At 34.4% G+C, this 71678-nt stretch overlaps 6 protein-coding genes and 1 pseudogene across 6 annotated transcripts; 5 read left to right on the top strand and 2 right to left on the bottom strand.

Moving 5' to 3' along the window:
* The first annotated feature begins 15679 nt into the window (after positions 1-15679).
* LOC130715448 (18S rRNA (guanine-N(7))-methyltransferase RID2-like) lies at positions 15680-16837 on the top strand (annotated as a pseudogene).
* A 181-nt stretch (positions 16838-17018) lies between these two features.
* LOC130715447 (U3 small nucleolar ribonucleoprotein protein IMP3-like) lies at positions 17019-20256 on the top strand. Its single transcript, XM_057565544.1, has 5 exons — positions 17019-17217; positions 17502-17644; positions 17747-17854; positions 18364-18438; positions 19769-20256. Exons 2-5 carry the CDS (start codon positions 17511-17513, stop codon positions 19998-20000), a joined length of 549 nt encoding a protein of 182 aa, XP_057421527.1. The 5' UTR covers positions 17019-17217; positions 17502-17510; the 3' UTR covers positions 20001-20256.
* Positions 20257-34120: 13864 nt separating this feature from the next.
* Positions 34121-39535, top strand: LOC130711583 (rac-like GTP-binding protein RHO1). The gene is made up of 8 exons (XM_057561261.1): positions 34121-34290; positions 34417-34732; positions 37012-37099; positions 37187-37296; positions 37630-37693; positions 38722-38786; positions 38938-39003; positions 39090-39535. The coding sequence occupies exons 2-8, from the start codon at positions 34634-34636 to the stop codon at positions 39189-39191; spliced, it is 594 nt and encodes a 197-aa protein (XP_057417244.1). The 5' UTR covers positions 34121-34290; positions 34417-34633; the 3' UTR covers positions 39192-39535.
* A 3638-nt stretch (positions 39536-43173) lies between these two features.
* On the top strand, positions 43174-48730 carry LOC130713807 (cell cycle checkpoint protein RAD17). Its single transcript, XM_057563614.1, has 12 exons — positions 43174-43465; positions 43676-43733; positions 44362-44447; positions 44527-44574; positions 45252-45308; positions 46051-46153; positions 46418-46728; positions 46816-47170; positions 47323-47448; positions 47581-47779; positions 47865-47925; positions 48226-48730. Exons 1-12 carry the CDS (start codon positions 43280-43282, stop codon positions 48463-48465), a joined length of 1830 nt encoding a protein of 609 aa, XP_057419597.1. The 5' UTR covers positions 43174-43279; the 3' UTR covers positions 48466-48730.
* A 637-nt stretch (positions 48731-49367) lies between these two features.
* LOC130715354 (protein POLLENLESS 3-LIKE 2) lies at positions 49368-51481 on the bottom strand. Its single transcript, XM_057565439.1, has 4 exons — positions 51211-51481; positions 50892-51104; positions 50638-50793; positions 49368-50522 (listed from the first exon to the last, which is right to left on the bottom strand). The coding sequence occupies exons 1-4, from the start codon at positions 51376-51378 to the stop codon at positions 49632-49634; spliced, it is 1428 nt and encodes a 475-aa protein (XP_057421422.1). The 5' UTR covers positions 51379-51481; the 3' UTR covers positions 49368-49631.
* Positions 51482-54823: 3342 nt separating this feature from the next.
* LOC130715905 (uncharacterized) lies at positions 54824-56596 on the bottom strand. Its single transcript, XM_057566057.1, has 3 exons — positions 56453-56596; positions 55292-55405; positions 54824-55162 (listed from the first exon to the last, which is right to left on the bottom strand). Exons 1-3 carry the CDS (start codon positions 56468-56470, stop codon positions 55031-55033), a joined length of 264 nt encoding a protein of 87 aa, XP_057422040.1. The 5' UTR covers positions 56471-56596; the 3' UTR covers positions 54824-55030.
* A 5454-nt stretch (positions 56597-62050) lies between these two features.
* LOC130715994 (endo-1,4-beta-xylanase 5-like) lies at positions 62051-65941 on the top strand. Its single transcript, XM_057566169.1, has 7 exons — positions 62051-62090; positions 62966-63012; positions 63100-63319; positions 63451-63614; positions 63870-63968; positions 64113-64904; positions 65559-65941. The coding sequence occupies exons 1-7, from the start codon at positions 62051-62053 to the stop codon at positions 65916-65918; spliced, it is 1722 nt and encodes a 573-aa protein (XP_057422152.1). The 3' UTR covers positions 65919-65941.
* The last annotated feature ends 5737 nt before the right edge of the window (positions 65942-71678 follow it).

The following is a 71678-nucleotide window of genomic DNA, read 5'->3' as shown; positions in this document are numbered from 1 at the left end:
TCATTTAGTGTACACGTATCTTGGCTGTAGCTTTTCTAGTGTTGATTTTGTTGTTTTTCTTTTCTTTTTATCTGTTTGTATTGGGTTGAAGTACCCCTTATACTTCTTGATCAATACTATTTGGCTTATCAAAAAAAAAACCAAAACTCTTCTTCACTCATGTCTTACAAAAGAAAGGTGACATTAACCTTCAACAAATTTATTTTAAGTGATAATTTGGTGGAAGTATTTTCCAAGGTTTTTTAGCTACATTATTGACAAACTTATTTAATATCGAATTATTCTGCCTCAAAGATCTCAACTAAAATGCATTGTACTTATTTGTTTTCTTAACCATCCCATTGAGTTTTTTTACAAGATTTTTAATGAGGTTGTGTTTAGATACATATTAGAAATTATGGTCATATTTCTCCTTTACTAAGCTTTCCTACACAACTTTTTCAAATAAGGTTTTAACAAAACACATCTTAAGGAATGCTCATCCATAAATGAATGTTATAAATTGGATTCTCGACATCATAATTGATTTGGAATAAATTGTGCATGAGTTAAATGTGTTATCGATTTACCATTATTATTATCCTATCTTTTAACCTATATATATATATACCTAATATTAGTGAAATACTCCCTCGACCCATGGGAGATGTAATTATTATAAGCCAATTGGAAAACAGAAAAATGTACGAAATAATGTGATTACACAAGCTAGAGAAAAAATCAGAAGACATATTACAGAAGTCTTGATCAAACAAACCTTAGTGAGAATGAAAGAAGCAACAAGTAAAGAGCGACGGCAATGGTCGATGGGCGAAGTTACGATGGAGAGATATTTCGAGGATGGATACGATTTTACTAATGACGACCAAGACGGTTGGGTCAGTGATTATCTTTCTAACAGTAACAGTGATAGTGATGAGGTAAATAATTTTTTTTCATACATCAAAATTAAAAAAAATAGAAAACACTTTTATCTAAACTTGATTTCGAAGCTCTCAACTTCACGTTGTATCGCAGCGTTCAACCATATCTTGAGATCTTCTCTAGATTGTGTAGTCACATTATTTCGAACATTTTTCTGTTTTTGCATTGCAAAGTAAAATCTCGCGCTCTCTTTTTCTTCTCTTACTTTTGTTAAACCCTAGATTTCATAAAAATGGAGAGATATTTCGAGGATGAATACGATTTTACTAATAACGACCAGGACGGTTAGATCAGTGATGATGTTACTAACAGTAACAGTGATAGTGATGAGGTAACTACTTTTTTTTTTCCATACATCAGAAATTAAAAAAAAAAAAGAGAAAACACTTTTATCTTTGTTATATTACTCGATTTTTTTTTTCAAAGTTATCCCTGAATACATACAAGGAAATAACATTTCGTTTAAATCAATACAAACTTTCAAGGTTATAATAATAAATTGCGACAGGCGTTCCTCTCAGAGTCCTCTAGGGTTTCAACACTTCTCTTTCACTCATTGAGTTCCTACCTTGCGCGCTTCACTTATCATCTATGTGGTTCGAACCGCCCTTTGTTGTCGTTGTTCGTCTCGTCAACCTCTGCATCTTCTATCTACGAATTTCGCTACTTCGTCCATCGACCATTGTCGTCGCGTTTTACTTGTTGCTTCCTTCATTCTCCCCAAGGTTTGTTTGATATGGATTTCTATAATCTGTCTTCTGATTTTTTCTCTAGCTTGTGTAGTCACATTATTTCGAACATTTTTCTGTTTTCCTATTGCAAAGTAAAATCTTACGCTTTCTCTTTGCTCTCTCACTTTTGTTAAACCCTAGCTTTCATAATCATGGAGAGATATTTCATGTACTGTTGAAAGATTTTTTTACCACTCTACGTTTGAATCTCTCAAGACTCAATTGTAGTATTGTAAATGGTTTTGTCGTATCCACAGGCAGGTGTAATACTTACGCCGTTCAATAGTTAACAAACTTAAATGATGGTTTCACAAAGAGATTCATTTTTTGTTTGAACTTGAAAATATATAAAAAGCAAATAAACTAACGGAGAAATAACAAGTATGAGGAATTATTTGGATTAGATTTCATTGAATGACCTTTGTGCGTTCTAATGATTCCAATACAAACCAAGCCTAAGAATATGATTCATCTACACCAGTTCAACCCTACTTCATCGATGTCTCGCATGAGTGGATAACAATAACTATCTAATCCTAAACATTGATGTCTCACATGATTAAGAAAAATAGTTATCATGAAGTTTAGGTGTTTAAGTGACTAACAAACCTAACTCTATGTCTAGCAATTAGGATTATTAGGTGATTAACTCTAGTTCGGACTCAAACCTTGTAGCTTCCGCTCACAAGTCGAATCAAACAAAATACCATAGGTGATCAATCTAAGATATAGCATGAAGATCAAGAGAAAACCACTAAATCAACAACTAGAAACATGCTTTATATTGAAGAGAATCACATAGAGAGCATAAGTATCATACAACTACATCAAATCCCAACAAAAGAGAGATTAGCTATCCATTTTCATGGATAACTTTACAAATAGAGAAGAAGAATGAGAAGAACCGAAACCGTCGCGATGTCTCGCCGTCGAATCCGATCTCCGGAGCTCCTTCTCTAGCCTCCTAAGCCTATCCTCTTGGATCTCTAGTGTTTCTCTCAGTTCCCAAGTGATGGGTCTAAGTTATGATCAAGTTCCTCCTTTTATAATGATTTTGCATCTGTGCAGAGTGTTGGGCGGCCCTTTATGGGCGCTGGGCACCCAGTTTCTTCAAGGTTGGGTTTCTGGAACCGCCATAGGTGCTGGGCGGCTACTGACAAGCGCTGGGCACCCTGATGATCCAAAAATTCTCTAAGTCTCATGAAAATATGCCTTTTTCCTTGAGAACTTAAACCCTACATCATAATTTGAGAATATAATCAATCATAAAACACATTTGAGCTTAATTCTCAATCAATTAACAAATTCCAATCAAGATGAGGGGAACTAATAAGGATTTCTCATTAATTACTTAAGATAAGTGCTTATATTTCTTATCAAAGTTAGGTAAAATTGACACTTATCATGTACTTGTTTGAATGAAGTGTGACCTTTCTTTACTATCGCAATTATTTTGGTTCAATCATCTTATTTTCCTTATCTACTTTGATGGGCATATCGGTTAAAGTAGATCATTTTTTTTATCTTTGCAGTTATAACAAAATTATCTTTTGTTAGAATGAATATGTAATACTTCTTTACTATCAGAATAGTAATATGCCTTGTGAATATTTGTCAAATGTCCTCTAACTAAAAATAAATAGTAATTACAATTTTTAGAATAAAATTCTTGGTGGTATTGTATTAGAACAAAATTGTGATTGTCAAAGACATCAGTCTTTTTGTGATGTATACAATGTATGAATGATGAAATTTGGTACCCTTGGTTTTCTTTGCAGCATATTCTAGATGATGGTGCACTCCCACGGCTTAAAGACATTCTGAGAAATAAAGGACACAATAGATTAAAGATATATGCTTGTAGCATTATTGCAGAAATAGCTGTGGGAAAGCAAACATAGATACATGTAAGAATAATAATGTAAGTTAGAATTTTCTAAAGTATTTCATTGAATGATAACCATTTGTATAAATTTTTCATTTCTAAAGATCAAGGCATGGTGGACAAGGAAGTTTGCAGCATCATTCCTCTCACGTCAAAACTTTTCGAATTCGAGAGAACCAAAGTGTTTTTATTGTGGTTATAGAATAATCCTTTTATCAAATATAGAACATCCATATTGTTTTGCTGGTGTGATGTAATAGTTACACTACTAAATTTAACATTAATGGTGTATATGACAAATCCATATGGCCAATAGACTAAGGGAAAAAGAGGTGTGTGGGAAATTGAATAAATGAATTTAAAAGTAATAGAAAAAATTAATGAAAAAGTTTAGTGGGTTGTAAGTTATGAACTATGTGTGAATTTTATTAAATACATTTGTAGTTATTGATTTATTAATGCTCTAACATTTTTATTTATGGATATTAGTCATTGTAGGCTTATCAAGGAAGCACAAAAACCACAAGGTGCTCATTAAGAGAAACCTGAAAATGGAAAATATAGAAGATTCAAGAATCGGAAGTTGATTAATATAAAATCAAAAAGCACTACCGCGAGCTTTTTACAAAAGGTTAGTAAACCTTATATTATACATATCTTGAACATCTCTTGCAAACTTTCAACGTACTAAGCATCTTCAAACTGATATTGGTTTTGTATGGTCCTAAGTATATATGGCTTAGCTAGATTTGAGTTTTGTCTTCACTTAAGTTTTGATGGTTTTCTCACTATGATACTTTCTTCCCCACATGGTCACATAATTTATGCATGGGATAACAGTTGTCATTATGAACCATCTAAATTTAACTTCTAATTGTGGATTCCTTACTTGCGAAAACAGTTATTTGTAAGAATCATATAAATTAAACTACTAACCTATGATCACCACTCCTTTCCTCTTGGTACTTTGTTCTTTTGTGGGCCAAATTGCTAGTGCTTTGTTATGTGATCCTCCATGTCCAGATACAAATAGGCAGAGTGTGGTTGCTGCTTCATCTTTATCAGTTTTCATCATAGCTTTAACCATTCTTCGGATGGTTTTTTGTACCCTCATAACCTACCATGATTATAAAAAAATTTCATTTTCAAATCCAAAGTTATTCACTAGAATATCTTCCACGGTTGTAATTTCTTTTGGTACACATTTTAATTTCTCTACAAGCCCAATAAGTAGAGCCTTCTTCCTTGGTAAATGAGAGTATATCGATGGAAAATATTCTTAATTTTTTTTCTAGCAAATATATTTCCTTGTCATTATTGTAGTGCAGTGATTTCTTTATAATTTCTCTGTCATCTCCCTCTACAACCAACGTGCTGTGGTACGACTCATGTTCCTTTCTCAAAGAATTTTTTCCAAGTTCATCAGGCAATATTTTGCACTTATTAACATTGTTGTTTTGCTTCTTGTAAGAAAGTGTAGGAGAACATATGTACATCCCTAACGTGCCAAGTCTCTAGATACAAATTATTTCAGGACATATTGTAAACTAGCATTGAAAAAGGACATTATATATTATAACTTTACATTGTGTTTGGTCATTTACAAATGTTAGGGTACTCAGTATTCCATCAGCCGCACATGATTTCAATTTGACATTAACGTTATCCAAAAGGCGGATTATTTGAGTTATAATCCCTTAGGTTATAAGAGCGTGCAATTATTCAAATGTCAATGTTGTAGTACGTTCTTGAATAATTATCACATGTTGTAGTACACATATTATAAAGCACATACTTGAATAATTATCACATGTTGTAGTACACATTTTCATACATATTTCATTAAAAATTTCTTACCCGTATTTGTGTCTGGTTCCCCACAACAATTTCTGCAATAGTGTTACAAGCTAATATCTTTAATCTATTGTGTCCTTTGTTTCTTAGAATGTATTTAAGTCGTGGCAGTGCACCGACGTTCAGAACATGCTGCAAAGAAAACCATGGGAGTACCAAATTTCATCATTCATACATTGTACCATCAAAAAATATACTGAAGTCAACAAGCACGTTTTTGTTCTAATACAATTGTTGATGCTAGATAGGTTATGTCTAGCAATAGAGTCAACTAAACATCATTAGGTTGAGAGGTCATTCTAGTGGATGATGAATATTTTTCAACTAGTATGGATGTTGGGCCTTTACTTCTCTGTGTTGATTCCTTCTTTTCAATTATCAATACACTAATTCGTCAGGTCAAGAAGAAAATTAAATAGTTCAATTCAACATGAATGAACGCCAAACATGAAGTTCATATTTTCTATAAAACATTATTTGATGGTATCTTTTTTGGATCCCCCAAATGCAACTAGAAAGTCCTTATCTTTGTGTTGCGCAAGTACTAGCTAAGCTGAAACCCCAGTAATTCATTAGATCTTATGAACATGATTTTATATCATCGAAAATAAATCATGGTCATGCATATCAAATATGCAGCATCTAGAAATAATTATAGTTTTGTTTTTACATCGGAAAGATAAATTGCACCCTTCAGGGATTGATCCCTAGACCTCCCCACCTAATCCAAATGTCTCCTAGCTCTTACCACTTGAGCTATCATTCGAGGACAAAAATAATTTTAGTTAGAAGCTCTTAATAATTAATTAATTCTAAAAACCCAAAGCTTGAAATGCCCAACTAAGCATCTTCAATGCTAGTTCGTAGAGCATCTCCAATTCTAGTTCTTAGAGGTGAGTTCTTAAGTTAAGAATTAAGAACCAGGTTCTTAAGTATTGGAGATGTCTAACGTGGAGTCCTTAGTTCTTTTTTTGAGAGTCTAATTAAATTTTCAAGATGTAGCAAATTCAGCAAAGTCAAACTATCATGCTACACATGAAAATCAACCAAAGTTTAATCGCAGAAAAAGAAAGAAAAGTTGTAGGTTTGAAAGTTAAAGACCTAAAGCACATCCAACAGAAATTATTTGCAACATCTTGAGTGTGAGCAAATCACTCATTTTGCCCCGCAATGACCTCATAGGAACGGTTTATCAGCATGTCATCAATATGGTCTCTAGCATCTGGCAGATGTGTCTTAGGGCTCCAACCAAGTAGTCCTTGAATCTTGGTAATGTCAGGAAGCCCTTTGTCACAATCATCATATCCCTTACCGTAAATCGTTCCAGAGCTCACAACGATGGTAGGAACCTCCAAGCTTCTTCCTGTTTAATGTAAGAATAAACCTGAATCATCAGTTCAGCAAGTTGTCGAATTGTAACCTCATTTCTTGGGTTACCAACATTAAAAATATGATCATTGGCCCTGACAGGATTGTCAATCATCAACAAGATAGCTTCAATGGCATCCTCAATAAAAGTGAAAGTTCCATGCGAGTGGCCATCATCCACAAGTTTTAAGGGCTCTCGACGGAGGAGTATCCTGGTAAAACTTGATAAGACCCTCGCACCCACAGCATGAATCAACCTCTCAATCAACAGTTTGGCACTAGAATAAGATCATCTTTGCTTTTCAATAGAACCAACAACACAAGGGGACACGTCCTCTTTTAGAACATAATATGCAGCATCCTGACGAAGAGGGATGTCCTCAGGGAGAAAACTTCCAATAGTCTTTCCATCAACTTCACTGCTAGAAAAATGGATCAAACACGTCTTCCGCGAGCTTAAATGAAATTGACGGTTGCCAACAAATAAAGTGGATGGATTCATTATGCGTGAGTCCTTTATGGTTTCATTCTTATATCGAAAAAAAATAAATTACACCCGTCAAGGATTGATTTCTTGACCTCCCCTTCTCAATTCATTTATCATCCAGCTCTTACCACTTGAACTACTATTGGAGGACAAATCGTTCGAAATACTTACCAAATGTTACAAATCATAAATTTTTGAAATTAAAAATTAGTTTTTTTCATGAAACATTAGTTATTTATGCGTTCATTTTTATCCCATTTTTTATGTTAGTAATATCATTTAAATCTTTGTTTTATGACAATTTATTTGATTTTATGATAAATTAATTTTTTTATTGATTTTTTTATCAAGAATCAACGTTCCATTGAAGAGCAATAGATACATGAGGCAAGTCAATAACAAGTTGTGATTCAATGTGTGCTTGAGACTTGTGGTCTATCTCTGAAAAAATATTGCCAACAATTACATATGAGAATAACATTGAATGTATTGCTAAACACGAAAAGGATGCGTCAAAAGAATAAAACATAACACATATCATCAAAACTCTTATTTTAGTGTACACGTTTCTTGGTTGTAGCTTTTCTAGTGTTGTTTTTTTTCCATCTTTTTGTATTGGGTTCAAGTACCCCTTGTACTTCTTGATCAATACGATTTGGCTTATCCAAAATAGGCTTAATTGCACATTTGCTCCCTCATCTTTCACTATTGTGCGAAGTCACTCCCCCATGTTTAAAATGAGCAGATTCCCTCCCTCATGTTTCAATTTGTGGTGTCGTTAACTTTCCATCCAATTGCTAACGGAGTTGCTATTTTCACCTCTTCCTTTTACTAACCAAACCCATCGATCATAAATAAAAATAAAAGAAAAATAAAAGAAATAAGTTAAAAACAGAAAACAATATTTTTATAAAAGAAAAAAAAAACTAAATTCATCTTCATCTCCTTCCCCATGATCTTCATCTTCTTCTTCATGGTAAAAAATAAAAAAAAACCTAGAAAAATAAAACTTAAAAATAAAACCCCACTCTTCCATCAAATCTCACGGAGCTTTTTTTCACACAAACCCAAGGTCTTATTTTTTTCACACAAACCCCAACCTTTTTTTTCACACAAACACATGGGTTCCAGGAGCTTCTGGATGGAAAGAGAGGGAAACAGATAGAGGAGTGCAGATCGAAGAGGAGGAGTAATGAAGATGGTGAAAGCCCTGCAACCAGGGGCGAGAAACTATTAAAAAACCCCAAATTCAAAAAAAACCTAACCCACAATCCCAAATTTCAGATCTGACAAGCCATCACCTTGCTCAGATTTTTATCTTCATCCATGAAGCAAGAAAAGGGAAGCGAGGAGAGGAACAAGATTTTCGGTTTTGCTGGCTGAAGAAGATGAAATTTGGGGTGGGTAGATGGTGGTGGTGCGTGGGTTTTCTTCTTCCCCATTTCTACTGAAATTTGGTGGTGCGTGGATTTGAATGTCTGTCATACAAATGCAAATCTGGTGGTGGTGCGTGGGTTTGCATTTCTCACCCAACAGCTTTGATGTTGCTGTTTTGTTTCTATTTTGATTATATGTTATATCTTTTTGGTTTTTGTTAAAAAAAAAAAAAACTAGGTTTAAATTGCTTCTATCAAGATTTAATTGGGTTATGATTTGAGGATTTTTTTTTGGATGATGTTGTTTGCTATTTTTTATGAAGATGAGAAGATGATAGAAGAATGATGAAGATTTTAAAGATAGAGCAAGAAGATGAATAAATTTGGAAAAAAAATTGAGGTTTGATTTTTTTGGATTGAAGAACTTTGATTTTCTGGAATTTTTTTTTAAAGAAGATGAAGATGATGATGATGGAAGAAGATGAAGTTGTGTATTCATTTATGGATTTTCAGAAATAGTTAATTTTTGAAGATAGAATTATATTTTTAATTTAGTGTAGGTGGTGCAGATAGTAAAAAGGGGGGTGAAAATAGCAACTGCCGTTAGCAATTGGATGGAAAACTAACGGAGGGACCAAATTTTCACAAATTGAAACACGAGGGAGGGAATCTGCTCATTTTAAACATGGGGGAGGGACTTCGCACAATGATAAAATATGAGGGAGCAAATGTGCAATTAAGCCTCCAAAATAAAACCAAAACTCTTCTCCACTCATGTCTTACAAAAGATAGGTCACATTAACCTTCAACAAATTTGTTTAAGTGATAATTTGGCGGAAGTATTTTACTAGGTCTTTTAGCTACATTATTGAAAAACTTATTGAATATCGGATTATTCTGCCTCAAAGATATCAACTAAAATGCATTGTACTTATTTGTTTTCTTAACCATTCCATTGAGTCTTTTTACAAGGTTTTTAATGAGGTTGTGTTTACATACATATTAGAAAATGTGGTCATATTTCTCCTTTACTAAGCTTTCCTACACAACTTTTTCAAATAAGATTTTAACAAGACACATCTTTAAGGAATGGTCATCCAGAAATGAATGCACTACAAGAAAAACCACTTTTAGCAGCAATAAAATATGCCTTTTACGGCAATAAAAATGGCTGCTACTGTATTTACCAGCAATTGTATTTCGGCTGCTGTATCAGGCGTCGGTAAAAGCTTTGCCAGCTGTTATACCGCCCGCCGGTAAAGACAACCTAAATGGCCGGAAAAAATGATGAGCTTTTAGCGGCTATTCTTCCCGGCATTTGTTATTGCCACTAAGATATACTTTTAGCAGTAATTCTTATTGCCACCAAAACACGTTTTTAGCTTTTTCAATTGCCGCTAAAAGCTCATCAAAACATCCACTATCTGCTAGTTCTATTCTCTGTAGTTGATATTAATGAGAATGTCTATGACATCATAAAATCTTGCACATTCAATAGACACAAAAGTTCAATAAAATAAAATTATATGAAATCTCATCTCAACCTAAGAAATTGACAAATAAAAACATGCATGATGCAAACCCACTACTAGAAAATGAAATTAATAAATAAACTCCAATGAAGTTGGCACTGGTTCTTTTTGGAATATCAATGGCTATAGTAAGCCACAAACTTGATTAAACTACATGACCAAGCACAACATGAGTGTCCCTCATAAAGTAATACAACACCAACCAAAAGACTCACCTAAAGATGTTCCCATTAAAACAACACACAACTCTCAATCGATCAAGATCGAAGTATAGAAATCAAGACAAACTTGAACAAGATCCAACAATACCTTTGACCTAAAATTCCATAATTATGCCTTTAGTATATCATATACCTCAACCTAGCACGAGCCAAATAGAATCACATTTGAAATTAGCTTAATCACCAGATTCATTAACCCTCTAATAACTAAAGTTATGAGATGTTATGTCATGCTAACAAGTAAACATAAGAGTATTTTCATATAGGAGTACCAAACTCATGATATTGAGATGTACCAAACTTGTGAAATTTGACCATCCCATTACAAATTTCTCAGAAACATGACCAGGATACAATATCTTAGTAATTTTAGTGTTTGAGACCATCTCATTCATTGTCTAACAAAGAATGAAGCTTTAATCAACTACATAAATTTGCTAAAAGATAGGACCTAATCATGAAAGAAGTTAGAATGAACTTTCAGAAACAAAACAATTATGAATAATCTATATATTTAAAAAATGATCCCTTAAGAGATCAGTCACATTTTTTATAATGACACCTAAGTCAAATAGAAGTTATATAAATCAATGGGATGCTCACATTGCACCACCTCAGGTTGGGCCAATTACCTTGCATGCTGTTGTAGCAGTCATACATATGCCATTCGCTACTCCCTTCAATGTTGTGAGGGATGTACTGCCAAAACACTTCATTGCTTAAACTTGAGAACAGAAAACAAAGAAAGAAATTACTAAATTTCATCTCATCTATGTGTTGAAAAGTTGCTCTAATGCTAAAATAGAAAATGAATTACCATCAAGAAGGCTTTATAAGCCACATGCAAAAATACTAGTAGGATAATGATTTCTAGGAGGTTTCCAAACAAATATATATCATGCTGCTCCAACCGTGTCCACTGTTGCCTCACAGGTTCTAGAAACCATGTTAAAGTTCTTGCAGCTATTGAATCATGTGCCCAATTAAGCAATAAAAAGTAAGAAAAGTTTAAACAAAAATATTAACAAATAATCAAACAAAAATAAAACTATCAGAATTATTCTTTCTGTCTGATAATTACCCAGCAGAAGCCATAACAAGAAACTCTTCACCTACAAGAAACATGGCCAGTATATGATGCTCCAAGACGAAATAATCCAAAAGAGAAAATTTTAGTCTCAATGTAGCAGAAATGTAATCTCTTTCCTCCAGTTTAAACACAGGAAGATCCAATGTCTTCAATTGTTATGGAAATCCCATCTCTTGCCTCCAGTTCTGGCAAATGGGGTTCTGCCTCTTACTGAGCAATATATTTTCACCAAAATTAATTATAAGACAAATTAACTGATACAAATAAGATCTTTTGTGTTTTAATATACTGATCTAATAACTAGCTAGAAGATAAAAGATTACTCTTGGCAAAACAATTCTCCCCAAACTTTCCACACACTTTGCTTCCAACCTTTTGCAAAAGGAACCTCAAGTTCTTTTCAAGTACTGATGCATATACAATTCTGACAATTACACATCACAAACCATAAATTAACCAAGACAAATTATCTAACAACATTAATTTGGTCAAATTAAGCTCCACCAACATTAATAATTTGGTCAATCAGTTACCTGACCAGCATAAATCATGTGGACCATTCATATTTGATATTCTCTCTCTAGTCTCTGCAACTGACTCATACATACGTGTTTCACATGTGTTAGCACTTTGCAGTATCTATCTAGAAGATTAGATTACAAAACCCTACAAAGCGATCACAAATCATTTTCATTTTCTATATAAATTGGACTGCACTCAGTCTCAGTGTAACAGAGTCACTCTCGTACAACCTAATCAAATCACCATCACCGTCACCATGTTCAAGGTTTTGGTTAACAAAGCAGCGATGGTTTCAGCTCCAACAAACCACAACAATGCACTTGTTTCTTTCTCTCGGTATCGATTCTAACTAGTTAAAATGATATTTGGGTGTACTAGTTAAATTGATTTCATGGCTCAACAATTTCCTACAAAAATTGCCCCAATTTCCTACAAGTTATTATTAAACGTATTCAATTATAAGATTTTATGACTAAATTTCATAACATTAGTTTGCAAAACTCATATTTTTCATAAATGTATTTAAACATAAATGATAAATCACATTACTTTAACTCATATTTATCATCCACAATTTTAGTAAAATCAATTTTATTAAAATGAGCTATCTCTTGGTTGCAAACTTGTATTTCCCTCTCGTTTGCTTAGAAGCAAATCGCTTGTGAGACATTTGTTATTTAGCTTTGGTTATTAAGGATTGTAAGGATCTTGTGTTAGCTTTTGATTCATTTGAATTTTTGTTCGATTGTCCTGGTGATAATTCTGTTTGGCTAAAAACACTAGCTCTTTTCCTAATTGAGGTGGGTGGAAGAGGTTTCAGGGGGTATTCAGTCTCTTTATAAACTTTTTCTTTAAAATAAGTACAATCAATTACGCTAATGTGTTGATCCAAACACATACTCCACGTATAAACTTCACTACTAGTTGTAAAGTCTTTAAAAAAAAATACTTCAATGTAAGGACTAAAGACTAAAGAGTACAAAGGGCTAGGGATTAGTTTGCAAATTAGAAAAATTTATACACAATACAAGACTAAAACGAGTAAACAACCATTTTGGTCCCTGATTGTGTTCCCTTATGATGGACTAGTCCTCATACTTTGAAAATGGTCTTTTTTCGTCCTTGAATTTGTCACCGTCGGTCAAGTTAGTCCTTGGTTGAGTTTTCCGTTGGTCCCTCATACGAAAAAGTTCAAATGTCATCATTTTTGCCACATTGGCTTGACACATCATCAATGAGTCAGATCTTATTATGTCAATTTAGTCCCCAGAAAATAAAAAACTCTTAATTCATAAAAAGTAAATATAAAAAAAGAAACTCACCATCTTCATCACCATCTTCATCAATCTTACCCAGAAAAAAAATATATATATTTATCTCTCAAATCATCTTTTTCATTTAATCTCTTTTCCAAACAAAACCCCAAAATCAGAAATTTCTCACTCAAAATACACAAATTTAGATCTGATTAAAATACCCAAAATCTTCAGCCACCATTACCTTCCCTTGTCAGTTTGTCACCAAAGACCCAAGTTCATGCTTCCACGAAAGAACAACATAGATAAGTAAATTGCACTGTACAATCTGAATTGCAAGAAGTTGGAAAAAACAAGTCAATCATGGACAAGTAAATTGCACTGTACACAACTATTTCCAAATCCCAAATAAATAAGTAAAAATGAGCAAAGATCCAGAACAATAAGACACGCACGTTGAGATGTAAAGCAAAATTGACCATCACACTAGGATCCGTTTAAAAAGCTATGATTCCTCACTGAGGGAATAAGACTCTATCTTATTACAAACAAATCAGCAACAATCAATGGAGGAATGAGGGTTAGATCGAGTAGATCTAAGAGGAGATCTTACCCATCATGAGGGAATAGACGGAGAGGTAATTGTTCTTGAAGGAATTGAAAGCAGAGGAGTTTGTTGATTCGATCCTTGTTGCTCTTGCTGACTCTTCCTCAGATCTCCCCGAAATCATCGTCCAAGTCGTCGATCTCAACAAAGCGGCATGAACCTTCGCCAGTTCATGCCATTTTCACCTATTTACCAGTGACGGTGGGTGGTAAGGACGAGTTTGAGAGTGAGGCCATGCGAATTGGCAGCTTCGAGAACCTTCGCCAGTTCGACTGGCTCCACCACCGCGGCTTCTTTGGTGCTCTCGTATTTGATCCTGCAATGGAAAGTAACAGATTGATTCAGAGATTGGGGGAAATTTTGGAATGTGAGTGAAAATTAGGGTATGTTGGTTACAAATAGGAATAGTTATTTTTAGATGAAGATTTGGGGATTTTGTGTTTTGTTTTTTAGAAATAATGACAGAAGAAGGTGAGATTAACGATGAAGATGAAGATGAGGTTGAAGATGATTAAGTGATTTTTGCAATTTCAATTAATAAATTCAGGGCTTTTTTTTTTAAATTTTCTGGGGACTAAATTGACATAACTAGATATGAGTCATTGATGACGTGTCAAGCTAATGTGGCAAAATTTGTGACATTTGGATTTTTCCGTCTGAGGGACCAACGGAAAACTTAACCAAGGATTAACTTGACCGACGGCGACAAATTCAAGGACGAAAAAAGACCATTTTCAAAATATGAGGACTAGTCCGTCATAAGTGAACACAATCAAGGACCAAAATGGTTGTTTACTCAGACTAAAACCCTATAGCAAAGGTGTTTGTTTAACAAAGACAAGTGACGAGCTAACATACGAGGAAACAAATATTATTACCAGGTGAGTGTAGCTAGCTAGCTCTCTTTCGAGTTCAGAAACACCTGGAATGGAACGATTAGGACTTCTTGACTTTTCGAGTTTGAAATTCAGATGCTCTTATGAATGCTAGTAGACACTGTATAGACAGACATTAAGAATAACAATAGAGGATGATGTTATGGCTTAATTGTCAGGGCATGTTTAGCATTAGCAAAGTATGGAGTTTGTATACATGATTTTTCTGAGTGAATTAAATCTGAAAATCATGTACTGTGATATGAGGTTTACTTGTACCACAGAATCTAGGGATGCTTTCATGATTAATTATCTTGAATCTTGATGATACATGGTACAGTTACTCACAGGATGTTAAGGATTCTAATTTTAATTTTTCTTGTGTGAACTTTGAGACAACAAAGGGAATTTCCTATATGTAATGATATGGTTGTAAACATCACTATCCTCGTAAATGTTACTGGGATGAAATTCTCAGTAAAAGTGATGTTTCTAGGTTCTCAATTTTAGCACAGGACTTTTTCAATTCATGATTTAGACAACTCCAAAAGACATCTAAGACTCTTACCTTTATTTTATTTCGGTAGCATTACTACCCCCTTCTTAATGTATGTTTTGAATGTATTTGCTGATTACTGTTGTGCTTGATATTCTATGGTTGGCTGCATTTTCTTTTATGGTGGCATGATGATAAAACTATAGGCTTAGGCTATTTTGATCTTACTATTTGTACTTTCTGTTGTGTGCTATCCTGATGATATTCGAACCATGCTCCTGGGTTCTATTTATTTATTGTAAGCTGAAATTTTAACTCATACTATATAGTTCACTGCTCACTTCTCAGATAAGTTAAGTTTCATTCCAGCTAAATGTTGTACAAATTATAACTTTAGATATAAATATCTTAGTGTATTGTGTGATTCTGAATGGTTGGTATTATGTTGGGCAGGATCGATTGAGAATTGACAGGCTTTTGTCAATTTGGGGAAATTGAAAAAAAGCTGGGAACTCTGTCAAAATTATCATTAAAATTTGCAACTAAATCTAAAAAAAGTGTGGGAATTTCCTCCGCATAGATTCTTGGTATCTTGCTTATTAAGATAAAGTACTTTTACTTTATATTTTTATTATTAATTGATTTACTACTGGTAGCATAGGACTAAGGTGTTACAAGTATTGTGAGGTGTGATCAATGGCGTCTAGACCAGAGTTCGTGGCACCGCCAGAGATATTCTATGACGATGCTGAAGCACGCAAGTACACTTCTTCTTCCTGTATTAATTATTCAAATTCAGGTTTCCTCCTTTTTCTTCTCATTCTGTTTCTTCGTTATTCAGTTTACTCTTGTTTATTCTTGAAATCCATTGTAATCTGATTTGTTGTGTGTTAAAAAAGGCAAGTCTGTCAGAGAGAGCCTTGGAGCTACTTGCTTTGCCTGATGACGGTGTTCCTGAATTACTTCTTGACATTGGTAATTTAATTTTTAATTTGGTTTGGTTACATTATTTTATCTCTGTCGTGTGTTCTATCTCATTCATGAAACAATGGGCTAGGTTGTGGATCGGGACTTAGCGGCGAGACACTCTCAGAGAATGGACACAATTGGATTGGTCTTGACATTTCTCCTTCCATGCTTAGTATGTTTTCCCTTTTCTATTCTTTAGAATTTTGTTATTTTTATCTATTTTGCATTTCGATTTTTTTTTTTAATTTTTTTCTGAACTCAGATATTGCGCTGGAGCGAGAAGTTGAAGGTGACCTTTCAGTGGGTGACATGGGTCAGGTATACTATCAAGTATCGATATAATTTTTGCTTTATCAGAAGTATTATTATTTATTGAAATCTAAGCTTAATGTTAGCCATGCTCTAAACACTTGCAGACTCGCAGTTTCCTTTTCGATGTTATCAATACTCTTTTGTAGTTTTATGGTTTATCTCAGCATGATGTTTATGTGCTTCGAATAAGTTCTTCCTAGGAAATAAAAACTTTGACGCGCGGGGCCGACGAGGGCGGAGAGTGATCGTCGGTGCAGTGAGGCACGGACAAGGAGCGGCTCCTGGCAGGCTTCCGAGACTGTATAGGGATGGACTATACAGTTGAGGAGGGCATAAAAGATTTGATTGATACTACTCATAACCAGGGGCGGACCCACAGCTAAGTGAGGGGGTTCAGATGAACCCCTGAAAAAAAAAAGTTTCTACTTACCCCCTTATATAGTTTTTTTTTAACCCCCTGAGATTTTTAATTTGCACCCATAGACCCCACTTACACCTCTCTCTCTCACACACTCACCAACTCACTCACTCTCACCTCACGAGTCTCTCACTAGGTCTGGCCGTCATCACTCATCAAGCACACAACACGAGCACGGCGCACCACCGGCCACCAGCCCACCACCGTCCACCAGTCCACCCGCGCGCCTCTCTATCTCCGTATCTCACGAGAGGGTCACTGCTCTGCGTTTGAAATCTGCACTCAACTCTCAAGGTTTCTTTCTTTCTGATTTATTTTTGGTATGAATGTGAATATGTGATGGTGGATGTGGAGTTTCATTGAGTTGGTTTTGATGTTTTTGAGAAATCAGAAATGGGTTTATAGTTGTGTTTTTGTGCAATGTTCGTTTGGATGGTTTTAGATTGATAGAAATCATAGAATGATAGTGTTTGATTGTATGGCCATGTAGGAGTTTCTGTGTTTGATTGATTGAATGTGGAGTTCAATTGATTTGGTTTTGGTAGTAAACTAACTATTTGGATGAATTGTGATGACAGTGAAAAACAATGAGGAAGCTAAAGTTCCATGAGCAGAAGCTTCTAAAGAAGGTCAATTTTTTGGAATGGAAGCGAGAAGGAGGTCACAGAGAGAACCTCGTTATGCAGCGCTACCACGTTACTGGACGAGATGATTACAAAAAGTAAGTATTATCATAACTCATCATATTTATATTCTTCTCTAATTTCCTTTATTTACTTACTTGGTTTTCGCTGATGCATTTTCTTAATTGAAATATGAATAGATATTCAAGTTTATGCGGAATGGTTCAGAAGTTGGTAAACATATTGAAACAGATGGACCCCAAGGATCCTGTTCGGGTCGATATGACTGATAAGCTTTTGGAAAAGCTGTAAGTTCACTTTAACTAACTAAACTTTTAGGCATAAGATTTACCCCATTCAGTTTTATTCTTTAATGTTGTTGTCAAACCCCTCAAATCTATTTGTGCTTAAGCTTTCATTTTAACTTGTATGCATTTGACTATCTAAATTCAATTAACTGAAGTTGCGTATATGTATAAATCGTTGGATGGTTTTTGTTGATCAATTATAATTTATCATATAAATAATTAATGTATGTGATCTAATGAAAAATGATAAAAATATGTAACCTCTTGCAAATTGCAATTTCTCTTTGGTTCTTTTGGCTCCTCCTGATGATCATGGGTTTGTTATGGATATATCATTATACCTCCATGTCAAGAAGTATCGTCCATCCAGTTTCAATTTGAATTATTGTCCTGGTTGAGGGGCCTCTTTCTTTTTGTTTCTTCTTGGTATTAGTTTGAATAAAAAAGATGTAACTATGCATTATAAACTACTTACACATATCTGTTTCTTTCTTGTGTTTGAATGACAGTTACAACATGGGTGTGATTCCAACCAGGCAAAGCATCACACAATGTGAACACTTAACTGTGTCATCCTTCTGTAGGTAAAAAGATAACTTTGCTGCATTTGTTGCTTTAAATCGAAATTGAAATGTTAACTTTATTTGCTTTCTCATTAGAATGTTTATGTGAAAATATAGCAATAGAAAGAAGCAAAATGATATTTGATTTTTAAGACGACTCTATTAAGACTCCAGAACTAGGAGCAAACACATTAATTGCCATCTATAAGTGTTACTATTCAAAGCTCTGGCTCCAGAGCTGTGATTAACCAAAGGAAAAGAGAATAGAGATAAATTTTTAAAATTAGAAAAGGATAACCGGCTCTCAACCTATGATAGCAGGTCATAAAGAGGTTGTGAAACTCTGCACAAAAAATAATTGTGCATATCATGAACCCATGCGTGTGCATCTTGAAACCTCAAACTTAAAGTGCCTACCAAACTCAAATTTTTGGTTCATTCTACTCTGTTTGCTCATGGTTCCATTTCGTCACGTGTGGTAAGTTCCAAGCTGTTAGGCTAGGATTTTTGTTATTAAATTCTGAACCACACCTGAGATGCTTACTGTATGTTGCCCTTTTTCCCTGTGAAGTTATATGGTTTTAGATTAAGTAAGGATGGGAAAGAAAGAATAAGGACTTTAAATTGTGATTATGGTTTGATTTTATAAAAAGGGCAGATGGAAATCTTAAATGATGTCTCAATTTTCTGTCCCACCAATTAAATTTTGACATGTTATATTCTTACTTTTGCCATCATTCACCATCCCAGACAAACATCAACCTAGACTTCAGCTCCTCTTCCACTTTATTGGCCTTCTTAGCTTCCAAAGTCACTATCTCACCATCATAGTAATGGGTCTTATTCTAATCCAGCTCCAGCAACAACAATTCTGTCCTGTGCATTGGCACAATGGATGATATTTGTCACCACAGTGAAAACAGAATCCCTGCGCCCTCCTCTCCATCAGCTCTGGATGAGAAATGTGAAATATGTTGAACTCCTTTCAATTTGTCAGACACAGCCCTCTGGTCGCCCTCCTTTTGCTTTGCCATTGATTACGTTGCGGGGGCGATAGGCTTCTTCTAGGAAGCTCTGTAAAAAACCCCTTCTTGTGTCCCAGTGCTATAAAAGATCTTACACTATACACCTTAAATCCCTAACTCCATTTTATTTTAATTCCCAAATAGCTGAGTAGTGAGTATTGATCAAACTGTTACGCTGGTTAGTTTAACTCCTAAACTAGTCATGCCAGTGAGAGTTCCTTTATAACGGAGTTCACAAAAAATAGTAGATTTTTTTTGTACTGCTACTTTCTATTGTATTGACCTCTTTTGTTCCAGATTATTACTGAACTTTCTTTATGTTGCAGGCGTAGGCTCTCGACTGTTTTGGTGCGACTAAAATTTGCTGAGCACTTGAAAGAAGCTGTGACATATATTGAGCAGGGGCATGTGCGAGTTGGTCCAGAGACAGTTACAGATCCAGCTTTCCTTGTAACTAGAAACATGGAAGACTTTGTGACATGGGTGGATTCATCCAAGATAAAGAGAAAGGTGCTTAAGTACAATGACAAGTTGGATGACTATGATATAATGAATTAAGTGGAAAGCCTAGGGCTTTGGCTTATTGTGGGTAGAGCAATTTCTTGTTATAGACGTGGGTGAATGAAGACTACATAGAATTGTAGGATGAGTTTGTGTTTTTTTTTTTGCGGCTATTCTAGGAAAGCTTGGATTTTAACTGGTTATTTTTAATTCCATATTAAGATTGAGTAATGAACCTAGAATCTAGTGCATCATGATCCATGATGGTGGTGTTAAATCTTTAAAATATGTATTTTGCATTTTCAGTGGATGATGAGCCATTGTGTTTGATCTGGAATAGGATACAGAGTAAAGGATTTGCAAGAACAAAAGTCTAAATCGTCCTTTCAACTAGCTAAGCTAGCAATTTACAACGTAGTCTCAGAATTTCCTTATGAGAGTTTCTTTCAATGCAATTTTTTAGTACAATTCTGAGATATTACATAGTAGTACTATATATGTATCTGATTGACTAAAAGATCTGCATCAGGTTACCATTAAACTTATGAAACCCTACCACACGAGGGGTTTTTGGATGCCCATAGCTAAGATAAACAATGTCTTTCTAGGAAAAGAAATTCATACTTTTTATTTATAATAAAATTAGAATCCCCCAGGGGTCAGTAAAATCTCAGTTGGTGGACAACCCTCCTCGGGGAGATCCCCCGGCGCTCCTTCTAGAAGTGGGTCTCTGCTGGTCTCCCCAGCATGCCACTGGCGCCCTGCCCGGTAGTCTGAAGGTGCTTTCTCTCCATTCTACCGTTTTTGTAACAAAAAAAAATAGTTTCATTATTGTGATATGTTATTAAGTTTTTACTTCATGTAAATTATCTTCTTATTTTCATACTTTTCTCATTAAATATATATTGGGTATAAATTTAATTTGATGCTCAAAATCCTTTTTCGTGTGGTAACTCACTTTAGAAGTTTATATTCAGTGAAGAATAGAGGTCAAGTAAATTTGATGTAGATTTTGCATGATTCCTAGCGAAAAGTGTGTCTCCATCATCCCATCATGTCAACTTTGACCTATTAACACAATTATTTTTTATTTTATAAGTAAAAAATACTTTAGATTTAATTTATTTAAACAATTAAACTATAATAATTTATATATAATGTTAACAAATATTATAAATAAACCTGTGTAACACACATATATTATATCTAATTTTTTATGTAAAGTTTACTAGTGAGTACTAGTAGTTGTAGACTTGTAGTTTAGGGCTCTGTGACGGAGCCTAACATCGGATTAGCGAAATATTATTTTTTTACAGATTAAGAGTATGTTAGTTGTTAGTTAATATAGTGAAATGGCGTAATTGAAATAATGTTAAATGTTAATTTGAAAGTCAAATGTTAATTACCCTATTTAACTTTTGTTTTGAGTAAGTGAAAAAATAATTAAGATTCTAATAAATTTTATATGAATGTCATAAACATTCGAATTCTTCAATGAGTATTTTTTTTGTTCCTATTTTATTATTTAGAACACAATCCCCATAATTTCAATCATTATAATATTTATGAACTTAATATGATTGATATACCCCAGTGTATTATTAACTGATCACAATCCAAGAAAATGAAAACATCAGGTGCACTTTGAGTGGATCAGTCTCTCTAAGTCCCAATCTAAATTTCAATCTTGGAAAATATCGAGTGCATTTTTCTTTTAAATATTTATAGTTAATTTTTATTTTTTAAATTAAATTTTTGTTGTATTTTATTTTCTTCAATTCACAAATAAAATGAAATAGTATGTTAAGATTTTTTATTTTATAAATTATAATCTATATAATAATAGAAAGTATATGTGAAAGGAATCGTAGAAGTTGAAAGGTTTTTATGTCATTATTAAGCACTCCAAAGTTGGTTTTATTTGTAATATATATATACTTTATAAAAGAAAATCCTTATCCACAAAAATTTAACAAATGGCACTCCCAAAATGATTTTCCTCCCATCCCTTTCTCTGGCTGATAAGTGTCATTGCCAGAGAGACTTTCACAAATTAATTATACAAACCTATTTTCCTATAATTTTGATTATTTGTGCCCTATTAAATGGCCTCTACCAAATAGAATTCATGCACAACCCACCAAGAATTATATTGGATTTTGCTTTTTCTTATTTAAAAAAATGGATTTATTTTCCTTAATGGAGATCTGATATATATTATTTCCGAAATTAATTTTTAATAATTAAAATATAATAGTGAGATTTGAATTTGAAATAAATAATGTCGTGATGCATTTCCTTTGATTTAGGTGGTGATGTCCATCATTGACAACCTTAATTTTGCTTGACTTTTTGTGTTTAATGTTTGAATTTTTTCATTTAAAATATAAATTAAAATTGATTCTAATTAATGCTTGACTATTATTTGTATGAATTAGAGTCCAATCAATGCTGTCGAATTTGAGCTAACTCGAATGGAAAAAAAATTCCCTTATGTTTAGTCATCATATTCAAATTCAAATTATCCATAAAAAGTCATTACAATAAAAAAAAATTCTACTAAAAAGTCAATGAAATATTCTTTTCACCTTTTCTCATCATTAACCCTAATTCCAACTCAACTATAAATACTCCCTTAAGTTGCCCCTCTCCTCCATCATTCCAATAGTTTTATAACCGTTTAATAAGTTGAATGTTTTTTCAATTGTAGATGATGATTATCAGATCATGGTTTGGAACTATATGCACAGGTGAAGTCGATTTTTGATTTTTCATTGTTTATAATTTTCAAATCGATTTTCTTATCTTCTTGTAATGTTCACTCATAACGTATTGATTTTAGGAAAAAAAAATTCATGTGATATATCATGTACGTTGAATGTGTCTAGGAATATGAAAGGTAATTTTTTGGTATATCATATGCGTTTAATGTTTCAAGTGGACGATGATGGACTCAAACTTACAAATAATTTTAAATTATGAGTACCAAGTCTACAGAACTCCCCAGATCACATAGTTCTACTACGGCCCAGGTTCCAGAGTACCAAATTATCAGCAAATTCACAAACATCACGTCCAAAAACGTTTTAATTTTCTGATTTGATTTTCTAATGCACAAACATCAGCAATTTCCTATTATTAAATTTGTAGTATAAACTTCTGATTTGATTGTGTGTAATTAATTTTCAAATCTCAATATTTAAATTAATATTTGACTAATATATAAATATTTTTTTATTCAAATGTGTATATTTGGTATCAGAATATAATTACTTAATGGTTTAAATCTGCAAGATTTTCCTCCATTTAAATGCTATATTCGAATTTTTATAAAAAAACCTTTTGACCAAACTTATTTAATGATTATTTCAAAAATTGAAGTTAGTCAAATATCAGCAAAATTAATGTTAGTCAAAATTAATGTTATATTCCAGGTTAATTAATTTTATTCAAATACTATATCTCTTACGTTTTCTTTTTAAATTTTAGTGATTAGTGCACTTATTTAATGATATTTGAATTAACCTATTTAATGATTATTTCAAAAAATAAAGTTAGGTAAACATCAAAAACATTAATTGCTGAATTAATTTCCCTTTATAATAAAAACAGTTTTTAGTACACTTATTTAGTAATTCTTAAATGCATTAATTTTTACTCAATGGTTTAATAAAGTTATTTTTGCTTTCGAAAAAATTGATCAATGAAGGCAAATTTGATCAATGAAGACAAATTTTAAAAATAAATAAATGAGAACATGTACCAAATTATGAGAAAATATTAATTGTGATAAATAGACTTTTAAAAAATAGTGAGATATTCAGTTTAGGAATTTATGCTGTTTTTTATGGTATTATTTTTCACTACAACCTAACATAAATTTTGAAAACCATAATAATAGTAAATAATTTCGATGAGATATTATCAAGCTTAATTTCATGCTTTTAATGTGCAAAATATTTAATAGGATAACAAAGGTTTTTGCATACGATTAATATGCTTTCAAATGAAATTCTTTAATGAAATCAATTATGATTAAGCTTCAAATTTGGCACAATCAAACAATCAATGCACATATTAATTATGATTTGTTTTCTTAAATAATAAACATTTTTACCCCGTGCGTTGCACGACAATATTTGATCTCATTATTTAGACACGTATTAATAAATTAAGATATGAAAAAATGAACATTCAACCAAACAAAATCACAATGAGTGTCACACACACACACACACATATATAATAGTGTTTTCAATTTCAATTTATCATACCATTACTTATATTTACTCTTAGTTTTTTTTAAAAAAATACTTAAGTAATATGAAAAATCATTTTGATAATCACACAAAATTTTATAAGTTGTGTGACACTCATTGTGATTTTTTTTTGTTGAATGCTCTTTTTTTTTCATATCTTAATTTATTAATATGTGCCTAAATAATGAGATCATGTTCACCGTGCAACGCACGGGGTAAAAACGCTAGTTTAAGGTTATAACTTTTTGTTTCCGAAAATTGTAACTATGAGACCCTTTCATATGGGTAAACTATACAGCAAATAATATGTAACTAATATGCTTTTTAAAGACATTTTTATCAATTTTGATTTAGTTTAATACCTTACATTTTGATTTAACAGTTTAAGACGTCCCATTAATGTCCAGCTGCTACATCCTTATTCTATTTTAAACGAGGTTATTATTATTTATTTCATATGAGTTATGAAATTCAATATGACACATATAAATTAGTTTTGATTTACATAATTATTAATTGAATAATAACTAATAATAATATTAGTCTTTAGCAACCCTTTCTCCTACTCTAAATTTTTTAATTCACTACCCATTAAATTAGAAATTTAATATTAACTATAGAACTCCACAGGTCATGGTGAATTATTTTGGATTTATATTAATTTTAATATTAATCATTAACATTACATTTGATATAAATGCTTAAATAAATATTGAACTTCTTTCCGATGTACAAAAAAAAATATTGAACTAACCCTTTCACCTTCACCAAATTTTGTTTTTACGATCATAATTAATATTAGCTACACACTCAATAATGAGGTTAATATCAGTTACAGAATTTCATAGGACTTCATAAGTTACTTAGGAGTAATTAAAATCATGATTAATATTTTTTTTTGACAGCAAACAGAGCAATTCATTAATTAACAAGAGACACAATGTTTTTGAGTACACATTGCTGAATACAAAATGGAGTGACACCCACCCAAATCCTATCTTCATGAACCAAAGAGAACCTAGACAAATCATGAGCTACCATGTTTGCACTCCTACCTACATGATTAAAAGATAAAGATTGAAAACAAACACACCAGATAATGAGGTTACTATCACTTACAAAATTACATTAGAAGTGATAAATTATTTTGGTTTTATATTTTTTGCTAATAAATTCTATTTGATAGTTTAAGACTTTCCATCAATATCATGCTACATGCGTCTTCTATTTTTTTTTGGTACATCGGAAAGATAAGTTGCACCTGCCAGTAATCGAACCCTGGATCTCCCCTACCCAACCCTATGTCCTCCAGCTCCTACCACACATGCGTCTTCTATTTTAAATGGGTTTAAATTATAATTTAATATTAATATTAATCCTTAAATGTTAAAGAGAGTGGTTTTTTTTTCAAGAGAAAAGATATCATGTATTGAGAGAAGGGGATTGAAATCCCAGGGATACAATTGTATCAAGGTTTACAATTGTAGCATGACTTACAGAAGTAACTACAGAACATAAAAGCAAGGAACAAACCTACAAAACAAGAACTACACTGGGATACATGTTTCAATCTCTCAGAGAGTGATTTTATTTTTTTTGACAACAAAAAAGGTATAATATATATTAATAACTTGAAACAGTACAAGAGAAATAGGAGAAACAGTACATGAGATCAACCCTCTCATGAAATATGGGGAAACCTCCACCTACCCTCAGCCTTATAGCACAAAAACATTTTGGCGCTAAAGCAACTTATGCCTAGGTCTCATTAAAACCTTCTTAGAAAAAACTCTAGAGAAGGAAAAAGAATGCTTAAAACATAAGTGAGCAACCAAAAAGCCTAAACAAAATAGCTATAAGCTGCAATACAAAGCTACTACATAATATGAAATATACTAGCAACATTAATATGACCCCATGGTGCTAAAACAATGATCCTCAAAGAACCAGCACCTAAAACATGGCCAAAAATAAATCCATCTCCAAAACCAACACTTGCCAACATTCTATAATCCTCAATCTATACCACACGTCCAAGAAGGTGGCCCAAAAATGTAGCATCATTATGCAGAGACTGCTCGACCACCACCACCCCAAGTTCTGCGATTGTCCAAGATTAAGGGCAGTACTCCCATAAACGAATTTCTCTATCACACCCTGTTTTCGCTAATGAATCAACCTTCGAATTAGCCTCCCTAAAAATATGTGATACACCCAAACACCCAACCTGCTCAAATAAAATATCTATCACATTCAACTCTCTTATGAGCTTCCAAGGGCGATAAGACTTTATGTTAACCCAACCCACTGCCAAGGTTGAGTCACTCTCAATGATCACACTGCCCACCCCAAAATCTTGACAAAATTCCAAAGCATGCCTAATTGCCATGACTTCTGCCTCAAAAGCCCAAACCTGACCCACAGCTACAGAAAAAAAACCCCTTATCTCCCCGTCACTGTCCCTCAAAACACCCCCTACTCCACCATCCCCAGGCGCCCCCTAGCTGAACCATCTACATTAAATTTCAAGAACCCCACAGCCGGCTTCTCCCACTCAACCAACCTCTTCCGCTTCATCTTCTCCCCAAAACGAATGTTCTGAAAATTACACATGAAATCATACACTGTGTATGTCAAATCCACTCTAGCAGCTTTAGTCCACCAATAAAGACGCGTGATATGCAAGTCCCAGACTTCCTCAACCGTATTAACAACACCTCTGAAAATGACACCATTTCGAGCTAACCAAATTGTCCAGCACACTGCATAAGGCACTAGCTCCCATAATTCCTTCTCTGTTTGCCATCGTAGAGCACCCCACTCAAGCAACAAATGCTCTAAACTTGGTGGACAGCACCAGCTCACACCTTCCCGTCATAACACCCTATTCCAAACCTGTAATACAAATTCACATGTACACAAAAGATGAAAAACGGTCTCCTTCTCCTTCCCGCACATAACACACACCGCTGCTGCATCAACAAGGACACCTCGCCGCTGCAAACTCACCATTACAGCCACCCTATCCGCATAGGCTTGCCACACAAACAACGCAACCTTCGGAGGAACCACTCGCTTAACCTCGCAGGGTTAATCCCATGGCAGAACCACCTGAAGTATATGACCCTGAGAAAAATTCTCATGTAAGCAATTAAAGAATAAATTTTATTAGTTTATTTTTAACTTATGCAAATTCAATTTACTGATATGTTCTCATCATGATTACAAGTTTGCCCATATTGGGTTGGTCTTCCTGAAATCTCCAAATTAGAGTGAGAGAGAATAATAATTTCTTATTTAGGGGATTCTTCATGGGTTTCTTTTTAGGTTTCTGTTGCTGTTGGCGACTACCAAATACGACAGACATATTACCCTGCAACGCGCGGGTATAAAAACACTAGTTAACTAATTAATTAAAAGAATTGACAAGTTTACCTTTTATATACTATTTCAATTAAATAGCCAATTAATTTCATGATTGAAGAAAAACCTAATCTAAATGGAAGAGGGCAGCGCCGCTGCACATCTTCATTTTTTATTAATTCTTATTTTATTATAATCTTAATTAATGGATAAAATTAAAATAAGGTTAGAGAACCTGGCCTAACGGGGAAACAGAGGAAGTGCGATTGGCAGTGGTGGTGGCTAGCACAGACGATGATGGGCTGGTTCGATGGGAGGAAGAAGGGAGAGTGAGGAGGAGAGTGAGAAGTCACAATTGTATAAATTTCCTACGAACCTGCTCTACTCTATTCTGTTTATGATTTTGAAATCCTTTACTAAGTACAAACTATGGAGAAAGACAACAAGAGAATAACGAGGCATGCATTATACAAGAAATTGGCTAACTGACATGGATCAATCAAGGCACATATGTGAAACATGGAAAACTAATTGACAAGCATATGAACCACGAGAGACCAGTAATGATTTCATACCTCATAGTCCAATCAAATTTTCATGCCAACTTACTTTCATAATATCCATCGATATGTTAATACTGGTTGAACAACAAGACAAATTACCACTTGATGGTTCGGTTATCCTCTCGTGCGGTTAGTTGACAACGGGCAATAGGAAACTCTTTTTGAGAACGCACCTTTGAAACCCTCACCCTTTGGTATATCTTATTGGCTTAAAAGCATTTCATGTCCCTGATGTATTAAGTTTGTGTAAATGTTACCCCTGTTCTTTTTTCGTCTATGTTTGTAGACTCCATGTTTCACAAATGTGCACCGTTTGCCCCTCCGTCACTCTGCCGTTTAAAAAGGGTGACGTGGCCCACGTCAGCATCCTACGTGGCATGACAGGTCATTAAATGAAAATCAGAACTTGGGAAAAGGAGGTGGGAGGATTTGAACCCATGACCTTGAATTAGCAAAACACAACCATTACCAGTTGAGCTACTGAATCAACTGGTTAAATTACGACCAACATTGTATTTATATCATATTTGCTATCATCATTCTCCTTGTTCTTCTCAAATTCTTCTTCATCATCTACTTTATCTCATCATTTTCTTCATCCCCAACCACATTAAAACCCAGATTTTTCCATCTCCAAGATCAAAGAAAAAAAAACATGCATTTCTTCATTATCATCATCTTCATCCCCAACCAAATCTATTCCCCAACAACAGCATCTGGAACCAAATTAGCTAACAAAACAAAATCTAACATGAAAAACCCAAAATTAACTAACATAGTCATTCATCAAAGCAAGCTGATTTTTTTTTTTCGAACAACTTCATTCATTTTTATTTTTTTAAGTTTAGTATGAAGATTATCAGTACACAAAGAGAAATCAAAACCAATACAAACAAAGAAATAAACGAAGTGCTATTAGAAGTTAGTTTAGGGTAAAAAATTGGACTTCTACAAAATCAACAAAGTACTTTTGGATTTGTCATCTTGATAACAACAAAATTTCCATGTTCCTTGGAGTGAACTTGAGGTCGAAGAACGCCCACAACAAGCTGCTTATTAGGGATTGTAACCATGACTTCAATCCCAGACCCAGCAAGAGCATCCATGGTGGAATCATCCGCATCGAAAAGCTCCACCTTTTGAATCCCATTATCCTTCATCAACGGAACCACCGTCGCCGGTGGCAGCTTGTGGGTCGCTTGGGTTCCCCAATTCACACCAAGCCCTTCCACGCACCACTAGCAACCCATCACCGCTGCCGTCGGAAAACCCAGTTTTCCCCCATTGCACAGTGAATCTAAAAGCTCTCTTCCTCACGATTGGAAGCAGGAGCAAGAGGAAAAATGGGGGAAATTAAAGAAAAATTATATGTTTGATGGTTGAAGGTGAAGTGAAAATGAAAACTTTTGGGTTTATAAAAGAGAAACCGTAACTGTTTTTGGAAGTGGGGTTTGAAGATGAAGATGATGATGATGATGATAAAATGCATGTTTTTTTTTTCCTTTGATATTGGAGATGGAAAAATCTGGGTTTCAATGTGGTTGGGGATGAAGATGATGAATAATCTAAGAATGATGATAATAAGTATGATATAAATACAACGTTGGTCATAATTTAACCAGTTGATTCAGTAGCTCAACTGGTAATGGTTGTGTTTTGCTAATTCAAGGTCATGGGTTCAAATCCTCCCACCTCCTTTTCCCAAGTTCTGATTTTCATTTAATGACGTGTCATGCCACGTAGGATGCTGATGTGGGCATGTGACGGAGGGGCAAACGGTGCACATTTGTGAAACATGGAGGGTACAAACATAGACGAAAAAAGAACAGGGGTAACATTTACACAAACTTGATACATCAGGGGCATGAAATGCTTTTAAGCCTATCTTATTTTAGGTATTGTCTAGCCCGGCTTATTTTTCACTTTTAAGTTACTTTTAAGTCAAAATTGGGCTAAACAGAATTTTTTAAAAGTTCTTAAATTTTAAGGAGCTTATTTTTGTAGTGTAAAATAGAAAAAAGCTCCTTATTAGAAGATTTCAGGGAGAGTTACTTTTTTCTAAAAAGTTACTTTTTTCTAAAAAGTAACTTATTCCCCCTTGGCTCTCACTCCTGATATCTTATCAAATTTACCTTCTGGTTCCCTTCCCCTGCTTCGAAAATCCCAATTCTGACATCTTGAAGTTACGCTGTTCATCTCCATTCTCACAACCAAAATGCTGCGAATTCACTCTCTCAGATTATCTTCTTCTCTCTTCGCTTCACCTTTTCCTCTCTCCACAACTTTCGTTTCCATTTCCGCCACCAAACCTCCTCGCTGATGCTTCTCACCCCGAAAAACCAGCACTTGTGAGTTTTCTCCCAAACTATTAAAAATTGGATTTTGAAGTGTGTATTGGAACATTCACGGGAAATTTCCATGTGGGTCAGGGTCAGAAGCTTTTATTGGATTGGATGATGGGTTTCTTTTGTTATGGTGATTCATGGATAACTTTTTTTTACAAAAGTTCAGTTGATTGACCCAGTAGATAAGACAGTGGATATAGACTTGTCCCTCATTCAACAACTAGGGTTGAAGCTTGTGTATGCCATCATGAACACTCATGGGACTGTGTCAAGATTTGGTTCATGCTTCATGTGCATAAATTTTGCAAGCCAACTATTTGATAAAATATTTAAATGAGTATATGTGAAGGGGACAAATTACATCAAACAACTTTTTATTTAAAAGTAACTTTTAAGTTGTAAAATTATGAAAACTACCAAATAACTTTACTCTTATTTTTAAGCTCTTATTTTCATCTTTAACTTTTAAGTAACTTTTAAGCTTAAAATAAGTCGGGCCAAACGGTTGTGGTTCAAAGATGAAACCACAACTCATAGGTAATCACTCTACTCTCTTTGTTCTCTCTTTCCGAACCTGCCTCTACCACAAAGAGGCTCATCTATTTATAACCTAGGGTTTCTTGCTCACTACTCCTGATCTTTAACTAGAATATTCTTTGGAACCAATCTTGGGGAGAAAGAAATACTTGACCTAGAATCACCTAATTTATTTTTGGTATTTTATTATTATTTTCGTATTTAATTAATTAATAATTTTATAAATTCTGAATTTTTTTAATTTATTATTATTATTATTATTATTATTATTTTGAGGGCTAATTTTAATATTATTAAGGTAGGACAAAATTAGGTGTTCACAATCACTCCTAGCAGTTCTTATGTCAAAGCCTTGCTGCTTCATGAAACTGGTTTTTATTTTGTTCAAGCAAAACTTCTGAATAACTATGCAAAATAATTAAGGATTGTATTGCTAGATTGATCTACACCATAAGGGTCAGATGATCTTAACTATAATTGCAGGCATAACAGAATTCTCATCTTTTCAATTTCTAGTGCATAATTTTGCTAGTTGCTGCTGTCCATGTTCCCTCCTGATCATGTAAACTTGTCTTTGCTAGTTGCTATTGTCCATGTTCTGTGTCATTCTTAATGTCTTATTTACTTTATTTTGGAAACATGAAAGCAGACAATTAACCCAGGCACACCTTTTGAATGGAATCAGAAATGATAAGTGCTGACGTCCAATCTTAAAGTTTTTAGCATGCGTTAGCTAAGCTAGGAGTCAACTTACTAGAATTTTCTGAACCTGTAATCAAAGTTTGGACATAGTTGTTTAGGTTGAAAATGAGTGGGAGATGGCAAAAGAAATTAGTGTTAAGTTGCAAAAATTTTATGATGTGATCAATTTGTTCTCTGGAACTTTGTAGCCAACATTGAATGTCCATTTCCCGAAAATATGTGAAGTTAAACAAGCTTTGAATGAGTGGGTTCATTCTCGTAATGTGGTTATTCAAAAAATGGCTGAACTTATGCAAGTAAAATTTGACAAGTATTGGGGTGAGGTTAATGGTGTGATGGTTGTAGGCATTGTTTTAGACCCCAGGTACAAAATGGAATTTGTCAAAGTCTTTTTCCCTTTAATTTATGGAGAAATGTCTTCTCTTGAAATTCAAAGGATAAACAGAGATTTGTGAAGGTTTAGTAGGGGAGTATGAAAAGAGGCTCAAGGGGAAGGAAACTGTGAATTCATCTCCATGCACAAACCCAGAAGTAGAGGAGCAGAATACTAGTACTAGAGTTCCATCTTGGAAGACAACATGACTTAACCATCTTAGTGGACAAAGTGGGAGAGTCAAAGGAAATCGCATGTCGGAATTAGACATCTATTTAGAGGTGGTGTTACGCTTTGATGATCAATTTGATATCTTAGGATGGTGGAAACAAAATGGCTTGAAATACCCCATATTGCAAATGATTGCCCGAGATTTCCTAGCCATTCCCATATCCATTGTTGCTTCTGAGTCTTCTTTCAGCACTGGTGGTCTGTTTCTTACTCCACATCGTAGTAGATTTCATCCGGATACTATAGAAGCAATGATCTGTTACCAAAATTGGCTTTGGAGTATTGTGAGAGGTAATTAAGTGTATTACTTTAAGTTCACAAAGATGTATTCATTATTGCAAATTTTAAATAACTTGTTTTTCCTTTCAAATTCTTCACAATCAAAACTAATGGATTTGAATCAAATGATTGAATATGCTACATTATCTGCAGATTCAGATGTTGACATTGTAAGTCATTTTGTGTTACTTTGTCCTTAAATTTAATAATATTATTGGTTCGTTAAATTTTGATTTGTTTGTTTACTTTTGTAGGAGGAGCCATGAGATGGAACTGGTGTTAATGAAGTGAACATCATTGATGATTAATTGAAGATTGACTTTTGAGTTGATGCGGATATGATATTTTCAGGGTCTTTATTTTTCTGCATGTTTCTGTTATAATTGTTAAGATGATGATGTGGTTTTAATTTCCGGATTGATGCGTGATGACTTAATGTTTTGGATATATTCAGCTCTTGGATTTCATGTCAATAGTTTGTTTCAGTGTTTGGGTTTGGCTGCTATGTAAGCTCTCATACTGGTACCTCATTAATTTTTTTGGTTTAGTAGAAAAGAGAGCTATTTCAACCCATTTGTGTTTATTGAATTTCTCTCTTATATGCAATGTGCTTTAATCTAGCCTAATGTATTTGTTGAAAGAGATTGAAACTTTTGCAAGAAGAAAGTGTATGCTGGACACGCCATAAAACAAGTAACAACCAAAAGGCATGAAATCTTTGTGATTAGTACAAATGTTAGTTATAGGTTCTTCATCTTTTTTTATTTTTAATAAGATTCTTATTTTATTATAAACATATATTATTGGCATTGTTGCTGAAAAAAGTGATGAATTTGTAATGGTTTATTGCTTGAATAATTGTATGTAAAATCATATCATACAATTGATTTAGTTTTTTGTTTCCTTTGGTCAAATCATTGAATCAATGCCAAAATTGAATTTAGTTTAGGGAAGAAACTAACTGCCATATGAGGTGGGTGTGTTACAGAGTGAGTGAAGAAAGCCGCGTACGTTGCCTTTGTCTTAGCATAAACGGGTACCCAAACCCATTAAACGGGTACTGTTTAGTAAACGACGGGTCCGGGTAAAAATACCCACGAGTATTGACGCGGGTCCGGATACTCGCCCCGTTGCCATCCCTCTTTATAGGCGGAAATTTCCAAACATGTCAAAAACAATTGGTTCTAGTTGCATATTTCGCTAAAGTATCCAACACGGTATTACGTTTCCGTGGGAGGTAAGACACCCAAATTTGCCAACTCTGAAAGAATTGTTTACTTGTCATTTATAAAGTAGTTATTAGATTAAGTAATTAACCGTAAAAAAGTAATTAAATATTTTCATATATTCCTAGATGCAACCGTGATTAAGTCATATTTTCACAAAGGAAAGAAATCCGAGTTTTATTGCGATTGACGCGCCACGGAAAATAGAAATAACACACAATTATGTAAAAAAAACGCACCAAAACAATAAATAAATAATTGCAAGAAAATCAACAATAATAAATATTAACAACGAGACACAACACAGAGGGTAATGAAAATTTGTTGTCAAAGATTGGTTTCCTTAACGAACGCTTCAACAGCAAAATTTCCCGGGCATGAAGGGTTCGTGTGTCTCTCTCTCTCTCTTTGATCTCGATGCGTTTCAATTCCCATTTCCTCACGCGTAATTTCCATCTCCTCCAAAAGGGTTAGGGTTTTTTCTCAATTCAATTTTCTCTCTCTGCATTTCCCCCAATTCAGCTCAATTTTTTCCTTCCTTTTTGAGAATTGATTGATGGAAACTTTCTCGATTGTTTCCTTTTCCGGAGTACAGATGCGTCGTCGTCATTGATTCACCCCAAAATTGCATCATAAATTTGCAATTGGAGGAGCACAATTTGGAAAACGTACGGGGTGTGAGTAACGTGTCTGTGTGTGAGTCATTAGGGTCCTCAGGTTGAAGATCTGAGGCTTTTGCTTTTTGAGGTGAGAAGAAGAGTAAAAGGGTTCTCAGAGAGAAGAAGAAGAAGAAGAAGAAGAAGAAGAAGAAGATGAGCGCTTCTAGGTTCATCAAGTGTGTTACTGTTGGCGATGGAGCTGTGGGAAAAACTTGTTTGCTTATCTCCTATACCAGCAACACCTTCCCCACCGTGAGTTTTTTCTTCCTACCCTTGAACATTTCTGAAATTTGGGTGATTTGATGATTGTTGAATTTTATGAATGTTAAATGTAGCCAATGAGAAGAATTTCTGCGAATGGTTAATTTTTTTAGGGGAATTTGAGTTTCCCAATTTTGTTTTTGAATAGATGCTTAGATTTTGAGGGTGTGATAATTGTTTTGGGTGTTACAACATGATAAAATGAAAACTTTTCCTCTATTATTTGGGGTTTAAAATATGTAGTTTCCCTATAATTTTTCTATTTTAGATTGGAAGGAGGACTTCTTTTTGTATCATTGGAGGGCTTTGTAATGCCGTATATGAGATTGCATATTAATGTTTGTTGGGGAAATCAATGAGTATAGTCATAGATGAAGAAATCAATGTTTGAGGTGGCTTGTCTTATTTTTCTGCATGTGTAGTGTTGTGTCTTATTTTTCTGCATGCGTTGTGTCTTTGATATCACGAAACGGAACCCACGAATCAATTTCTAAGCATTCTCCGTGTTTTCTGCCAAATGCAGTTTGCATCTTTGATTTTTCAATTGTTGGTAGTATGTTTTGTGAAAAAATGCTCGATAGTCGATATCACGAAACGAAACCCACGAATCAATTTCTAAGCATTCTCCGTGTTTCCCGCCAAATGCAGTTTGCATCTTTGATTTTTCAATTGTTGGTAGTATGTTTTGTGAAAAATGCTTGATAGTCGATATCACGAAACGAAACCCACGAATCAATTTCTAAGCATTCTCCGTGTTTCCCGCCAAATGCAGTTTGCATCTTTGATTTTTCAATTGTTGGTAGTATGTTTTGTGAAAAATGCTTGATATCACACAACGAAACCCAAGAATCTATTTCTAAGCATTCTCCCTGTTTTCCGCCAAATGCAGTTTGCATCTTTTATTTTTTAATTGTTGGTAGTATGTTTTGTGAAAAATGCTCGATATCACGAAACGAAACCGTAGAATCTATTTCTAAGCATTCTCCGTGTTTTCCGCCAAATGCAGTTTGAGGCTTTGAACCATTAACCATGTTGTTTTTTTGCCAAACACCAATACTGTTTTGCCTCGTTATCATTCTTAACTTTTGTTAGTTTTTATTTCCATACTGAATAGCTGTGTTGCACGGGTACGGGTACGGGTACGGTACCCGGTACGGGTACGGTATTGGGTACGCGGTACGCGATTTTTGAAAAAACAGGGGTACGGGTACGTTAGATACATGTGTATCCTATCTTAATTATTTCTTCAGATTTGAAGTCAATTTTGGCTGTTTGCTACCAAATTGAATACAGGGCAAGTGGGCAACCTCATCTTAATGCCACATATGCCATACCCACTTTTTCACTCACACACTCATCCTTCAGGGTTCTGTCTCTCTCACTTTTTCCTCTTTCAAGCCTTCACTCACTCACTCACCTCACGCCCTCAAACTCACAGCCACACATCACACACTCAAATTCAGTCTTCACTCACCCACCGCCTCACCCACTCTTCACTCACTCACTCACTCACTCATGACTCACCCACCGGGCACCGCCTCACCCCCTCACCCACAGCGTCCCTCAACCCTCTTCACTCAGGTGATTACCCATTGCCCTCACAGTATTACACAACCCTCTTCACTCAAACACTCAGAGTCACAATTGATCAACAGAGCCAGAGGACATAGTCAAAGAAAGTTTACCTCAGAGAGAAAGAGAAAGAGAAAGGGAGCAATTGATTCGAGTAGGAAGCCGTGAAGACTGAAGGGAGAAATCAAGCAACAAGCAATCCAGTTTAGGGTTTCTTTATTTACTAAAGTCATGGCTGCTTCTCTTTTCTTCCTTCTTTTCACGCGATTTAGGGTTCTGTTTCTCTTTTTTTTTTTTTTTAAAGGCCAAAACGACGTCGTTTTGGCCCGTAACCCCCCCCCTTTTTTTTTTTGTAACGGGTACGTACCGGGTACGTACCGTATGCGTACCCGACGCGTATGCGTACCGGGTACGTGGCCAATTTGGCCGTACCCATGCATCAGAGCTGAATAGTAGCTCTGATGTTTGTTTTGTTTAAAACCTTTAATTTGTATATCTTTTTGAAGAGTATGGCAATTTACTTGAAATTATGTATTGGGTTAGAGAAAGAAAATACTGAGATTGTGGTGCTAAATTTATCCTCCATCTTTCATTAATCTTTAAGATTGTGTTTCAACTCCATATTATGGTATACGTGTGCTTATTGAAAAAGAGAGATGATTCTTATTTTTGCCTCTCTTCACTTTGTTTCAAAACAGGATTATGTGCCAACAGTTTTCGACAATTTCAGTGCAAATGTGGTTGTGAATGGAAGCACTGTTAATCTGGGTTTATGGGACACTGCCGGTATTGTTATATGAAATATTTTTTATTTTTTAAATCAACAATTAAAGAGTCTCTTCTGGATTTTTATTGTTTTATTTTGTGGTACAGGACAAGAGGACTATAATAGATTGCGACCTTTGAGTTATCGTGGTGCCGATGTTTTCATACTGGCTTTCTCTCTCATAAGCAAGGCTAGTTATGAAAATGTTTCCAAAAAGGTACTTATGCCACTGTTTCAGAGTTTACTTTCCTTCTGTTCCTTGAGTTTAAAATGCACTTTTGCATATTCGCTTATGTACGAGGTTTCTATATAAAATGAATCAGTGTTGTCAAATCGCGATCGTGGTGAGCCAAAAATCCGCTATTTCGGCCGCAATTTAGTGGCGAATAGCGGGAATAGCGCGCTATAGTGGGCAATAGCGGCGTCGCAATTAGCCAAAAATCCGAGCTCCGCTATAGCCGCTATTTGATAACACTGAACTGAATGAACGATATGCTATTTATATTCATTAAAAAATTGATGATAAGTTGAATGTATGTTTCATTTACAGTGGATTCCCGAGTTGAAGCATTATGCACCTGGTGTTCCCATTATTCTGGTTGGCACAAAGCTTGGTAAGCCCATTGCTTCCTAATGTGATATCAGATATTGTGATATTATGCATATATTAGTTGATTCAATCTAGCATATTTATGTATAGTATTAAGTATTAACCATTGTTTGTTTCAAGAAAACATATAAACTTAATAATATTGATTCCATGATCCATGAATGTTTTCTTTAGATACTTCTTCAGAACTTCACATTATCAAAATGTGTTGGTTCAAAGAAATTTTTTTTTATGTTCATATAATAAATGGTAAACTACTAAAAGGTAATTTATATTTTCCAGTAAGGGCTTAAGGATTATTTTATAGGTGCTTTTTGTGACTTTATTTCGATATATAATTTCTATTTTATGTCACGCTTTTGATTGGATATTACTCTTCTATATTGTCTCTCTATTCCAGGATGTCTGCAGGGTAGGGATTTTATAATTACATTCTTATAGTTGCTGGGAAGGTTGAATAATTAATACCGTCTAATACATGTTCATCGTTAGTATATTTCGGCATTGTTAAATAAATGTGTCTAGGATGAATTCTGCTTTCTTTTGTTTTCTCCTTTTACATGTCCTGTGAACTGTGAACAACTAGATCGAATGCACTATCTAGTGCAATGCTAGAGGTCTCAACTATTGAGCTTGACTTTGTGTGCCTTGGATTTAGAAAGTGATTCTGAAATGCAATTGTACTGTTTGAAAGTTGTTAATTGGAATTTTGGTTCAGGCTGCCATCTCTTTCTCACTATATATGTGTGAAATGTGAATATATGACATCAATTAAAAAGTCACTTTAATTCTTAATCACATAAAGTTTAAACAGTTTGTTGATGCAGTGTGTGTATGTGTGGACGGGTTGGTCCTATCTTCAGATTTGTATCAGTACTTTCAGATCATCTTTGAACTACTTTCTTACAAGTTTTGTTCTATTATGGGGATAGTTAATTGTGTTTATAGTGATGCTGACCTGTTCATATTCTATTTACTGTTTTGTCAACTAAACATTGGTCCTTTACCAATTTGTGTTTTGAAATGAGACAGATCTTCGGGATGATAAGCAGTTCTTCTTGGACCATCCTGGTGCTGTGCCCATTACCACTGCTCAGGTGAATACTGTTTCTGATACTCCTTTAATTGCTTTATACTTCTTAATCCATGTTTCAATTCTTTTTTTGCTGCATCGGAAAGGTACCCGTTTGAATTGTACTTTAGTTATTTAATTAAATTTTAATCCAAAACTTGTTTATCTACTTGAAGGGAGAGGAGCTTAGGAAGCTGATTAATGCGCCTGCTTATATTGAATGCAGTTCGAAAACACAGCAGGTACATAATCTGTTTTCTTTTTCTTCTTGTACACAATGTTTCAATTGAATTGGTGGTTTTAAAATTGTCTATGGCTTTTACCGCAGAATGTGAAGGCAGTCTTTGATGCGGCCATAAGAGTTGTGCTTCAACCACCAAAACAAAAGAAAAAGAAGAATAAAGCACAGAAGGCCTGTTCAATATTGTGATTCGCTGCGTCTGAACATTTCACAATTGACAGCCATTGGTTCAACCTTTTTTTTCTCCTCTTCTTCCTTTTCTTCATTCGTTCACATTGTTGAAGAAGTTGGAGTATATGTGGGTGTTCATTTAACATACTCTAGATCTCTTTAAACCATATAGGTGGTTGGTGTTTTGCTTTCTTGGAATTATTGTGATTTCTAATTATCAAATTTGCATTCATGGTTCCCACCTTTTTCTTTAACTTACGTTTTATGTATTAATAGATTGCAATATCCCTGTTAGGATAAATGACCTTGTTTGCCTAAAGATATTTTAATATATATCTAAATTATTTTGTATTTCTTTATAATGCTTGCTCTGTGCAATTATCTCTTGCTGTTTCTGAGGTGTTATTTGGTGGTTCTGTATTTAAAGCTGCTGTTATAACACATATAAGGCTAGGTTTGAAAACTAATGTGTTACGTTTATAGCTAGTTTTATTGACTAGTGTTTATAGATACTACCCACCGAAAACTTTTTACAGGAAAGGCAAAATGGGGCCTCAAGCACTTCACTTTTTTTTTTTTCTGAAAGTGCTTACTTTATTTTCTTAACAAATATCTTTGTTAGAAAAAAGTATTTTACGTGAAATTAATTTTAAATTAATAAAGACAAATGTATAATAGTATGAATTTCATACTTCATCTTTTACTCTGAGGAGGCATGATACGTGAATAGTTTTCAGGCATGATACGTGAACATTTCCTTCCTCTTAAATTTACGCTTAAAAATGAACCATACCATAACCTATGTTTTGTGCCAAAGTTTATTTTACCGATACCTTCCCTTCAATTAAATTTCGCGTTTGGAAAATATCTCAAACACAAGGAGTTCGTGTCACCAACGTGACATTTTCAAAGTAGCTTACTATGATTTATGTCAACTTTCAACTAATTTATTGACCAAAAGAATATTAACTAAGTTATTCAACCCTTTTTTGTCTCGGTTGTATCTCACAGTCGACAGTTAAATTTTTGAAATCACATTAGGTGGGCAGACATATCCAAATAAATCATTCTCCATACACATTGCATAGGGATTGAATCATGGACTAAATACTTGAGGAGTTCAGCTATCTACCAATTGTCCTGATGTTGTTGGTCATAACCTCATTTTTGTTTGCCATTATCCATACACATCGCATAGGGATTGAATCATGGACTAATGCTTGAGGAGAGCAATCTACCAATTGTCCGGATGTTGTTGGTCATAACTTCATTTTTGTGTGTGTGTTAAATTGCTCTAGCAATTTCGACTCGAGTGTGGTGACTGGTGAAAGTCAAATGTCCCCCCAATGGTACGACTCCCAATAGAACTCTCTCAAGTTAGGGATTCAAGCAACCACTTTTTACCACTGCGAGCGACACTCACTATATGTATTTATGATATATACATAGTTTTACCTATTATTTGGGTGTACATATATTAGAGTCTCTGTTTGGTTTAAGAAAATATTTTATGTTTCCATTTTAAAATTTAGAAAACATGTCTGTTTTCTTTTTCTGTTTTCATTTTCAACGTCACCGCTGCCACCACTGTAATGACCATGGCCGCTTCTACCACCACCTCGACTGCTTGTCACCACCACTACTATCGCCATCACCTTCATCGTTGCCACCACGGCAATAACCATGGCCGTTTCTACCACCACCTCGACTGATTGCCACCACCACTGCTATCACCATCACCTTCACCACTGCCACCACTGCAATGACCAAGGCCGCTTCTACCACCACCTCGACTGCTTGCCACCACCATTGCTATCACATCACCTTCACTGCCGCCACCACCTCCTTCACATCCGCCTCTGTTGCCACCATCGCCTCCATCATCACCACTGCCTCCTCTCCCCCACTGTTGTCGCTACCACCGTCGTCGCTACTACCACCACAAAAAAACCTCCACCATCACTGCTTTCATCTCACTTGTTGGTGGTCGTGGTGGCGGTGAGATTGGTGGTGGTAGCGGCGATGACAGTGGTAGTTGTAGAAGTGGCGATGATAACGGCAATGATGGTGCCGACGATGGTGGTGGTGGTGACGATAGTCGCAACTAGTTTTCATTTTCATTTAAAATGAAAACGTCTTTTTTTCTTCTTCTATTTTGGGCATATTTTTATAAATATCAATCAAACATATTTTCAACTGTACTTTCTATTTTCTTTGAAAATGAGAATAGAAAATGGCTAACCAAACAACTAAATCTTCTTCATTTGAAAAAAAATATTTGATTTTATAATATGCTTAAATGATAATGTCAGTGTTTTTGGAAGAGTTTATGTTTTTTTTGGTACAAGGAAGAGTTTATGTAAATAACTTTTGGTCTATTTATAAACTTGTTTTAAGTTTCTTTTATTGAGTTTAATTCTATGCACCGACGGTGTAAAGTTTTTTTACACCGTCAACCAATCAGATTTCAAGGATGTGAGAAAATCTCTCAATTTATTTAATTTCATTAATTGACGTGACACATGCTTGAAATCTGATTGGTTGACGGTGTAAAAAAAACTTTACACCGTCGGTGCATCAAACTTTTTTGTTTATGAATAAGTTTATGCTAATTGGTAATTCACAAGTTATTTTAATTTATTTAAATTTATGTGATAAACACTTATTGCCATAATGGCCCCGTTTGAAAAAAACAGTTTAATAAAAGTGTTTATGGTCATAGCACTTATGCCATAAACACTTATTCATAAGCTATTTTAGATTTTTTTATTGAAATAAATTGAAAATAATAAATTGAAAATAAGCTATATATAAGCATAAACTTTTTTCCATAAGCTATCCTAAGTAGCTTATAAAAATAAGCTCAAAACAACTAAGGGTAGACCATAAGTTGTCTCAAACACTGACATAAGTGCTTATGCTGTCAAATAAACTCTTCCAAACTGAGTTAAGTTGTTTAAAATTTAGTTAAGTAGAGAGCCATATTGTTTACGGTGATATTTGGTAAACAAACATTCTCTGAATTCGATTGGAAAAAGTTTAAGAGTTGTGGGAATTAAGGGTTCTTTTGTGAAAACGTCTTGCCAAAGTGCCGCGTGTGAAATATGAGTTTTTCGACAACCAAGTGTCAAAGAGTGAGTTTAGTAACTTGGAATAATCAAAACAAACAATCAGAAGGGCTAAAAGTCGAATTTCATTAAATAAAAAGAAAGTTACACGAAACAACTCGAAAAGTTGGAAATTACATCAAATGAGAAAATATTGACAGGAAACTAAATGAACACAACACAAAGCTTGAAAGCATGAAAAGCAGGAATCTTAAATGGCTGGTTCTGCAACATACTCCTTCATGATCACGTTAGGCTCGTTGAGTCTCTTTGATGCGGACATGTGAGCTTTTTAGTGAGTTTTTTGGGAGTTGAGTTGGGAACCCTTTTTCTGAATGAGCTTCTTCTATTTATAGTACTCTATTATCTCACACGTCCTTGGCGGTTTCTCCTTTGATGGATGGATTAGTGGACTTGATCCTTCCCACGATCTCTTTACTTGCTTCGGAAGCTCTTTGTGCCATGGTGGGAAGGGTGCACCTTAACCGTTTGCCTACATCGTGGGTGGCCATCGTGGGTGGAGATACGCTCCTCTAACCGTTTCTGTTGCAGCGTTACAACGTGGGTAAACGCACGTGCTAATTGTCCGCTTTTCTAGTAACTGCTTCCAATGCTATGTTCGTCGAATTGCGCCGTCATCTTAACTTAACATCTTTCCTGATTTCCTGGACTCACTTCTTCAACGGGCCCATGTGACTTTGGGCCAAATATTTTGGGACAACACATATATAATACACTATCCAAATTCCTACCATATCAAAATTTCTCTTCAAAGCTGGACTAAGCAAGTACAAGCAGAAGGGCAAGGCCCATAGCCGGGACCCGCCAACACTGAAGGCTTCTCTCGTAAGCCATTCCAAAAGAACCCGCTCTCATAAAAACAATAAACCGCGCATTTTCTCATTTTCCGGTTCGAAACCCACCCTTTGGGGTTTTGCGACGACACTACCCACTTCCAATTTCATTTCAAGGCCACGGTAATTTAACCCTTGATTTCTCATGGCAAAACGAAACTGCATCGTTGTTCTCTCATCGGACGATGAAGATGATGCTTCCAACTCCAACACTCCTTCACTGCGTTCCACCCGCAGCTGCACAAAGCCCAAACCGAGGTCAACAACCTCCCGAGGTCACAAGAGGGCCCGAGTTTCCCGTTCTGGACCTCACTTCTCTAAGGTTCACGAGGTATATATATATATCCATTTCCAACGAAAATCGATGCGCTAAGCTAGGTTACAATAGTTTATAATGTTTCTGTTTTAACATTTGCTGGTTGGTAGTATGTTAATTCAGTTAGTGTGACGCGTAACTGTTACCTGAGTTCTAATTGCATTTCTATTTTCTGTTTTTGTTGTTTCACCAAAAGGGGAATGTGATGACTTCGATTTATTGCAGATCAACTTATTTGATGATGACTTCAGTCAAGTGTTTACTGGGTCAAAGGTATCTGCTGGTATGCTGTTTATTTGTTGCGTTGTTTCACACGGTTATTTGACTTGAAGCTTAGAATTTCCTTGTGTAGTATGTTATTAGTCAGCCTTACAAGTTTCAAGTCCTATTGTATTCATCTGATGTTGTCAATAGTATTGCAGTTACATCTTTTAATTATATATAGGTAGGTACTATGTTGAACCCTGACGATTTGTTAAACAAGCCTCAGTCGAAGTGCACCAACTTCTTGTGAAAACAATCCCTTTAGTAAACAATGTTAAAGCATTTCTAAATTGACAACTTCATAGGAAAAGACCCCACTTTGGTCATTTTGCTTGTATTGCTCCTATCTCAATATACCTGTCATGGATTTTAAGGTTAGAAAACGTTTAGTAGACATTACTATATAGACGGACTACATATAATCCTTATGCAGTGACATTTTAAGAATGAATGTATTTTCTTAAATAATCGAGATGAACTTATATATGTTTTAATATTTAATGTGAGGACTTCTAAGAATCACTTGCAAGACTCCAGATGACCAGAGACTTCGATAGTCTCTTTAAGGAAAAAAAAATGTTTTGCCTTCGGAACCTGTATAATTTTTCCTGATTCAATAAGTCATAAGTGCTAAATGGATACATCAGGTACTCAAAGGAGCAACGCAGAGGAGCTGTGGGTTAATAAATACGAGCCCCATTCACTGGAAGAGCTGGCTGTCCACAAGAAAAAGGTTAAAGCTATGATCCTTAAGTTCTTGATTGTGGTAATATCAATTCCATCCCATTTTCCCGTTTTTGTTGTATTTGCAGGTGGAAGAAGTTAAGACATGGTTCGAGGAAAGGTTGAAACCTTCAAAGGTAAATCTAGGAAAGAGTGGTAGTATTATAATCTATTATAGTGTCTCATAATTATTCTCTTGGTTTTCACCCATTATAGATTAGCCTTGTTAAGATTGTTTTTATTGTAAACTTGCAAAACAATGTCGTTAAGGATAAGGTGAATCACATGTTGAATTATCAATATTTTAAGAATGTTCTAAGTCTATTTTTCTTTTAGTTAGGAAAGAGTTTATCAATAAAATCTTTATTTCTATTTTTGTTATATTTTAATGATACGAAATATTAGGTGCTTTACTTTTTTGTATTAACTTCCCCCACTCCCTTATTTTGGCGTGGTATCTGAGATTGCCAGTACTATCATTTTATAACAATCTTTTTACTGTTCTCAGTTTAAACATCCATTTCTGGCGTATAATGAAATAGAGTTCCTGATGCAGAAATCAGAATTTTCACTTAGCAGAAAAAATATAGATTTGTTGGTTGTTGGTTATTTGAGTCTTTTCTTTTAATTTATCGCTCTTCAGTGCTTAGTTCTGGAGTTCAAATCTCTATAGGAGTTCTTTCACCAGTGCTAGGTTATACTAATATAAGTGACTATAAATTGTTCTCTGAAATTTATATCTATTATGTTATTTGTACTCAATTGATGTTGTGAGTTCCTTTTTTTCTTTCCTTTCTTCATGGAAATTTTACAGGGTCTCAACAGAAATAATGTTCTTGTCGTCAGTGGGCAGGCAGGAGTTGGAAAATCTGTATGTAACTCTTCCGTGCTCTTATTATCCTTCTTGTACTGTTGCAGCCACATAGTACAATTTAGAAATATTAATATTTGGCATTTCAGGCATTCTTGGTGTCAAATCTCTTCTTATCTGCATTTTAGTTGCTTCTGTATTTTCATATTCTTATAGTTAAGATCCCACACTGAATATAGATATGACCAAAGTAGTTCTTATTAAGATTTTGACAATTCTCACCTCTTGAGGTAGCTTTGAGGTTGAGTTAGATGTAGTCCAAATTCTCGTATTAGAATCTATCGTAGATCTAATATTGGACCCAAAGTTCTGCCTTCTTTGCAGTCACCCTCCAAAATTTTGCCTTCATTGCGGTGATCCTAGGCTGCCTTCATTGCATTTGTCATTGCTACAAACTCTACACTCCATATGTCCATTCCTGGATGCAAGAGGGTATGTTATGATCCCACATCAATTAGAGATATTGTCGAAGTGATAGTCCTTATAGAGGCTTAGACAATTCTTTCTCTTGAGCTAGCTTTTGGGGTTGATTTAGGTCTGGCACAAACTCTAGGAATTAACATATGCAGACATTAATTCAATTATTACTGAAATTCTGCACTTCTCTTTAGTAAACTTTTCTATGTCTCATGAACGTGTAGAAGACTCTTAGTTATAACATTGTCATGAAGAAAACATCTTAACGTACTTTGTCAGAAATACCATATTGACATTTAAGAAGTTTTTTCTTTTCATTGTGTAGGCTACTATACATGTAATCGCAGCTCATCTGGGAGCAGTAGTATGTGGATGGAACACGCCTACACCTGTAATTTGGCAAGAACATCTGTATAACACTGGCACAGGTGGGTAACTCCAGAATGCTGTTAATAAGCTAGTCTGAGAAAACTTGACTCTCATCCCCCTCAATCTTTCTTGTTGAATCATAGGTTTTTACTGTTAAATGGTGAAGGTCCTTGAGGATGTATTGTTAGTTTAGTCGATTAAGGTCCAAATGGGAAAATGCGTGCAAAACATCTTTGGAATGAAAAAAATATATTGAAATGATTGAAATTTGGTGACGTCCTTGATTGTGACCTTTTTCTATAAATTTTCTGACTTATTGACAGGGACACGGTACACATCCAAGTTGGATGAGTTTGAAACTTTTGTTGATAGAGTACGAAAATATGGATTAATGCCAACTTCCTTTGATGTGGAGTCAAAGCCTTCCACCATACTTTTAATAGATGATCTTCCCATGACAAATGGGAAAACTGCCTTTGAAAGACTTAAATATTGCTTGCACCTTTTGGTGCACTCAACTCAAATACCCACAGCAATTTTGGTCACAGATTATGGCAATGTTGATTCAGCAGACTGTAATGCACGGTGCATGGAAGAACTTAAGCTATCTCTAGAGAGTTCCGGGGCTTGTAAGGTTACTTCCTTGAAAATTTCTGCTGTGGCTTTTGATGTCATGTTACAAGAGAATACTTGTGCAATACTTAATTTTTGAAACTTCCAGGTTGCGTTCAATCCAATTACAACGAATTCGATTAAGAAGATACTCTTTAGAATATGTCAAATGGAGCACTGCGATGTGAGTGCTGATGATGTTGATCTAATAGCAAAAGCAAGTGGAGGTGACATCAGACATGCAATTACTTCCTTACAGTTTTTCTGTCTGAAACCGAATCAAGTACATTCTTTGTCTCTATCTACTCGCGCTCCCCGTGCCTCAAAAGAGTCTAGAAATAAACCTGTGGAATTAGATGATATGTATCCCTTGCACTTTGGCAGGGATGAGACACTTTCTTTATTTCATGCCTTGGGGAAATTTTTGCACAATAAAAGGGAGACTGGAGTTGCAATAGACTTTGGTACGTATTCATAAATAATTCATTGGAATTTAAATGGTCTTGTCTTTCTTTCTACCTGGGGAAATAGCAAGAGCAAGAGAAATAGGTTAAGTTGAATCTCAAGATTTCTTTGTTTTGCAGTTTTAATTATAATTTATTTTCTCATGTGGTAGACCAAGATGACTTTCTTATACGAGAGAATTTTTCAAGATTACCATTGAAAATGGATGTCCCAGAGAAGATTCTCTGTCAAGCCCATGCGCAACCTGGTCCAGTTGCTGAGTTTCTGCATGAAAATGGTATTTCCTTTCAACATGTTGTTGATGTTCTTTATGAAAAATTTATTGTAGTGAAGATATTCTATTCCATTTTTTTAATTTTCTAGTCCAAATCCAGTAGCTGTCTAATTCTCACTTCATAATTTCTTGCAGTTCTGGATTTTTTGAATGATGAAGCCATAGATGATGCGTGGGTTTTGTCTTCATATCTAGGGGATGCTGACATTCTTCTTGCCAAACTTCGGGGAACGTTATCTAGTAATAGTGAGGCAGAGAGTGTTTTACAATCAGCTGCTGCATCCATAGCTGTTCGTGGGGTACTATTTGGAAATTCTCATCCACTTTCCTCCAGGTTATCACTTGTATACGTGGCTGTCTTCTCTGTATAGCAAAACTTGGTCTTTCTCTCTTAAATTTTAATCTGTTTACTTTTGCAGGTGGCATGCAATTCGTCGACCGAAGCTCTGGCATGTCGAGAAAGCATCAAGATACAACAAAGTAAACTAAACTTATTGTGGCTCTTCTCTATGTTTAATTTTATTGCAATGTTTCAAATTTCTATTCTATGTAGCTAATTTGAAATATATTCCACAGAAAAGGACTTTAGAGAGCATTATTGGAGTTTACTAGTTCAAGTTTCCTTGATAAATGCCCTTTATATGCTATTTTTCTGTCTATACTTCTAGAAGATTTGAAAACTTGATCTTCCAGCTCATCCTTTATAACTATCTTACCAATTGCTTCATGTTTCTCTCCACTATTAAGTTTTGACTTCAGTTCATGATCATTCCTTTGCAGAATGAAATGCTTAGGCAGAGAATCCCTGCTTATCAACGGCTTAGTTCTTATCATATGTCAATTATGGCCACAGAGTTTATGCCTATGTATAAATTGCTTGGAAATAGGGCATGTGGTGAATATGACGAACTACATCAGGAATCAGTAGAGAACTTGGATATGGAAGATTTTGAACTTGACAAAATGAGCCTAGATGACCCAGCTATGGCGATATCCGAAGATGACATAGAAGATTGGTAGGTTTGCAACATGTAATGAGATGAGGCTGTTCAGCTTGCGGTCCTTCCTTTAATGCATATAATTAGATACCTCTGCTTTTTGTCTCCGTTGTTGATTTAGGCTGAAGCTTTTCTTAGGTTGGCAAGTTTGTTTTGGGACACAATTGCTTTTAATGAGAATGTGCTGGTGTAAATATCAATCACTTAACTTTTTTTGTATGAAAGTAACTAAGGTAATATTTAGCACATTGATATAGAACAGAATAGACAGTAGACAGTTTGATTTATTCTCTAATTCACACTTCTCGTGGAGTTGAAATGTATAATTTTTTAAATTATGTTATTTTTATACTGATACCTGTTTCGCCTGTCAAATTTTAGTATTAAAATTTATATTATATACGTATTTTAATTTTTATAAAATAGATATATAAGATTTATAAACCATTACATGTGTCATATATATGATGATAAGATTAATAATTTAACGACATTAAAAACTGCGTTTCAAATGCATGCTAATACATTATGTCACCATTCCATCGGAAAAGTAATACTCCCTTCGTTCCTAATTATAAGACTTAATACAAAAAATTGCGCTTATTAAGAAAACATTAAATGTGTCTAATTAGTGTGTTGGTTTTTTAAAAATGCATACATTCTTCCATATTTACCCTTTGTTATTTTTTCTCACTAATAAATGGTAGGTGGTAATTAAAACTTTGGTTGGAATTGAAAACAAATATGGATGAGTAGAATACTTTTTGCTAGATTATTGTTAAATGTCTTATATTTAGGAACTAATTGCTTGTTCAAAAGTCAAAACTTAGAATCACCACTTCACTTGATTCTATGTAGCATTTGCTAATCCTTTTTGGGTGAGGCACAGAAAGAAGTAGACCTTTTTGTCAATGAACTAACTCATTTGATTTCAAGTAACTCCTGTCAACTTATTTTGAAGTCAATGATGTGCCTAGTTTCAAGGCATTACAAAATAAATAAAAGATAAATAATAAAACAATTGAGGACTCGTGAAGTGTTGGTGCAGCTACTCCTATCCGTGAAACTGCCAACACAACGTAGCACACTTCTTCCTCTACAGAAAAAGAAGCTCAACAAATGGAGACCAAGTTCATCTCCAATTCTAAAACTAAGTTATTGAAAACTAATTCAATAAACCAAATTAGCTCAGGCCCTTGGACTCAAAGACAATGTAATATCTTGAAAAACCTTAAGCCTCTTATCAGTTTTCTTCTGGAAAATCTTGTCATTGGCTGCTTTCTCTGCTGCAGGCTCCAAAATTGCAGCAAGAATAGCATCTTCAAAGTCCTTGTTATCTGGTAACAAGTCTACCATCTTGTTCTTCTCATTGTTATCCTCTGATGAGAGCCTTCTTGTTTTGTTCTCTGGCAGTGGCACCCCTAATTCCATATTCACCTTGTTGAAATCCCCCACATCATTGACTCTCATTGACCCTGCAGCATTTCCAGACCTTGTTCTCTTAAGCGTCTCCGCGAAATGATTCTCATTTGGCGGTTCTCTTACCAAAGGTTTCGATGTATAAAATGGTGGAGCTGTGACATTCAGAGAGTTCCCCAGAGTGCTTGCAGCCTGTTTGCTTTTCTGCTGCTGCTGTGTGTGATTTTTTGTCATGATGTTGGAATTGATGTTCTCATCTGCAAATTCATCTTGTGTTGTTTTGACTGAATTTGAGGTGTGATCCTTGCAAGGCTGAGGCTGCCAGATTGATGAAGATCCCAGAAAAGCTTCAAAGAGTCTTCTTTGTTCAACCCTATCCCCTCCTCCTATGTTCATCCTCTCAGACTGAAGGTCCTTGAGCATTTGCTGTGCCCTTTCATAGGCTTTCAGATGAGAATCTGAGCCTCTTGGGCCGTCATGAACCGCGGGTTTCACCCTACAAAGTGTTTCTTTTGCCTCAACAATTCTCCCTTGCTTCATCAAGCAGATACCCAGATTGCACATCTTGTTGTTATCTGGAGCAATCGAAAGCGCGCGCCGATAAGCTTCTTCTGCTTCCATGTAGTTGCTCTGCTGCATCAGTGCCCATCCCAGATTTCCCTACATCATTCAGCAAGTTCAATTCAGTTTCATGTTTGAAAACAAATTCTACAATTGATTTAGCCATAATCAATTCTGGGAACAAAATAAGTTAATCAAGATGTGAAATTCTTACCAGCAATCTAGTGGCTTCTTGCTCCACAGAGACTTGAAACTTCTTGCCTTGAGATCTCGCAGTTTTCGTGCGCTTTCCATTGAAAGCCAACCCTTGTTGAATCAAGTACAGCTTGTGCCTCAAAAGAGCAATTTGATCATCAAGTCTCCCACATCTCTGTAATAAAAACACTTCAATTTTGTCAACATTGCTAGTGATGATGCAAGGACTGGTTCATAAAAATTAATAATTGTGTTCACTGTTCAGTGAATTACCTTGTAAAGATCCAAGAGGATATTATCAAGAGACTCTTGAGCTTGATCTGAACATCTACTTCGAAGTGATTTAATAGCTTCAATGGCTTCTTCAGATCGATTCTGCTGCTTCATCACAATAGCCATATCTTTCAAAGCACTATCCACTCTATCCCCTGCATTAATGGCTGCCCAGAACAGTGGAATTGCTCTCTCCGGATCCTTTTCAACCAACTGAACATAAAAAACTTGAAAATTAGAACATGAACAATGTCCTTCACTAACACATAATAACTCAGAAATGAAAATTAAAGAAAACCCAGAAAATCTAGTAAATTACCTGAACATTTTTTGCTCTAACATAAGGAGTATCTCCAACTGGGACCTTGTGGGCTATGTGGAACGATTCAGATCGAGTTCTTGGAACACCAAGAGGCTTGGCTGGAGAAGAAGGTGCAGACTTACTGGGTCTGAAACCAGGGGGAGCATTCCACATTTCTTGCAACATAGTGATTCAATTCTTCAGGGGAATGATGATGGATAGTGTTCAGAAGCAGAAGAACGAGGGAGAGAGTGGAAGAGAAAGAATCAAAGAATTGATTTGTAAGAAGGTGGAAAATGCTCAGGTTTTATTTTAAATTCGAAAGGTAGCCGTTAAAAAGTAGCCGTTGGAGATTCAACTGGGTATGGTATGTTTTTTTTATTTTACAACGTTGGGTCTGGTTTAAGCAGATTTGGGTTGGGTAATTAATGTTTTTAATTGGGTCTTACTAAAAGCCACACTATTGGGTTTATTTATTTATTTGTTTTTCTGTTTTTCAAAATCTACGTAATCAAATATCAAATTTGATTTTGACCAAGAAAATATATCTAATTTAATATTATGGTGTTAAGAAATATTTTTATTTAAACCATAAAATAGAAAATAATTTATTTAAATTAATAATCATTTTAAATCATTAGCACATTAATATATTATTTCCTTTCCAATTTTTTTGGTACATCGGAAAATATTTCTTTCTTTTTTGAAAATATGTCCTTTCCAATTGTAACAAAAGATTTCTATTGTTTCCTATTTATTCAATAAAAGACAATTATCTTAAAATTTACATTTTTTTTTTGAAAAAACATCTTAAAATTTACATATTAAATAAACATATGTAATAAAAAAATATAATTTTTAAAGCAAAATAATCATTGATTTATGTATACTGGACATTGATTGATTGTTAGCGCATATTTGATTTTCTTCCATGACTTATTAGTTATTACTTAACTTAGGTAACAGGTAAAATTGTCACATGATCTGTGTGTATTTAGATTTTATTGAATACAACATGGATTCACGTTGATCTTAATGTAATAGAATCTTGTTTCTTCGATACACGCTAAATTTACTTGACAAATTTTAACTTCTTTGTTGACACTTTTAAGATATGATAAGATTGAGATACTCTTAATCTCGCTAAGATCCATACTTCTCAAATTAAGACACACCGAGTCTAGCTCAAATTCGCACAAGAGCTAAACGCATCCCTAGTTCATGATTCTCTCCTTGATAACATTTGTGGGGGCCACAAGATCATAACGAGGGAATAAATCCTGAAAACATAGGGATCAAGGAAAAGACATGTTTAGGAAATCACAAGACAAAATGACGAATATTGTAAGGAAAAAAGGACGTTAGCAGCGAGTACAAATGAAAGATAAAAGAAACAACATGACAAAAATAGATAGGTTGTTGACTTGAAGCAAAATTGGTCGAGAAAGAAGAAGGTTTATGTTCACTTGAAATCATCTCGGCTCATTGTTTTAGTGACTAAGATTTCTCTCCCACTTAGTCTATCACCATACTTTGCAAAAATAGCACAAGTCTGTTCTCCCCTTTGTTCCATACTTAAGGGACTGTGTACCCTTCAAATTCTTTATAAGAACAACACAAGCATGTTTGCCTCTCGACTTTATACTTAAAGGATCGTGTACCCTCCAACCTGATCAGATTAAAATACTCTAAATCTGGCTAATCCATGCTTCTCAAATCGAGACACTTCAAGTCTAACTTAGATTTTTAGAAGAGCTAGATGCCTCCCTAGTCCCATGACTCTCTCCTTGATAACATTTGCAAGGACCATAAAAGGCAATAAAGACGAAATAGGCCTTGGAAATATAGGAATCAGGGAGAGGGCATTTTCAGGAAAATCATAGGATTGAAGAGACAATACTAATAATATATATGAAATAGGGGTGTAAGAAGACGCATTGCATGGTGGCTGGTAAAGAATAAAAGAGAAAATAAATATACTAGGCAAAATAGATAGGTAGTTGGGATGAAACAGGAAATGCCAAATTAAGTGCATATAAGGGCAGATGTTCACTAATAACCACTTAAGCTCATTGAAATAAATAGTGACTAAAGTTTCTTTCTCACTTAGCCCTGACTATTCTTTATAACATTTGTGAGAACATGTATCATACGCCATGCTAATTCATTAGCTCCACACTTCATCATCATCTTCATCATCATCATCATCATCATCATCATCATCATCACATATGGTATGCATGAACGACCACATAACATCCTTCAAGAAGCCATCATGAATGGTGATTGGTGAACTGGAATCCAGTTAAGATTAAATTCGGGTACGTCTTAAGTAGGAAAAAGGCATCCTCCAACACATACAAGGACTCTAAATCTCAAACACCCCCAATGTCTAAACTCTTACAAGCCACCGCTAGATTTCTCAGCTTAAGCCTAATGGGACATACCAGGCATAACCGGTCCAGATTACAGAGCTGTCTTCCTTACTTCTTATACCTCCTATAAAGACACAATGATGCATGGTAAAATTACAACTGGAAAGCAGTTATTTCCCTCTTACCCCTCGAATCAACATGCCTCAATTGCACTCTCCATCAGGAGTTCTCAGGACTTTTATCCTCAAAACGCAACTCTGGAATACAACCATCAAAGTGCCAATAATATTGTTCTCACTTGAATACTTATCATGTTCAAATGACCCAAACCGAAAAATTAACACGTCCTAATCTACCATATCATAAATCAACGTAGCCGAACAACTTTGTATAAGAAAATGCATTCACGTTCATAATTTATGAAACATTAAACAAAGATAAGAGGGATCAACTTTGAGAAAATAGATATATTTAGTGAGAAAACTCTTTATTAAGGAGTTTTATGTAAGAGTGAGAGGGATCAACTTTGAGAAAAGAAATTTTCCAATATGTAAATTCAGTGTTAGGACCCAGAAAAATGGAAGAAATAGACTGAAATTAACTTGTATAATTTACTGAGATTCTGGTGAAATCACCAAGAATCAATGTAGCAGAAGTTACAGGTGGAAAAAGATAATAAACGAAAGATAGCAGAGGCAAATTAGAGAGTGCCTCTATTCTCTCCCAAGTCCAAGCCTAATCTCAATTCAAGCCTACCCTCTCTCACACACAATACATGCTTATATAGTCCCCAATCTCTCTCTCTTTCCCACTACCTGCACAGCTCATGCCACCTCAGCAGGTGGTTACTCCTCTCGTGGGAATTGACTTGGTGCATTGCACCTCTTCTTCTTACTTCCATGGACTCTAGTAGTATTGGGCCTATCCCTAACAATTGGGTTCCTATCATTCAGTCTTTTCATTTCATCATCTAATCTATTTAGTTCTAAATTTGAATCCAACAACACTCTCAATCAATTTGAAATCTATAGGTTTTTTCAGATTTAAGTGGCTTAATTTCTTTTTTTCTTTTTCTGTTTGGGTTCTTACATGTTCAAGAAGTTGTAGTTATCGCTCCCAACAAATGACTTTCCCGGTGATTAAACTTGTCTGTTCACCCTTACTCTAGCTTGCTTGCTTACCATAAGCGAACACGTTCTTAATTTTTCTTCGCAGAGTAAAAAAATATTAAAATAAATAACAGATATGATAAAAAATGATTGAAAGTATCCCATATCTCATTCATAAGTCAGAACTTATAGTAGTGATAACTGTCTATTCCATACTATTAAAAGAGAATCTACTTAAACATCTACTAATTACTCTATCCTTATTCAAGTATACTCACATACCGTTATTATCTAGCAACAACCACATGCTATGCACAACCCCAAACAGAAAACATAATCATCATCCACTTTCAACTACAGCGCCCGAAAACTGTCTGCCTTATCTAGTCTTGCTGTTCCTGTGCTTGATGACTCACCCATTGCATCAGGAGATGCCGCCGTGTGTGGTGATTCCCTATTTAGAGAAGTTGGCATACCTGAGATCTCCTGAAAATGAAACTATGAAAAGTTAGAACTTAGAAAGCATGGATTGATGAGAACATGGCCAGGAGGATAGTTTTCAGAAGAAAACAAGAGGTACAATAACTAATGAGAAAATAACAGAGAGTATTGAACCTTCATCAAGTGTAACCTCATATCGCATGGTCGAGCCCGATTTCCAATGCATGCCATCACAAATTTTGAATAATGAAACAACACATCAGCAGCAGCTTGCTTTTTCTCTTCTATCTGAAACCAAATTCAGTTCTTTCACATAAATGATTCAGATAGCATATAAATAGATGGAAAAACCAGAGGAGAAGGGAACAAGAAAATTATTTCTCAAAACCAAAGACAACTTCGAATTTCAAATGGTGAAGTTGTTGCTCATTTTCAAAACCATATGTCCCGCCATTTCATTTAGTCAAGGGATATCAAACAAACAACAAATTATAATTAATAGTTCCATTACATTAATGAATATAGTTACAAGCAAGATTTTCACATTTATGTTTCTAGTTTGAACACCATAACCTCCACCCTCAATTTGCCAAGAAAGATAGCTTTGCAAAATTGCAAGGGAAAAACGAACTCAACGAAAATCCCACAACAAATCAGGACAAAGCAATCAAAGATCCTGGGTTAATGGCTACGTAAACTTACTGCCGAGCCTAAATAGTAAATACATATTTCAATTGAGAAAATCAGTTTAGAGAATAGAGTCAACGATACAGCAACAAGAATGAGAATCAATTCCAGTCTATCAGCTTGAGATAACAAGACTATGAATAATTATATAGGGAAGTCTCAGACAAGGATCTAACGCATACTCCATACACTAATAGAATATCAAAGGCATAGCTCTATACAAGAGAGTTAGCAATTCTTGTCTCAATCAGAATACCAGACCAAACACTGGCCATTCGGAAATAAAGAAAGTGTAAAAACCTTGGAAAAGACAGTTCACTGTTGTGCTAAATTCCAGGCAAGCTTGATCTACATGAGCATGAGCATATTTTATCAGTTCAGTGCTTATTAATTTTAACCTAATTGGCACTCCCAATAAGATGCTGCTTTTTATTTGGAAAGTAAAAGTATAAGTCTTAGAATAGAAGCTGTTTTACAGAGCCTAAGGTTCTTTGTATTACTTATTGATGATCTATCAATGAAAGACAGTCTACCCAGAATCAGAACTATGAGCTTTTCATCTACATATTTTCATAGGAGATCAATTAGTATTAGAAAAAATAAACAGATAAGGCGAAATTGCTGAATAAGAGAAAAGGGGAAAATCACCTCGAAATCTTTTTCCATGATGAAGGTCAAGGTGAGCAACAACGCGCAAATGATCTGATCCTTCCCCGTTCCGCTCTCTCTCTATCTCTCTCGTTCTGCTGCCAATACACTTCCCTCTCTCAAACAATTTCTACCTTTCCTTTTCTTTTTTATCTATGACTAGGAGTTTTTTTTTCCCTATTTATTTATTACTTTTAGTGATAGAAAAATTGAATTGTAAAAAAAAATTGAATAGTCAAAATTAATAAGAAAAATAAATGATGTATTAGGAATTTAATTTTTTTATAATTTATTGTTAAGGAGAATAATAACATTTCATCAATCTCATTCAATATTATTTTCAAAAAAAAAACAAAAAACTCATTCAATATTACAATTTCAAGAATCGAAATATATAATCCAATATATACAACAATGAATTATAGACAAGGACAAAAAAAATACAATGAATTATAGACAAGAATTTGACTTTCTTATCCAAGCCATTTATCAATTAAAATCCATACTTATTCCATTCTCACTAAAATTTTCTATCACTAAGGCTATATTTGGATTGATGGAACATAATGGAGCGGAGCGGAATGGAATATAATGGAACAGAATGGAGCGGAGCGGAGCGGAATGGAATAAAAATTTCATTCCATTGTTTGAATATTTTATGACGGAGCGGAACAAAGTTACCACTGCATTGTTTGGATAATGGACGGAGCGAATGAATTATAATTTTTGTTATTCCTATATTACCCTTATTTTAAAATAAAAGACAAGCTGAAAAAGCAATTGAAAATTGGTAGCCAATATTCTATATCTTAAGATCTGGTGTGTCTAACAACTGGAACATGAATGCTCCTATGTTCCCAACAGAAAAAATTACTAGGAAATCACTTACAGAGTTGCAAACGAAAATTATGATGGGGTATTAAAAACAATGAAATAGGTTTGATTTTTCAGCTTTGTGTATCCACGAATTTGAAAGAAACCAAACAAGTCCTAACAATCTCATGTGCCGCATTATATTTCTTTTATTATTTCGTCGTTTTCTTCAAATTTTCCAAATCCACCACACTTTTGATGCTAACATTCTCATAACAATTTTACAGTTTTTTTAAAAAGCACACACACACTCATTGAGATTCCAAGTTCAACTCATTTTCCTGTATCCACTACGAAATTTTTGGTAGCCTGAATGCAGAAAATTAGGTCACAACATGGAGGAGTTATGGAGGGAGGTTACAAGGGGTAAAATAGTATTTTTATAACTTAATTAGATCTTCAGTTTTCCTTTCCATTCATTTCCATCCAATTTTGGGGGGAAGAAATCTGAAGGAAACCAATGGAACATGATGGAACTTGGACCATTACTTACCACTCCATTCCATCCTATTTTAAATAAAACAAACAATGGAACCCACCCTCCTTCCACTCCACTCCACTCCACTCATTCCCCCTCCCCCAATCCAAACATAGCCTAATTCTTTTTTAACAAATTTAATATAATACCTCATTGAAAGTTTTTGACATTTTTTTTTGGTTGTTTGAAGACCTAAACCCAAGAGCAAGAGAGCTACAAATAATTAACTAAGGGTGTAAGCGGGTACAGTCTGATTCACGAATCCGATCAAACCGATCACGTTATGGTGGGTTGGATTGGATCAATGGTTTAGTTCGGATTTTTTTACTGCACCCGATTACCATCAAATTCGGGAATTGAAAAACTGATGAATCTGAACCAACCCAATGGTATTTATATTTTTTATTTACTTCAGCCCAGAGACTCCAGTCCATTACATAATTTACATTTGAAGAGGATCAAACCTTCATAATTTTTCTTTTCCTACTATAACAAAAAAAAATCTTCATAATTTTTATTAGTATTGAACATGTGTCATGCACGGTTGGAGAACGAAGGGTACTAATTTATAATTAAAAGATAAATTAACACATGTATGTTATAAAAATATTCAAAAATAAATAATTCAAATGCTACTGAAAACATCTTTGTAAACTACATTCGTTGTTGTTGAACATGACTTTCCTTCATCATCAAGTGCAAGAATCTTCAACCCTTGTTTGCTTGTAACTCTTGAAAGTGCCACATACAATATGACCATGAGTAATACTGGTCTTGGAAGGTATACGTCAACATGTGAAAGAGATTGCCTTTGACTCTGATTTATTGTCATTACAAAACATAATGATATTGAAAACTGTCTTCTTTTGGAATTTAAAATGATAACTTGTGTCTGAAGGGCTAATTATCCTCGTTAATAATATTTTACGATATGCACATCTTCCTGTAAGAACTGCAGCTCCAATTACATTTTTCCCAATATCATTTATGATAAGCCTTGTCCCATTACACAAACCAGCAGTTTGGTCGATGTTTCTTATTAGCATAACAGTAACTTCAACTTTCAACACCAACCTATGATTTGGCAAAAGTAGTGAACCACTCACTTTGAATTTCTGTATCCTTATTTGATTTGCAAAATGTGTCAGAGCTCAAGTACTATCATTTTTATTTCTTGGTATTTGTGATAGCATATACTCATTGACCTTAGAAACACCATCTAAGGTTGGAGCTAGAATAGCTCTTTGCTGAAAATAGTTTGAGTTTTTCATCATTGATAAAAAAAAAATTAGATAAGTGAAAGACACCAAACCTAACAAAGGGTCATCATGATCAAGGATGAGAAGATCATGCAGAATTTCAATTTAAGCTTCTGTATGATTAAAATTACCCAAATTTACATCTCCAATGTCAACAATCTATTTAACAAATTCATTGATTTTGGAATCTACATTGGAGTGGTTGTTGCCTATTAATCACATATTGGTTGTCAAACGCAATACTTTGCAATAAGACCACAACGAAAACAAATTGATTGTTGCATTTAAAATATCCTCTCTGCTCCTTTTTGGAATGACGGGAAGAATTTGTCTGAAATCTTCTCCTAGCACAACAACCTTCCCCCCAAAAGGTTCATCTGATGCATTAGGATTGATATGTCATATAAGATCTCAAAGAGTGTGATCTAGTGCCTCAAAGCAATATGTTTTCATCATTGGTGCTTCATCCCATATTATCAAAGACGTATGGATAAGAAGTTCAGCTTTCTTACTTCCTTGTTTGATATTACATGTTGAGTTTTGATCAATTACCAATGGAATTGAAAATCTAGAAAGAACGGTTCTACCACCAGAAAGAAGAAGAGAAGCAATTCCACTGAACGCCACATTAAGCACACTTTTTTCTTTAGAATAAATAGGTGCAGATAGTGTTTTCCATATGAATGTTTTTCCAGTTCCACCATATAAGAAGAAAAAAAACCTCCTTTATCTAAGTTAACTGCATCCATTATTCTATCATAAACCGTCTGTTGGTCATTGGTGAGAGATTCCTGAAGGCTCGAATGTAATATTTGTAGATTCAATTAAACAAAGCTTCTCAACTTCAGCCATATCAATATCAAGATCTACACAGCAATCAAACATCTTCAATTGTAATCTGGTAGTTTAAAAAAATCTGGAAGTAAAACTAGTATTTGTCGGCCATTTTTTTTCATATATACCTTAAGGACCCATTATATACCCAGCCATTACACATTTGGAATGAAGAATTTTTTTAAACAAATAAAAATAGTATTTGTCGGCCATTTTTTTTCATATATACCTTAAGGACCCATTATATACCCAGCCATTACACATTTGGAATGAAGAAATTTTTTAAACAAATAGCAACAATTGTGTTTGCTTCCAGTTTTAATATAATAGCCATTGTTGTTGGCAAAATTTTATTTTCCATGTTTTAATAACCTATTTAAAGCCCTCATGCGTTACATATTCCCTTATTCCATATTTTTTTAAGCAAAAAGTAAAGTCAAAATTGGTGTTGAGTTCTATTTCTTTTATACATCAGAAAAATAAATTGTACCCGTAAGGGATTAATTCTTAGACCTCTCTTACCCAACTTACATGTCCCCTGATTCTTACCACTTGCGTTATCATTTGGGGACGACTTCTAATTTTATTATAACAATGTTAAGTTTGATATTTTAATATAAGAAATAAGAGTACGTTACATATTGGGATTATGGGTGGAAATGGGCTGGGCTGGGTTAGGCTTTGCGAGGCCTAGGCTTGGCCTGCATTCGGAACTCGCGGCCCAAGCCTTAGCATGTGGCCTTTCATAGGCCATATTTTAAGGCTTGACCTGGCCTACGACCTTGTTAGAAAGTCTACTTACCTAAAAATAACCTCTTAAAGAGGCTAATAGACCTTGAGACTAATATGTTGCGAGGTATTAGGTTTGCAGACTTATAAGCCTTCACAACTATAATTGAATTTATATTTTGAATATTGAAGAATCTAGTTAAAAAACTCATCCTTAACAATACTAAAATAATTTTTTCTTAGGAGAGAACGTTTTCAATTTAGATTTTCTTCTTAGTATTTCTTCTCTTTTAGTTTTTTTTTTGTTTGTATTTTTGTACTTATTAGACATGATATTAAATTTATTAATATTTTTTCGTTACAATTAAATTTATTAATATATTTATTAAATTACAAAAAATTAGGTAAATAGACCGGCCTATCGGGCCTAATAGGCTTTTTTTGTAAGCCTTAGCCTTTTTAGCTAATCAAGATTTTTTAAGAAGTCTAAGCCTGACCTTCTTAGCAAATAAGTCTGGCTTAGGCCCGACCTTTGGTAGGCTAGGCCGTAAGTCCCTGACGAGACGCTTGACCTATTTCCACCCCTAATTAGATTTGACTTTTTTCTTTTTAAATTTTTTACTTCATTGGATTGGTGAAAAAAAAAGATTGACTTTTTTCTACATGTATGAGATATATGAAGTCTGCATGGTTTTTTAAGAATGATATTTAATTTGTGTGAAAATCTTAGTGAGAAAACGTTTTTTTTTTGTCTAATTATTTAATATGATATATGAAGTTGCCTGGTTTTTTAAGAATGATATTTAATTTGTGTTAAAATCTTAGTGAGAAAACGTTTTTTTTTCTAATTAAGTATACTATTTAGTTTTAAAAAAAAGTATACTATTTAATTCCTTCCAAAAAAGGTATAGTATTTCTTTCAAAAACGTTTTTTTTTCTACATATACTATTTGATTGATCGAAAATTTCATTAAATATAGAATTATAATATCTTCTTTTTAATTTTCGGTTTTAAATAATTTATTACAGAAATTATTACAGTTTCAGCATTTTAAAAAAGTTTTAAATAAAACTTGGTTGCTATCTAATCTAGTATTTTTCAAAAAAAATTCTAGTATAATATAATAAATGTAATTTTTTTAATTTAAAAAAAAGTAATTTTTAAACAGAATGATTTTTATTCCATAGATGTCTGATTGCATCATAATGAGGAAGGGAGACGAGGCAAAATCCATAATTGAGGCTAACAATGTGGAAGGAATTAAATCTCATATACATGTAATTAAACGCTAGTTAGTATAAAAGAAAAGGTAGGGCAAATTTAAACGACATGCATCATTTGTATTCTAGAGGCTGAGTGTGAATCACTTTGTTTTATCTCAACCACCTAGGGTTCGCTGATTGATCAGGTTCTAAACAAACAATATGAGTCTCATCCTTCATATATGTGTCATCCTTTTTGCAGGTTTGTTTTCTTGTCTATTAGCGTCTTACATTGTCATCTTAACTATATATGCATATGAAAAATGAGAAAATTTCCATTGACTAGAATTATTTTTTCTTCATTTTACAACCACAATTTTTTTTTACCAGAGGAAAACATACAACCACAAATTAACCGTTCCATGAAGTGTGATTGTTTTTTTTTTTTTTTTCATTTTGCATATATTATTCTAAGGCCTTCATCATTAATGAATACAGCTTCTTCATTTTATCTTTTTAAAAGTAACATTTCTCTTTGACCAGACATTTCAACCCAAAAGAGTTCTTTCTCTCTTTCTGAGAACATAGATTAACACTATAGTGCTAGTAAAATGAGTTTTCCATAAGCAGGGATACAATAGTTTTTTATTTTTGGTACTTTTTGATACTTGATATTTTTTGAAATTATTTTTGGTAAAAAATTCACGCCTTCGAGTTTCTTACCAAAATTAGAGGAATCAAATAAATTTAAGGAGTTACTGATTATAAAAGAATATCGCGTTTTCATACTATTTTTTTTTTTTAAGATTCCATGTTATTTTCACTTGTGTTAGACACACACTGACGCACACAATTGTGCAAACGCAACTCCGAATATTTTTTTATTAAATATAAAATTTTAATGTATAAAAACAATACATATTATTTTTTAACAGCAGAAAAAAAAGATACATATTATTATTAGCTAGCCAAAAAAAAGTGGTTTTTATTTATTTATTTTAGCCAAAGTAATGAAAGTATCATACTAGTAGAATGATGATAAGCGTGAAACTAATCTCTCACTCATAGTCAACGCACTAAGCATATTTTATTAAATAATGCACTAGAGACTGAAATTATTCATTCGACGCCATGTAGGTGTCACAGCTGAAGCATTATCCTATGATTACACTGCCAGCATTGAAGTAAGCTCCCTCTCCAAATTGTTACACATATTGAAATTACTGAAAATTTTCACTCTAATTTTGGGTGTTATATGTTTTCAACCTCAGTGTTTGGCAAATCCACACAAGCCTCAGTATAATGGAGGAATCGTCCAAAACCCAGAACTGAATGATGGACTAAAAGGGTGGACTGCATTTGGGGATGCAAAAATAGAACATAGAGAATCATCAAACAACAAATATGTGGTAGCCCGTAGCAGAAATCAAGCACATGATAGTGTTTCCCAGAAAATTTACCTGCAAAAGGAGAAGCATTATACCTTATCAGGTCAATTTTGTACTAATTCAGCATTGTTCCTCTCACCAATTGTGACTATTATATATGTAAATGAAAGATCAATAAGACAATAATCTTACTGCATTTCAGTTTTTATATGGTTTTGTGTTGAAATTATGCAGCTTGGATACAAGTGAGTGAGGGAAATGTTCCAGTTACAGCAATGGTCAAAACAACTAAAGGATCCAAATTTGCTGGTGCCACTTTTGCTGAGTCTAAGTGCTGGTCTATGCTTAAGGGTGGTCTCACAGCAGATACATCAGAAATTGTTGAGCTATATTTTGAGGTACATCCTAGGGTTCTTGATAATTTTATTTCTGTACTATATTTTGGTCTTTGACCCGCCATCTGTTCGGGAAAATTTACAAGTCCTCCCAACAAATGATTTTTCTAAGGTTCGATCATGTGTCCTCACCCTTAGGGGCTAGTTTGCTTATCAATAGATCAATGCCATGTTAATATTTCTTAATTTAAGGAAAGTTATTTAGTCAGTAGTAATTTATTGATTTAACTCAACTCTTCAAAATGCTGAACTTTGTAGAGCAATAATACTTCTGTGGAAATATGGATAGACAACATTTCCTTGCAACCATTTACAGAAAAGCAATGGAAGTCTCATCAAGATCAAAGCATTGAGAAGGTAAGCATAACTTACATTTTTAAACTGCCCTTATAACAAGTCCGCTTGCTTGATACATCGTCGTCACTCTGACATAACACATCATCTATGCAAAACTATATCAAAAGGATCAAATATGCAGTGAATTTTATTTTGTCTTCACAGGCTCGCAAGAGGAAGGTATTAGTCCAAGCAATTGATGACCAAGGAAACCCTTTACCAAATGCAAGTATATCTATCACGCAGAAGAAGTCAAGTTTTCCATTTGGAAGTGCCATAAACAATTACATCCTAAACAACAGTGCATACCAAAACTGGTTCACATCAAGGTTCACAGTCGCCACATTTGCAAATGAAATGAAGTGGTACACCACAGAATACGCACAGGGCAAGGAGAACTACCCTGTTGCTGATGCCATGATGCAGTTCGCAAAGCAACACAACATTGCGGTTCGCGGCCACAACATATTCTGGGAAGATCCAAATTACCAACCAAGTTGGGTTCCTTCACTCTCACCAGACCAACTCCGCTCAGCAGTTATTAAGAGGGTGAGTTCGGTTGTGTCTAGATACAAGGGCCAGCTTATTGGTTGGGATGTTATGAATGAGAATATGCACTTCTCATTCTTTGAAGATAAACTTGGACAAGATTTTTCATCACAGTCTTTCAAATTGGCTCACTATATTGATGGGGAAACTACTTTGTTCTTGAATGAATATAACACCATTGAGGATGGTAGAGATGGTTCATCAACCCCTGCAAGGTATATCCAGAAGATCAGACAAATCCTAAGTTATCCCGGAAATGGAGGATTGCCACTTGGAATTGGGTTGGAGTCTCATTTCCCTAACTTCCCTCCTAACTTGCCTTTCATGAGAGCTTCCATTGATACTCTTGCTTCCACTGGTTTTCCAATTTGGATTACAGAATTAGATGTTGCAAACCAACCTGGACAGGTAAAGTTAATAATTTTCCCCAAACCCAATTAAGTTATCTTTCTGTGCAGATTCTTATTTCTCATGCAACAACTTGGAATTCTTAAATTGACGCAGTTAGAGAATCTGAGCCGTTTGATCAAGATTAGATGGCTCAAATTTTAAGCTTTCAATATCTTGGTTGTTTGATCTTGATGAAATATATGAGCCAACCGATCTTGATTGAATTACTCAAATTCCTTGCTTGACGTGAATGTATGAATGCCTGTCACCACTCACCACAAATCCAACAATTTGATGTTGTTGGAAGAACATCATGGCAATGGAAATTTAGTTTATAAATAATACACTAATGGCAGTTAGACACCCAAACAGTCCAAAAACCGAACACATGCACTTGATTTTTCTCTGTATGATTGTATGTCTCTTTCTTCTTTCACATTCATCATATATTACATCATTTATTGAATTATTTCTCTCTCTTTTATTCCTTTTCTAAGTACTTGAAGTGTTTATTGAGTGTCTGCACTATGCGGATGTCTACAAATTATGATAATACATGACATGTTAGACAAATTGTTTATGTTGATATTTGTATCAAAATTTGGTTTCAGTATTTTATCCAATGATGCATTAATTCACTAAAGTTTTCTATTTATCATGTGTGCATTGCAGGTAGAGTATTTTGAACAAGTTCTTAGAGAAGCACACTCACATCCAAAGGTTCAGGGCATTGTAATGTGGACAGCTTGGTCACCAAATGGAGATTGTTATAGGATTTGCTTGGTAGATAACAATTTCAAGAACTTGCCTGCAGGGGATGTTGTGGACAAGTTGCTAAATGAATGGGGGTTAAGAAAACTATTAGGGAAGACAGACCAAAATGGGTTCCTTGATCTCTCTCTATTTCATGGAGATTATGAAATTGAAATTAGTCACCCAGTCAAGAAGGATTCCACTTTCACTCAACATGTACAAGTGATTCCAAAAGATGAGTCCAAGAAAGCAACACAATTTGTACAACTTTCTATGTAGTTATTTTTTTTATAAGCATCTAGTACCCGGTCACCCTTTGGATGCCCGTCGGATTCGGGATTTAGTCACAGTTAAGGCTCTTCATTCCTACCCCAGAGTGTATTGTGTGGAGATCGAACTCGAGAGCTCTTCCCACATACTCAACTTGTGTTGTGTTGCCAACTGAGCTACCCCTCTAGGATTTCTATGTAGTTCATTGTTTCTACATGTTAGGCTTTTGGAATTAATAAATTTAAAAAATATTCAATTTTTATCATCGAAAATATAAATTACACCATGAACTTTACCCTCCACAACTCATATATCCCCAGTTTTAACACTTAGCTATCCTCGGGTGAATAGTTATTATTTTCAAGATTTTATTTATATAAATTTATTTAATGTTAATAATGTCATAAAAAAATACTGTCCGTTTATATTTATGAGTTGCATTAAATGGTTGAAAATAAAATTCAACCATATATGGTATAGCTACCGGATATTGTTGTCGTGGGACAAAACAGGTTTTTTTACCCACTAGTGTAATTTCTACCAATAATTATCGATTTAGTGTAACTTTATTTTTATTTACACGTTTGGTGTATATCGCCATCAAAACTGGCGGTACCCAAATTACTCTTCAAATATCGCCATCACCAATACATCTGTTTTTTTAATTTTTTTTTCTTTTTCCCATGTATATATATCGCAACTACCAGTGGATATATGTTTTTTTTTTCACCTATATCGCCTATAGCAATGGCGATACAAATTTTTTTTTATATAGATACTGCCAATCTTGTTGGGGATACCTCTTTTTTTTTTCTTCAAATGTTGCCAATCATGTTGGTGACACCCGCTTTTTCTTTTACCTAAATCGCCACCCTCAATGGCTATAATGAATGAATATCTCATTATATATACGAGTATATGAGCTTGTCTAACTAACATTCATATCTATTTAAAAGAAAAAAAAATTCATATTATATTCACTTACAAATTTTGTGAAATTTTTCAAGAGCTTCTGAGTTTAATGTCGGAGGCCAATTAAATTTTTAAAGGTAATCAATTCATTTTTTTTCTTATCTTTATTCTTACTTTCATTTCTTAAAATGTTTACATCATCTTTTAAAATTTGAAGATGTCATCTAATTTTATTAGTAGTTCAGATGTTCGTGATAATACTATAATAAGTAATAAGAGATATTGTGACTGAATTTAGTGAAGAAGATAATAGAAATGACGAGTTTGTTGATGAACCTTCTGATAATATGATGTTATCACATTTTTATACTAATACTATCACTGAAGCATTTAAAGATCCGAATTTTCCAAATGGTTGTAGACATGGAAGGGTAGATGGCAGCCAAAGTGTTAGTAATGAACTTATGGTTTACATGTATTTTGAGTCTAAACTAGCTACAATCAATGCAATTAAAGTCTTTCACATAAGACATTCATTTGACTTTGTAGTTGAAGAGTCAAGGCCAGACAGGTATATGGCTAAATGTACAAAATTTGGCAACAGATGTGAGTGGATGATAAAAGCATCTTTCAATGGGAGATCAAGAAAATGAGTGGAGATCACACTTGCATAACTTCTGTGACGAGACAAGATCATGGAAAGTTAGACTCATCCGTTATTGCTAATTGTATTGTTGAGTTAGTAAATACAGATCCTAATCTATACTATATATAAAAGCAAAGTTTTGCAGCCTTAAGGGTTAAAGGGTAATTCAATAGATCATTGAACATAAATAAGAATTTATCCATGGACAATTCAGTAAATCTCAATATAATTAGTTGGCAATCAAATCTTGGCCGTCCGTAGCGTTCAATCTTAGCCATTTGATTTCTTTTTCTTTTTCACTTTAAAACCCGTCGTTGTATTTGCACGCTTGGTTTTCCCTTTCAGACTCCCTTCGGTTTTCCTTTTTCCACACCCTTTATGACTTTCTTCCGTTTTCGTTCTCCCACTCCCACCATATTAAGAGTCACGCTCATTGCAAAACGAAATGAGCTCTAGCGAGAAAAATCATGGGAGAGGAGAGGGCGAGATCGAATGGTGACCTGAGCGGAGGGGAAATCGTGAGAGGATCTGGGTGGAGCTCGAGGCAGAGAAGATGGTGGCATCCCTGAGTTTAAGGCGAGGTGGTCATACTCTAAAGCCCCATTGCCTCTGTTCCATTAATCAAGGTTTCAGTTTCCTTCTACTACCTGAAGGTGTCACGTTTCATTCACCTCTTCAATTCCTCTTCTTTGGGTGTGGATGACTATGATGAGTATGTATTTTTCAGTTCCCTCCAAACTCTTCTTTTCAATTTTTCTCTTCCTTGATTGTCTTCTTGCAGTTTCGTCAATTTCCAATTTTCGGTGTTGTTTTCTTTGCCTCATGTTCGTAGCTGTTACGAAACTGAAATGTAGCTTTAATTGTGGTTTGTTTTGTTGTTTTGTTCGTGATCGGTGTTTTGTTTTATGGGAGAATGAGGAATTGAAGATAAACATGAATTTTTGTCACTGGTTTATGTTGAATTAGTAGTTTGTGGATTTGTAACAATGAACGAAATCCGAAATTCTGTTACTTTTTGAGGTGTATTGAACGTGGTGTTCTGTTGATATGTTGTTGTTGTACTCTTAAAGGAATGATTTTTCATGGATTGATTGTGAATATAACTTTTGTTTTATGCTTTGATTTAAAGCTTTCTACTAAATCAGTATTACAGCTAGAATAATTTGTTCCTTTTATATTTCTAATTTGTTCTCATTTTCCCTGAACTAATTTTAGCAATATGATGATGTTCAAGCTTCTTTTATAAGTTTAACTTCGTTTTGTGACTTTTTAATTTCTGAGTTAGGAGAAGGAACTCCTTTCATTAGATTTCTTTTGTGTTGTTATTGTTTTCATACAAGATCATTTGCTATCTATCCATTTCCCTTTGATTACTGTCTTTGCTCACAGGTTTTTGGGGTTTAAAATGAGGGAAAAATCCTTTGAGGTCCATGCCCAGTGGTAAGCTGCATTTTGCCCCTCACTGTTCTATTTAAAATTTGATTTTTGATTATTTTGGTAATATACTTATGAAAGGTTGCTCTGCAAGGTTGTTCCTTTCCTTAAATTCCAGTTTCTGAAAGGATTGAGAAAATATGCATGGACTAAGGACAGGTTTAATTACTTCCAATATATGCAATTTCCCTATATTGAAATCATGAAATCTGCTTAAAGTAAGAGGTCACCAAGAAAACCTAAGCATCCATCCAACCACAATAAAGGTAATGTTCATCTCTCCTATTTCCCCTGAATTTGTGATTGTTAATATCTCCTCAATTCCCCTTTTTCAATGTGGCCATTTCAGCAGAGAGACAGAAAGAGGAAAAATAGAGAAGAAACCCAAGTAAGAAAATGTTGTCTCATTCATTTTCGATACGAGGTATCGTTTTCTACTTGCACTGAAATCGAATCCATCCTCTTTTTTTACAGAGGAGCTTGCTTTCTTTCTCCCCCAAGACACACTATCAGTATGTTAATCCTCTAATTCATTCATTCATTATATTTATGCAAATATAATTCCAGATGAAACATGTCTAGGTTTTGATCAAGAAGCATCTGTTCTACATAATAAGGTTCATGCCTTTACAAGAAGCAAGAAGGTTTTTTCGTTGGAAAAAATGGTCAGAACAAAACTTTGGCTACTGGACAAGAAGCACAACGGATCGTGAATGCTACAAAAAATGGCACTGTTGCTCTGCTTAGTTTTTACTTCTGCCTGTTTGTTTTCCATGTTAGAATTCAATTAAGGTAGCTAAGCTCAAGTCACCTGATGGGTTCTTTTTCATTAGTAGAAGAAAATGTAAGCTCTCTCCCCTTTTACTCTTAGATTTTTTAATAAGCTCTCAATTCAGGGTATTCAATGCGTTTCTGGTCTGACTTGGGAACATCCATTATCTATTTCATTTAATGGAGCATACAAATTAAGTGATTCATTAAAATTGTGCCTAATGGAACTGATAAGAGAATAGCAAATCAGAGCATGTCTCTTTTTTTTCAATTTAATTCTGCTCATGTGCTAAATGGTCTACCCTTTTATTTCATTTTAGTTCATTTGATTATAAGGTGGTTTAGTCTTTGCCTCACATGGGTCATTCTTAATTTAATTATTAATGATGTTGTCTAGAAAGCTTATTTTGGGGTTGATTTTGCATAACAAAATTTGAGTAGAGGGAGGATCTCGCTAAATGGCTCAAGTTTTGCGCTCGATGGTTTAAGAGAGACAAAGATTATGTCCAAGAAAAAAGAAAAGCTTTACAGTGACCTAGAATCTGCTGAAAAGAAATACATTGACTAAAGGAAACCCACTTCAGTTAAGTTTCGTGTACTGCACTACTGCCTCCTTAGAATGTCAATATAATTTTTCCAATAATAGAATAAGTTTGTCGTTACTTTTTCCAATAAAAGAAAAGCTTCAATGTGTGGATATGGCAAGATGTTATCAAATTGGGACTTTATATGCTTTTGCATGCTATACCAAGTACCACAAAGGTGTTGAAGTCTAACACGGGTTATACTCCTCATAGCCATTGAAGAAGGGCATGTGTTGTGTTAGACTGTTAGTTCAAACACATGTGCTTCCTTGGATTTTTTACATGCAGTTAGAAAGGATACTCTGAATGAGAATGCTTCATTCCATGCTTTTTATTTTTATTTTTAATGGCACATGAATGATGAATCTTGAGTATATATAAGTTGGTTTTAAAGTCTTGCTGTTTTGTGGATTGGAATATCATAGAAATTTCTCTAACTGTTCCTCCTTTCCCTTTTTTCTATCCTAACAGTGTAACTGCTGAATCTCACTTTGCAAGGCCAAAAGAAAAAGCAGATGATGCAAGATGTGAATTCTGCTAATTGATTTAGTCATTTTATTGGTTACTGTTTCTGATCTGATATCTAAGTAGCTGAACTCTGTTGTGATTTTTTTGTACCTTTATTCAATAAAATTATATCAAGTGAAACTTTTCTCTAAATTCCAATTCCACCTTTTTGTACGTGTTTCAAACAACTCTACTACTTCAGCTTGCCCCTTTACTTTCACTCAACATGTCAAATTACCTTCTCTCTTCAGGTCTTTTTATGTGTAGATGAGAATGTGCTTAGATCTTGATTGGGAATATTGGTGTACACCCTTTTATGACAACTTGACAACAACACTATGAAAATTGCATAAAATGCTTTGTTTCCCTCAATATTTATGCAGAAAGGTTGTTACTTATTACACTGACTGTTTTTGTTAGCTTTATGTTGGTACTCATCTTAATGCTGTTATTCTTCGTGCTTTTATCTGCTAGCATGGTAGGTGAGTTTAAGAGATATAGTAACTGAAACTATAGATGACATAGAAACATTAAGTGATTAATTTGTAACGGGTGCCCGACATTAAAAGTGATTAATTTGTAATGTGTGTGCAAAAACATTAAAAGTGAATAATTTGTAACTGATGAGAGACATTACCAGTGATTAATTTGTAACTGATGAGAGGTGAATTTAATTTTAAGCAACCATTTGTTAATTGTAAGAGTTGAAGAGGAATAGTTATGGATGAGCCTCAAATAATTTGTGCTTAATAAATAGAAGGAATATTGTAAAAACTATTGTTGAAACGACAATGAAAGTTCGGTTTTAAGTAGAGAAAACATGAAAATTTCAATTGTTAATTAAGTACCATAAGGAAATGAAAGGTCAATGCACTAAGCATGAATATGTGAATGACCCGACATGATAAGATGAAG

This window comes from Lotus japonicus, chromosome 4 (assembly GCF_012489685.1).
Source record: "Lotus japonicus ecotype B-129 chromosome 4, LjGifu_v1.2".
NCBI lineage: Eukaryota > Viridiplantae > Streptophyta > Magnoliopsida > Fabales > Fabaceae > Lotus > Lotus japonicus.
This window is presented reverse-complemented; position numbering and strand designations above follow the sequence as displayed.

Excerpts from the sequence above, each read along its gene's own strand:
- LOC130715447 (XM_057565544.1), top strand. The coding sequence starts at position 17,511 with ATGAGGAAGCTAAAGTTCCATGAGCAGAAGCTTCTAAAGAAGGTCAAT. Across the intron at positions 17,855-18,363 it reads GATAAGCTTTTGGAAAAGCT|TTACAACATGGGTGTGATTC; the intron begins GTAAGTTCACTT and ends TTTGAATGACAG. Across the intron at positions 18,439-19,768 it reads ACTGTGTCATCCTTCTGTAG|GCGTAGGCTCTCGACTGTTT; the intron begins GTAAAAAGATAA and ends TTTATGTTGCAG.
- LOC130711583 (XM_057561261.1), top strand. The coding sequence starts at position 34,634 with ATGAGCGCTTCTAGGTTCATCAAGTGTGTTACTGTTGGCGATGGAGCT. Across the intron at positions 37,100-37,186 it reads GGGTTTATGGGACACTGCCG|GACAAGAGGACTATAATAGA; the intron begins GTATTGTTATAT and ends TTTGTGGTACAG. Across the intron at positions 39,004-39,089 it reads GCAGTTCGAAAACACAGCAG|AATGTGAAGGCAGTCTTTGA; the intron begins GTACATAATCTG and ends CTTTTACCGCAG.
- LOC130713807 (XM_057563614.1), top strand. The coding sequence starts at position 43,280 with ATGGCAAAACGAAACTGCATCGTTGTTCTCTCATCGGACGATGAAGAT. Across the intron at positions 43,734-44,361 it reads TGGGTCAAAGGTATCTGCTG|GTACTCAAAGGAGCAACGCA; the intron begins GTATGCTGTTTA and ends TGGATACATCAG. Across the intron at positions 47,780-47,864 it reads TCTCATCCACTTTCCTCCAG|GTGGCATGCAATTCGTCGAC; the intron begins GTTATCACTTGT and ends TTACTTTTGCAG.
- LOC130715354 (XM_057565439.1), bottom strand. The coding sequence starts at position 51,378 with ATGTTGCAAGAAATGTGGAATGCTCCCCCTGGTTTCAGACCCAGTAAG. Across the intron at positions 51,105-51,210 it reads TTAGAGCAAAAAATGTTCAG|TTGGTTGAAAAGGATCCGGA; the intron begins GTAATTTACTAG and ends TTTTATGTTCAG. Across the intron at positions 50,794-50,891 it reads TCCTCTTGGATCTTTACAAG|AGATGTGGGAGACTTGATGA; the intron begins GTAATTCACTGA and ends TTTTTATTACAG.
- LOC130715905 (XM_057566057.1), bottom strand. Across the intron at positions 55,163-55,291 it reads TGAGGTTACACTTGATGAAG|GAGATCTCAGGTATGCCAAC; the intron begins GTTCAATACTCT and ends TTTCATTTTCAG.
- LOC130715994 (XM_057566169.1), top strand. The coding sequence starts at position 62,051 with ATGAGTCTCATCCTTCATATATGTGTCATCCTTTTTGCAG. Across the intron at positions 62,091-62,965 it reads ATGTGTCATCCTTTTTGCAG|GTGTCACAGCTGAAGCATTA; the intron begins GTTTGTTTTCTT and ends GACGCCATGTAG. Across the intron at positions 64,905-65,558 it reads TTGCAAACCAACCTGGACAG|GTAGAGTATTTTGAACAAGT; the intron begins GTAAAGTTAATA and ends TGTGCATTGCAG.